This window comes from Perna viridis, chromosome 3 (assembly GCF_037379345.1).
Source record: "Perna viridis isolate PV_CMFRI_1.1 ecotype Kerala chromosome 3, ASM3737934v1, whole genome shotgun sequence".
Classification (NCBI taxonomy): domain Eukaryota; kingdom Metazoa; phylum Mollusca; class Bivalvia; order Mytilida; family Mytilidae; genus Perna; species Perna viridis.
Window position 1 is genome coordinate 29571529 of NC_142447.1, and position 72089 is coordinate 29643617.

Sequence of the window (72089 nt, forward strand, 5' to 3'; positions counted from 1 at the left end):
AATGACCTACAAATGAGTGGAAAGATTACCTATTTAGTACATTCAATTTGTATCTTTTAATTGAATTATGAACGATTGCATTGACCCATATATACTTAGTTATTCTAATATATGTTAAAAAGATAAAATAACAATTGATAATCAATGGATATTGTAAGCTGCTTAAACCCTTTATTCGGTTGTGTCTTAATACCAATAATCGAGAGAGTCAATGTATTCATGGTTTGTGATTCATAATATTTAACATATATTTCAATAGCTGAAACTTTCCAATCAATTTGTATTGTTTCTGCGCATGGTTGCCAGAAAAAGGAGACAAGGGTCATCATCCGAAAGTGTGCGACCATGTACTCCACCTGAGCAGGAAAGTACGGGGCAAATCGCCAGTAGTTCTAACAACCAATCAGAACTCGTCCTGTCGTTTACAAATGACAAAAAATGCACGTGGACATTTGCTTATATTTTCGAATGTCTGCGAAGCAAATGGCAATCAAAGATTTGATAGCTTAAGTTAAACAGATGTATATCTGTGAAAAGGTGTTGCTAATGAGCTTCGATATGGAGAACAATTTTGACGAGCCACATCATGTTGCTTTAGCAAGAGACCGGGCAATTCACGATGTGGCTATGAGGTCTCAGTATCGTATTAATTTTCCCATAGACTTCTATAGTGAAGTGCATATTTTTAGGATTTTTTAAAAAATATGTAAATTGATTCAATAAAACTTTCACTTATGTAGCATTTCTAAGGACATGTGAAAAAATAATTTCCCGCAAAGAAAATAGGGTGAGTCCACGAAGATTGGACAGAAAAGTAGTCTTGAACTATAAATAGCCATTTTCCCTACTTTCACTTTCGTTTTGCACTCACCAAACCAACCTTTTCAGTGGAACATTTTTATGATATTATGTTAGATTTTCTTTTAAAAAAGTTCTTCATCTTACAGTGTGATGTTTGCTCTATTTTTTAAGTCATTGTTCATGTCTTTTGACAAAACATTAGTTTGTAGAGAGGCAAAAAGAAAATGCACTATATTTTTATGGCATCCATGTTTTGACGTACACCCGCTCAGGGATATGCAATACGATACTGGTACCATGAGGCTCAGGCTTATTGGCGACGATATGGATAAAAAGTACTCTAAGACGATTGTGAAGGATTTAAACGAGTTATTCCATATCAATGTCTTTCGAGATGTGTTATTGGAGTTAAAACAGCATTTTGTACAATTAACAGGATATCTTCACCCTAAATGAGCTTCCATAAGGTATGCGTATTAATATTATGTTTAAAATAGACCCACCTTTAGCAATTAGTGAAGAAAGATTTGCAATAAGAAAAACTTGCGAACATATTTACTACATTTAACAAATTGTATTAAAGTAGAAATGAATGCATGAAATATATTCAATTAAAAATATAATACTGTGTTTTGTTTTTCAGATATCGTTAGTAACATTCCAGACACTCTGTCAAATATCTACCGGTGCTATAGAATCACAACCGCCTGCCACAGCCTGCAAATACTTCTCATTCCGCAAAACATCACCAAAAGACACCCCGAATCGCTTAAAACTTGCATAAGTTATTAAGCATCACATGGGAGTTTCCAGTTATTGACGTAATCTTTAAAAAAAAACTATACTTTAAGCATGACAGTACAGAAAGTTTTGTTGTAAGTGGCATAATCATTGAAACAATGACATTCATGAAAGACCCAAGAATGAAAGTTTCAGTGGTTACGGAGAATTCAAACCAGAGATAATGGGGATAATTAATGCATTGGTATATGATTATCTATGTGTCAGTAACATTTACTAATTAGATATGCGTAAACCAGAACTGATCAGATACTGATACAACTAAGAGAGGTCTCATTCACGAGTAACCGTAGGATTAATGTCTTAAATGAAAGTTTTAATGTTGTCATTTTCTTGTTGAAATGATGTATATATGAGTTTAATTATCTCCCCCCATCACAGTATTAATTCTATTATTTATCATTTGCTTTTGTTTGCTTGATTGACCTAAAGTACTGTACCACCAAATTGAAAAACGTTTTATTAAATTTATTTATTTAATTGCTTGTAGTTGTAAAGATCAGAAAGAAAAACTGTTTGTTTACTGATGGGATTTTGATTCTAATACCACTTAAAAGTTTTAAATTGTTTTGATCATATACTTCCGAAACACAAATTTCATTTGAAGGTGTGAAGAACCTTGTTATTTTCGTTTAAGTTTGTTGAAAAATTAACAATTACTTCAATACTATTTGGATTAGATAAGGGATTAAATGTTTTATAATGATACATTTTATAATTGTACAAGTGTCATATTGATTTCATTGCCTGGGGTATAGAAGTAAAATATATAGTTATTGCTGGCAATAATGAGGTATATCTAATTTAACATTTTACAATGCATGAAAGAAAACGAAGATGAATAATGTATATTTTCATGTATGCATAGACAGCACAATGAATCATCAGATATAGTTTTTTTCAATAATTAACTTTAAACTGAAGAAATTCAGTATAGTTTATCAGGTTTAAACGTCTTTTGACGATAAAATATAACATTTTCATTACACTTGTATCAATTTACATTTTTATTTACATTTTCATACATCAAATACTTCATGTACTCCGGTGACAATCATCTTAAAATGTATTTTCAATTACGAACAATTAAAATCAATAATTTTACTGTAAAATTACCCATTGTAGATGTATAAGTGGAGTTTGCAAATATTTAATTTAGTAAATGTTTTGTTAGTAATGCAACACATTATGGATTCAGATCGTTTTTATTGTTCTCAACTGATTTAGCTAAGGTTTATGGAAGGACTGTGACACCAAAGAATGAAAAAAAAATGTGTTCATTGGTATCTTGGCATTTTACTGCACATTAAAATACTTCTAGTCAAACATGTTTGCGCGATCAGATCGGAAATTGACATGATATTTTTGCATGTTCGACGAAGATATGTGTTGGTAGATAATGTCTCAGTTTATCTTAAGGCCATTGTTTCATTGGTGTGTTTAGACTTATAAATGTTTTAAACGTTTACCTCTATCTGTGATAAAATATTTGTGTGTATAAATATATGTTTGGTGCAATCACTCAGGTGCCATTGTTTTACAGTTTATCAAAATAAAATACAAAATAACAGACATTGTTGTTTTGATTTCCGAGATTTGCTTATGATTAGGGAGGATCTGATTCAAAGAAATAACATTTCAAACTAACTAATTACGGAAGGAAACTACGTGTACAAACAGACAAATAGTTTTAAAAAAAGATAATTGTCATATCTTTTAAAATACTGCAATAGTACTATTTTTCGTGGGCACCAGTTTTTGTTGGTAGGCCAAACCACGAAATTTGCGCCCCAACGAATATTTGATTTCAATTGATGTGCATACTGAAAACTTCAAAACCACGAATTCAAGAATCCATGAAAATTGGTATTCGAGAATTAAAGTACTTTCAAAGTAATTATAAAGCAAATAAGAAGTGCCTTCGATTTAAAAAATGGCAATAGTAAAACAAAATGGAAGATAAAAAAACGCAAAAAATTAACAACCACTAGATCATAATTTAAAATCAAAATCTATAACAAACAAAACAGCTCGGTTTAACCAGACATTTGGGTAACAGACGTAACACTTCGAAATCACGATTTAGCACATACACATCAACAGAACTTGTAATAAAACATGCTAGGTAATTTGAGATAAATTTTTGCATTTGTTGCCATTTATGTGAGCTTTATTCTGCATTGCACAAGACCGGCGTAGACTTGATGTATTTTGACACTTTTTGTCACTTTAGTATAACTTGAATTTTATAGCATAGAAATTTTACTTGATGTGAAAATCAAACAGAAAAGTACACTAAGAAAAACATGGTTTGTAATTTACTTTTGTTTTTTGAATTACTAAACAAATTACTTAAATAAAAAAAAATACAATAAAATAAAATGAACTCACATAGGCAAGAAAAGAAGGACTTATAATCAAACTCGTAAAAAATGTTAGTGTTTAATGAAAACAATTATAATAGTATGTTTATGTTAAGTACTCTATAGAACGAAGACATATTTTTTACTTCAAAGTTTTGGGCCCAAGCGCCACGAAACTTCAATCATTACTAAGTCTGAGAAAATTCCCAACTTTCTTTCGGCATTAATTTCAAAGATTTTGATTCGAGTTACCATGGAAATTAAGAATATTCTCGGACTTAAGTATTTTTAAGGTTGTGTAGCATTAGGACCAGTTATGTTATATGCTATGTATAGAAGATACACATAATTTAAAAAAAATTAAAAAGATATCTGAGATGGTTAATAAAATCATGAATGCTAACGCGTTTAATTGTGTACCATTAATTAAATGTGTCATATAATGCTTACAATTAATGTAGGTATCGTTTCGATCTAGGTTAAAACTGTTTCTTTTTTCAAAATGCTGTTCTATAACGACAAAGAAATCATTCATTACAATTAAAGCTAGGTAACTAAACTTTTGAAAATATGAATTTCATATATTGAAATTATTTGTTTAACTCTCTTAAGTAATAGAGTATTTTATTTAATTTTGATCTTCGTTTCTAGGATTTATTTTATCTTATACAATGATAAACCCCATACAGACAAACTCGTCATAGAGTTCTATGCAGAGATTTTTGTTTCATGTATTTTTTTCTTTGGCAAATGAAAAAAAAATCTATTTATATAAGACATATTGATAAAAAAATATCTATAATTCTATCTTTGTTTAACAAATATATTTCTGATCAGATCCGGCATAAGTGCCACAAAACTTGAAAAAAATTACTTATAATAATAAATTATATATATATCCTCAGGTCTCGTAGTTAGACTTGAATCGATTTGAATTTAGTTAGGCACGTATTAGAAACGTATTAGGGACACAAAGAAAACAATGTTATCTCGCCATGGCGACTTATATTATCCCCATAATGCAAACAGATGCAAAGGCGATTTACTTTTTTTTCTAGAAAAGCAGAGGACGCTTACCCTACCGGTGCACCTGGTCGATGCTCCCGGTTTTTAGTGGAGTCCGAGTTGCTCATTTACTTTTGTTACTTTGTATGCATTATTTTAGTTACTTTATGTTCTTAGTCGTTTTTGTCTGTTTTTCATATCTGATCTTTGTCCCTGGATTACATTCTTTTGATTTCCGCTAGAATTTTGCTTCCCTTCATTGCTCTTTGCTATGGCAATTTATTATTTTTCTTACATGCCCCTAAAACGTTAAGTGCTCATATCATTGAAGAAATAATGTTTTCTTTAAAGTGGCGACTCAAAATGTGATGCCTGTTCATTTTGTTTGTACCTATAAGTCAAAATGAAGAATTAAAATATTTTAATTTGTAGATGTAATATTAACGTCCAATGGTTACATTCTCCTCAACATTTTATACCCAATAGGCACTTAATGTATCTTTTCCTCTTGCAAAGGTTGTTCTGGGTTTTAAACTTTTCGAAAAACTGTTGTAAAGAACATTTCATAAACTCAAACATAATTTAAAAGCAGTAAAATTGAAAACCTGAAAGGTTAAGAAACAAACGACTAATGAATAAGGTTTTGGTCGGTTAAAATCAGAAACTGGCAGGTGTAAAAATTGTATTCAATTTGCCTTGTTAAGTGGAATCAGCTGGAATTATTAATAGACTAACTAAAGAAGTAGAAATTGACACGAGATCGTTGACCTCTATATTGGAGGAATATTATTATATCATGTTAACATCTCAACGATAACTAGATTGAATACAAAACAAATTATGGCATATAAATGTTCTGCAGTTTTATACACAAAAATTACTTTTCTTTCACCGAGAAAAAGAATAGGCATTGAAGTGATTTAAAATGTGATAATTTTGTGACAAAACAACATTTAGAAAGAAATAATGTTATAAATTTGGCATTGGTTTGGTGTAAAAGTAGGCGGAGCGGGGTCTTTTAATTGCAATAAACGTTTGAGTGGCGTGTAATCGGATTAAATGATCGTTTAATTACGTTTGGTATTTATACCCACCAAGAACACGAATTATTTTAATCCCATTTTAAAGACAGGGTATGATGCCCTTCCGAAATAAGCAAACGTGCGAAAAGTCGCTTGAATGAGTTTCAAACATTCTTGATATCATTAATCAATTTATTATTTATAAGTAGAAAGATCGGTGACCGAGTGACGGAAAGGAAGACATTTGATAGACATACAGCGGTGGCGTACTGAATACGAATGTATTATACGGGTAGTCAGGCCATTCAAATGGAAGTAATCAGTTTGAAGACTACGGATGTTGCCAATTGTCCAGGCTAATTGTAAATTAAGAAGAGGTTGAGACAATTAAACAAAGATTTATCTCAGACAATATACAAAGACAATATTCTGATATTTTTCTTATTCGCTCCTTTTCCTTCCCATTTGTAAAAAAATGACATTTTAAAAGTGGATTGTGATAGAAATAAGTAAAAAATACAGTCATACCCACATGCTAATGTATACCTTTAAAATCTTAAATGAGTTGTTTGTTTTTTTTAAACAATGTATCAAGTCAAATCAACTACTCTGTGTATCAATCGAAGATGCGGGAAAAACATTGAGATTTTGTTATGGACACAGGACAGGTTATTCTTGTAACATTTTCAATCTATCAAAATACATATAAGAAAACTTTGTTCTCTCATATTTTGTCGTTTCCTTATTGTTCAATTACATTTGTTGTATTTTTCCTTAACAAATTGGCACCACGCAGTAAATATGTTCCGTTTACCTTTTGTTTTGAAATAAAAGAAAATAATCTTATTTTTTTTTTTGCGTTCTTAGTTGATACTCTCACTTTTTAAAAAGTGGTATATTCAAAGTATTAATCTGCAAGAATGGCATTTTACTTCATTAAATATGTTTCTGGATAAAATTATCAGGTATGTATCAAACATTTCAAACTTGGGTATATTCATTCTACCAAATAATTATCACAACATTTTACACAAATATATCAGTTGTTCAGTATAGAGATCAATTACCACGCACCTGTCGCATTTAAACAATTATATAAATTAAATTGAAATTTATCTGCAAAAAATAATCATTGAAACATATGTTCTGTTATTTATTTATATTTATTTCACACGTATTTCCTAGCAGAAACAATTTCAAATTAGATCATTCAGGTACAAATTGTAGTCGTTTAAAGGACGCTCACCTTATCAGGAGAATGAACTAGTATATACTAATGATTATTAAGCGTCATCTGTTGCGTAATTGAACTCCTATGTATAATAAATTGACTTTGTTTTAAGATTTGTCTACTTACGATCATATAGAATAGTTAATAAGGAATCCGTTATATTTGTGAAATATCGATCCAAATTTATCATTTAATAATGATGAATTTTTATTTTTTGGAAACCGTACAAAAAGGACCTATTTCCAATAACTAACGAAAAGTAGGCAGTTGTCATGTGGACTTGGTTTTGTTTAAGCGGCATCACGATAAAACAAACATAAACTCTCTACTTTATAAACACGTAAGCCTCAGGACCAAGCTCATCGTCTAAAACAATGGAACTAAAACGGATTCATTCCTTTCTATCCTTTCGTATACAACTGGTATATTCATGCCGCAATTGAATAGGGAGTCTTAGCGCACAGTAAAACCTAGATTTAACCCTCCATTTCGTTTGTAATGCCTGTACCAAATCAGGACGATTCCGGTACCAGCTACTCCGGTGGTGTAATATCTATCTTGCGAGATTTATTTTGGACTTGACTTGATTATGAATCGGATAAGAGTTAGGTAATTTTGTTGTTATCTTTATTTCCAGTAAATTTACATTTTTGTAAAAGTTGCAATTCTGGTTGTACGTATTGTTATATGCAAAACCGTCAAACCCGGCGTTAAATCAAAATTCCATTTTTTTGCGAAAATAAGAGCATTTATGGGAAATTTGAGAACTTTGTAGACTAAATGATGACAAAAGGAGTGCCCAATATAAATTTGAGGGTGATGACAGGCTGTTTTGAAGTGAACAAGCTAAAAATGAGACAAAATTCGCTTTTTACCGATGATTGAGAAAATGGTACACGTTTACCTCTGTAAACAAGCAACTGCTTTTAGTTTGATAATTATAGCGCCTGCTATATAGATTAACTAACATGTCATTCATATCAGACAGTTTACTTAGGCTAACCATCTATTTTCTCTTGAAGTGACCGTAAATCAACAAACATCGGCGTTATAAAAACCGTGAATCCGGCGTTGGAACCGTAAAATCTTTCGTACGGATTAGACACAGTAAATTCGGGGAAACATCAAACGTAAATAAGACCGATATGCGATAGTCTATGATTTCGTACTTCGTTTCTTTCTCTTTTCTGTATCTATCAAATATATTAAATATGGAACATTCTAAGAAAGATAACTATGTTTTTACAAAATTACAATATATGCTTATTTCATATCTTAACAAATATTTAATGAAAAAGTGGGTTGCACACGAACACGAATTTTGCTCATTGCATTATTTGCAACAAAAATTAAAAACAACCAAAAAACAAAATGAACAACTATAGACAGTAAGAATAAATTTTATACACATACGTATAACTCTTTGCGACATTCGTATCGTACAATAATAATTAACGCTTAGTAAAACACCCTTTAAAGATGCCACTTTGCCACCTCAATATGCTACTTTGCATATGGTGATTGGGAATTGAAGGTGGTAGATGTTTTATGATGAATAATACTGGGTAGACGGAAATTTCTTATTATTTGCTCTGTTCGAACTGGTGTATATTCATTGTTTTAATAGGTTTTCTTATTATAATTGCATACATGATATACAATGCAACCTGTCTAAACCGAACCCCGAATAATCCGAATACCTGTGAAATTTTAAATTATTAAGGTAGGATTTTCTATTGTAATCTATATTTTTTTATTCACATAACCTTTCCAAAATAGACAAAAGTTTTTTAACATTCAACGTTTAGTACATTTTGTAAACCCTCTTATGACTGATCTAATTGCAGTTTTAAAATGTAAATAATTTCTGTGCGACAATATTATGGTTTTTATTATGATAGTCACGATTCGATCATTCACTCTATGATTTTAAAAGCGTTAAATTTTGGTAGTTAGATAAAGCTGAATTTTACAGACTCCATGACCTACTTAAATATACAAAATAACGATTTCCGGAAAATGTATCAACGGTCTTGAACTTCCTGTTCAAATTCCATGGTAAGCTTTATTTAAATTAATACTAAGTCAATAAGGTTTATTAAGATAGTCTACAATTCGATCATTCACTCTATCATTTTAAAAGCGTTAAATTTTGGTAGTTAGATAAAGCTGAATTTTACTGACTTCATGACCTACTTAAATATACAAAATAACGACTCCCGGAAAATGTATCAACGTGCTTGAATTTCCTGTTGAAATTCCATGGTAAGTTTTATTTACATTAATACTGAGTTAATAAGGTTTATATATTATGAAAAAATTATGTTTGATTTTATTGATAGAGAATTTCGTTTTCAGACAGTTCAGATGTGGATGAGTAAGATTTAACATCAGCGTTAAACATGTCAAACGTCTTTAGCATGCCTGACATAAAAAACATGTCAAATGATTACTTGATTACTCATTATTGGTACATGTACCTCAGATGATAAAGAGTAAGAAGTATAGTGAAGAGAAATCAGTGGACAAAATTTAACCGAGAGGAACACTACATGTAGAACGGTACTATTTATTTCCTATAGGGGACAATAGTAAAACCTTTGAAAAAATCACCCTTTTAAAACAATGATGGAGCTATAAGCTGACTTTTTTCCAGTCATATCTTCATTTCCCTAACTAAAATTGTGATCAAAGTCATATCATAACCGTCTCGATTGTTTGGAATTTTAAGCAGATGAAATTTGGGGTCTAAGTTCCCCCTTTTTCTGTGAATGGCACATAAATTTATATAAAATGGTTTTCAAAAAATATAATGCCATTTTTTAAAAGTATAATAATGTTAGAGCCTGGAATTGATAAAACATTTTGGGTATCAGCACAATTTGTCCAAATGTAGCTCGAACTTATAGATTATACTTAAGTAGGGTACGCAAGAGGCCAGCCTAAAATAAAGAAAAAATAGTACCGTTTACCTACAGACGGCGGCGAAGTAAACAATCACAAAGGAACTAAACATTAATGGATGAACACGTGTTTAATTGTCCCTTTTCATTTTAGAACATAAGACTAGTATCGCTAGTGTTGCTATTTTAAATGTTATAAATTCAAATAAATCTTCAACTTTGACTCTATCTGACCAATAACAACAAAACAAAGTAAGAATGTTTCTTAGAATATTCAGCCTAGAACATAGCGGCCGTTATTATAAATAGAACGAAGGGGCCAGACAGCAGTTTTTCGCATATATCTCCAGAACCGTTAGGTTTAGCCAAATTCTGATATTTGGTAAAATCGTTCTGATTAACGAAATCTATCTGCGGTTAAATTTGCTTCTTTACCCATGTTGGAATTATTGTCTTTTTTTAAAGTTTTATTTTTGATATTTTTGATGTTACAAAATGTTTTGTGTCCACCGCCAAAATAGCGAAAATTAGAACAGCGTGATAATAAGTACGTTAAAGTTTCATGCTCTTTAGGGTCTTTAGTTTGATTTAGATCTTCCTATTTATTTGGTTCAAATGTTACCAATGAGCGACTACTTCTTGTATAGTATAATTTATATATTCGTATTTAACGTTTGAGATATTAATAGTACATTAAAGTAATTCTATTGTAATATTAGGTAGAGATAAAAACTCAATATTTATTAAGATTGTACATTAGTAATCAAGCCAACCGACGGTAGTAGCGACCAGGAATCGGGGAAACCATTCGGATTTTCATATTTAAAACAGTTATCGAAAAAAAACCAACTAGGTATGCTATATTGGCATATAATATTTTTCATTTATTTTTCTTCCAGAAAAATCACATCTACGACTTCTTCTTCTAAGAATAGAATATGGCTACCCTTGGTTTTATATTTCAAGACCCTGATTCTGGATTTATTGATTTCTCTGACCTCAGTAATGGTCGAAAAGGTTGTGCTTATCGTCTTATACCTCTTTTTAATAAGTGTAATTTTGACATGTCTGGCAAGAATGTTCATACTATAAGTTTTGATAAAGCAATAGAAAGAATAAGAAAACAACTCAAGAAAGCGTTTGAGGACACACATGTACAGTCTGATCGCATGGTAGATGAATTTAAGATTGGCACAGCATGTGTGTCCTCTAGACCAGGAAACAGTATGAACTCTATGGATCCCCTGACATGGGCAGATAAAAGTGACATATGTAAGGCGTGGGACCAAAATCGACGTGATGGTGATTATGATGGCCTGATTATTTTAGCATGTGTTACAGATGACATTATACCAGAGCAAATTAAGAGAATTGGCATAACTCATGAGGATTATACCTACGCTCTAGCTCAATCAACTGTATATCACTACTTGATGAAAAAGAAAGATGCCAAATTAAAAACATTAAAAGTTTCGACGTAAGTAGCAAATTCGATACTGTGTACCAAGTTTCAGAAAAAAAGACAATAATGAAGAATAACAGTTACTATTGTGCAAGCCGCTTCGCCACAGAAATACTTTTATGCCATGTAATTGGTACAATTTTGATTATATGACGAAATGCTCGTATTGACATTAAATTTAAATAAAAAAGTAGAACTAAATTGAATTTATAATACCGGACAGACATCTTCCTGGCAAATGCACACTTCTTCAATTTTAATTATTTTAACTAATTTATATAATGTTAATCATCATACATTGGGAAATTTACATTCAACAAGGCTGCGCATTCAAGAAGAATAATTCCCCCAAAAAGTACGAAAAAATCAGCAAATCTTTCTTCATTCGCGGCAGGCTATGCATCATCGTTAAATCTGACTTTTAATGTTATATTATAATCCAGCTTAAGATTTGATCTTGTTTCTAACAAATATACAGATCTACAACTTTGACTTACACTCCAAATGATGGTTTCAGTGGTAGTGTTATTTATGTGACGTACAGACTTCAACCCTACGGAATTCTTGAGGTAAGTTTAATGGTTGGCAAAGCAGTAATTAATTCCCCCATATATGACATTATCCATTTCGTGAATTAGTCTTATCAACAAAAACAGAAGTGCAATGAATGTTTTCTGAAATAAAACACATTTGTAAGCAACTCAACCTTTGGATATGATAAAAAAAATATTTCATTTTATTTTCAAAATAAAGAGGTTGACTATGCAAAACTGCTGGAATCACCCGAAAATCACATAAGAAATGCTATATTCTTAACGAGTAATCAAGGGAACCAAGATTATAGCGGTAATCAAAAGAATGTAATCCGGGGACATAGACCAGACATGGAAAACAGACATACACAACAAAGAATATAAAGTAACTAAAATCATACATACGAAGGAAAAAAAGCAAATGAGCAATTCGGATTCCACTAAAAAACTGGGAGCTTGGACCAGATGCACCAGTAGGGTAAGTGTCTTCTGCTTTTCTAGACACACCAGCCAAGTTGCTCATAAAAAGTCAAGTCCGGGGTAGACAAAAAGTGGAAAGGATGACTATGACACGTTGAACAAATCAGTTTTCATGGCGCAGATGTATACACAGTAACGATCCACGAATTTATGATGACAACCATAAAACTTTTGTAGTGATGACTTCAATCTTGTAGCAACATAACCCTGCACCAGAAGCCTATTTGTTAGAATTAGCGCGATACAAAAAGTCTGCGTAGTCTCAGCAAGCTCTGGCATAACGTATGAGTTGTGATATGAACACTTCATACGCAGGTGTTGAAGTGATGTTGCCACAGATGAAAGGAAAGTTGACAATTTTGAATGAAAGTCGTCACGTTTGTCGTGAAGTATGGATAATAGTTTTCCTTCACCATCGATTTCTGAGTGTAGGTCAAGATTTGTGGCTGACTTCACAGTGTCTGTAGCATCCTCTATCTCAAGTTCTTTGGGGTAGATGCGATGTATCAAATCCCCAAAATTAGGATTGTTTAAAGAGAATACGTCATCTATATAGCGGAAGCTAAGATCAAAGGATCTAGCTAAACGATATTCTTTCTTTCGGATCAGATCAGCTATAAAGTCAGCCTCATAAGAGTGAAGGTATAGTTCATTATAAGAACGGAGGATATTAAATACATATGGCTTAGCCAGATCTTTTTCTATATGTCGAAACAGTCAGTAGAAGCATCATATAATTAGCTGTTTTACGTGATAAAAATTGGATCACTTCTAGAAATAATGCACACATAGAAGTGAAAAAAAATAGCTGTAAAATTTTGTTTTTAGTTCATTGGCTTTGAAGTTTTGATTAATTCTCGAAGGTATAAAGAATTTTCCATGAACTGGCATAAGAAATGAAAGTTTTGTGGTGTTGAAAATGTAAAAAAATAGCTTTATGTTTATAATAAGGGTAACAACAAAATCTCTGAACACATAAGTCCAAACTAAATCTGACAATGATACTGACTTGGTACAGCCATTTGAAACGAAATGTTTCGTTAATTCTAGGTTTAGAGCGCGCTTACCCCCCCCCCCATTTTGACGTGATTATAATGGTGGTGATTAAATAGCACTTGCATGCTATAATGCCATAATCATAATCGGCAAATCAGTGGTCATATCAGTACAAAGAATACTTTACAAAAAGCAATCATTACTCATTGTTTAAGAAGAAACTGAGTATTTTTCTACCATATATATATCTCTAAAAGATTGGGGAAGAGACCTTTTCAGACGCATATCCCTGATTCAGGAGTCTGTTACGCAGATATTTATGGCGTACACGGAAATCAAGGTACTTGCTCTAGCGGAGCGAATCAATTGTGAAATATAAACAACATGTGTAGGGGATGAAGGAATATTGCTGCACGGGCAATGAACATTTTTAATTTTAAAACTAAAGTCGTCTCTTTCAACAAAAATCTTAGTCCTGAGATGACCATTGTGGTCGAATTCGAGATGTAGGTTCATTAAAGATGCTTAAAAGCTGTTTCTGTAGTCTCCATTATATCAAACTCTGGTAGACATATTGAAGGTAACTATTTACTAAAAGAAGGGATATTAATGGATAATACATCATTAATATATCTGTATATGAAATTAAAGGATACCGCATTTTTATATCTTTAGTTTTTACGCGATCCTAAAGAAATTCTGTCTCGTTTGAATACAAAAAACAAGTCGGCTAGAAGAGAAGCCCAGTTAGTGCCCATTGGAATGCCAACTTGGAAATCAAGCATGCTACAAACCTGCTTTTCTGCGAAGCACACTTTACCCTTCTGAGATGTTTTAGATTAATTGATTGATTAATTATATGGGTTTAATGCCCAGGCAGCAATATTTCAGCTGTATCCCGGCGATGAACATAAAATAGGTGATAAAATGAACATGGAATGATGATGAAATGATGAAATGAAAAATGGGATGGGACACAATGATAATTGGGTAAAAAAAGTTTGATTGCTACTTGAAGTAGGGTCGAGAAATTTAGCCTCCTGTGGCGGAGCCCAACTGTTGCCTACTCCGTAAGAATACATTAGAAGGGTTCTTTAACGTGTGAGGAACGTGGCATCTTTCCCAACACGTTGCACCACTATGGTTTGCGGTCAGGTTTTCCGTATTAAGGCCTGAAGATCCAAGCATGTAACATGCCAGGAGTACCCCATTGCACCACCAGGGGCACAGAACACAGTTGCTCTGTGGGCAGAACGCCCTGGCCAAGGGAAAGGGTTCTAATCACTATTTAGTCGCCCTTAACGACAAGCTAGCGCTGCTGCGGACCTATTATTTTGACACCCAGACCCGCACGGGTAAGTGAGATGTTTTAGAAAAAATATGTGACATGATTTCTCGAATCAGCAGAAGATTTACTAAGAAGTCCTTTTCAACGAAATTTTATTTCATCATGTGGCAAAGTAGTGTAAAGTGTCGGAAGGTTGAAAGAAAACTAATTTCCGAAAAACTGCGGGATTTTATGTTTAGAATTTGTTAGAAATCCACATATGATTAATGTCTTTTCGAGAGTAGGTGATATTGTAGTAGACTGTTGTCCATCTTTCACTGCGGACAATATCCGTGTAAGGTGATTTGAAATATCTTTCGTGTAGCAAGATAGAGATCTAGCTATATACCTTTTGTGTGGATTCTTATGAAGTTTGGGAATCCAGTAGAAGTAGGGCAAGTCCTCACATTTTATTTCGATGTTGAGAGAAGACACTCAGGACTTATGGTTGTTAAGGATTTTATTGTTGTTAAAAGTAGTAAGTTTGTATGTGGAATTACATGAGGTGTTACTATCAATGTCCAATCAAATGATAAGGCAATTGTCCTTAATAAGGCAATCGTCCTTAATAAGGCAATTGAGGTAATGGGCTTCACAAACAAATACAATGTTGTTTAAAGCTTTGTCCACAGGTACTATTACATATTTGTCAGTGAGGAAAGGCATTCAAGTGCCTAATTGTCGTTGAATACGGACGTGGGTCGTTTCAGACACACATCTTAAGATTTCAATACGATTCTGTACGAACGATCGGATGTTATGTAATCGATCTGACAAGGACTCGACTCCTGGATCTTGATCCTTTCTCTCTTTACCCATGATCTGGCATAATGTCCAACAGCATCCATTATGGTTTTGAAATTATATTTACAATCAAGGCGCCGTGGTTCTCTAAATTTTGGACATATAGAAGTCCATATAGAGTTCATTCTCAATGATATTCAAATCACCATTGATGTCCAGAAGGACTTTAATAAAGAGAAAAGACGCGTAGTCACAAGTCACAATTGACTTCAAGTATTCCTCAATACCAAGATTCTGCAGTATCTTTTTGTGATTGAAAATTCTACTATTTATTGTCTTATAAGAGACAATAGGTACAGAGTGATTTTTGAAATACGGTGGAATTTTGGAAACTACCTCTTTATGATGAAGAATATTGTTTATGTCAAATTAAAGTTTTTTTTGCTAGTATTGATCTCTTCAAGTTTTTTTTCAAACATTGGAAATACAAGAAAATGAATGGCTCATCTTTGTTTATGTAAGACAAAGGACGCTTACCCTACCGGTGCACCTGGTCCATGCTCCAGTTTTTAGTGGAGTCCGAGTTGCTAATTTGCTTTTGTTACTTTGTATGTATGATTTTAGTTACTTCATGTTCTTTGTTGTGTATGTCTGTTTTCCATGTCTGGTCTTTGTCCCTGGATTACATTCTTCTGATTACCGCTATAACCTTGGTTTCCTTGAGTATCCTTTAGATACACCATTAGGGTAAGATTTGGCAAACACTCCCATTTATATATTTTAAATATATTTGTAGGACAAGAAAGCCAGCGTAGTAACAAGTGAGTCATGCATTTAATGGATAATTTGCTACCCAGGAGAAACTTCATGAAATGATTTTCATATGTATTAAAAAAACCAAAACATATCTTTGTCATATCTTTTGTGCAGGTGGCGTTCAAATAGATGTCACAGCGGTATGAGTTCGAGTCCATGCGAAGGTAACGACCAAATATTTGCTTCGCAATTCTGACAGCTCTAACATTGTTGGGAATTTTTCAGACTCTTTATATATATATTATTTATTTTAATTTACTTGCTTGTCAATAATTGGTTATTCTTGAACACAATGTTTTCATATTGGTCGTAAAAGTATGAAAAAATATTTCTAACATATGGTTTTCAATTCTTTTCTAAATTATATGAAAACATATATTGGAATTTACCGGGGTATATGTACAATGAACCCACTTTTCTAAAATCTTGATCGGTCACATTTTATATATATTATCACTTGGTTTCAGTACACATATTCCGAATTCAGTAGCACCAACATCTTCTCGTGTTGATGTTGATGTAAATGTACGGATAGGAGTAGCAGCTGGATCTGGTAATTCAGCTGATGTCGATGGTAATCCACCAAGTCCATCTCCAGCAAAGGATGACACACCCAAAAAACAAACTACAAAGAAGATGACAAAGGATGAAAAAATGTTGATATTACAATGCTATATTGAGCAGTCAGTTAAAACTGACTTTGACAAACTCGCTGACGTGGTGTACAAGGACCGGCGTGATAAGCTATCAAGAGAAATTTGGGAACACTATGAACAGAATCTAAATAAAGAGACAACACTAAAACAGCGTATCAAAGGGTATATACAACGGTGTCAAAGAAACAAGGTAGACGAAAAAGATCCAGATATTCAATACCTTATGCGTAAAGCAAATTTTTCATAATTGAACAAAACAGAACAACAAAGAAACAAAAAAAAATTTAAAAATGGAAAAATAAGAACCACAAAAAAAAAGAAAAAAAAAGAAAATAAAGACAAATAAAAAAAAAGACCAACCCCCACCCCCCCCCCCAAAAAAAAAAAAAAAAAAAAAAAAAAACAATATATATATTTAGTTTTAGTTTACGACTCATACCATGTTATATCTATATATATAAACCAAAAGTCTATTTCAAGGTCTGACTGTAAATAATCCATCCGGAGGATTTTTCACATAATTGGATATTTTGCAGATCCAAAACAAATATTTTAGGCTGGTGGTCACTACACCAAAGATTCCTTTCAAGTATAATTTGTATTAAGCAAAAAGATTACACTTCAGTACCAAAAAAAAAAAAAAGAAAACTTCGGAAATAGTCTACTAGACATATTTCCAACTTACAATTATATTTCTCTAGTCCTTCTTGACAAGTCGTGTTCTTCATTGGTGCTATCATATACACAAAGACTTCGATCTATCTAACATTGATGGAAAAAAATATGACATAAAGATTTATGGTAATTATGAATTTCTTTTTTGCTCTTTGATTCCGGTTTTAGCCTTTACTTTTGAAAGTAATTCTGCAGTCCTGTTTGATTACTTGAAATTTAATCTAGGCCCCTTTCCCATAAATTGACTGTTAATGAAACAATTAAGTATGTTACAATCCATGCATGGGGGTAAGCCTTTCCTTGAATGTTATATGGGATAGGCGTTTGGGAGCAACGATTTCATGTTCAAGATAGGGGCTTTGACAAGTAACGGCTAAAAGAATCGAATTATATTTAAATTCTATAGTATTGAATTAAATAACAGTAGTTTTAATATTGAAAAAAAAAGATATCAAAAGATATAACATGTTAGTAAAGGTAAATGCTCTGAGGGCTCTAAGGAAAATGGGATTTTTATTCTGGATGTGAAATTGTATATGTTGTAGATATAGAATTTATATCATTAAAACACTTTTATAAAAATAATGATGTCAATCATTCTATTTTGCCATATCTCACAATACAAATTTGAGTCCAGTTCTACAAATATATAGTGGAATAATGTACCTTAATACAAATAAAAAATCAAGTACAAGTGTTAACCCAAATTTCTGCATGGACAACTTCGATATCCTGCATTATTCTAGCAAGACCTGTGATCTTACAGAATTGTAAGTACGAACCAGAATCATATTAGATATTTTTTTTTCTGATTGACATATTTTAAAACAATTTATTAATAACTGCAATATTTACTATTAGGGCAAAAATGTCGGAGAACTGTGCATATACAACGACCGAAGTGTACATATATATTTGTTTATATTAACAAAAATAAGACAGTATTAACTAGCTCTCAAGCACATAAAACTAGCACTAAAAGATAAGATGGGTTTAGAAACCGAACTGTTCATGCGTGTTTAAATCAATTGCATCATAAAGAGAACTCTGAAAATCACATAAATATCAATATCGGTCTTGTCCTCCTCCATTTATAAAAATGAATTTATTAAAAAAAAAAACAATAAGACGAATCAATTTGGATCACAAAAATGCTAGGGATATTTTCAATGAATTGCTGTTTATATGACCCCCGCCTGATTTTTCTTGAATGGCTGCATTTAAAACCATTGATTGTGTGTACAATTTGTTATAATAGTTCACCTCAATAAGTTAGTGCTCAGTGAATGTAGACGGATTGATTCATTGTCATTCCTTTCCATGCTCTATTTTTCTTTGATGACAATATTTTTGTAAAACCGTCGATCCTTCAGATCAATTCATATAATTGTACTGTGACTGTTTTTAGTTTTGCATTTTTCTGACCATTAATTTCCCTTGACAAATCATTGTTTACGTTTTCTGAAACTTTTATATAGCAGCATCGTGTCTTTTGTGAAGTTGATTTGAATCGGAACATGACAGAAATTAAGACCTTGTATATTTGGAAGGACCCTATTTATACATACAGTAGTATAAAAGTATTAAGCGCTTCAAATTACTTACCAAAGTGTGAGTTAATAAAATACCTGCCCCTTACCATGGAGGTTCATTTTAAACAAAATACATTTTGAATTGGTTAGATACTTGTATTATAACAAAGTACACATGAGTTGGTAAAAAAAAACAGTAACAGAAGCCAAAGTGTTATATACTGTCATTGACTATATATCATTAAGCAAATACACTGTGAATGTACAACATAACGATTGCAGTTGGTTAAATATTTGACACGTATAATAAAAGTGAGCATCAAATAATGTCCTAACAATAGGTAAGTAAAATAAATGACTCCGTGCAATAATGTCCTAACAATAGGTAAGTAAAATAAATGACTCCGTGCAATAATGTCCTAACAATAGGTGAGTAAAATAAATGACTCCGTGCAATAATGTCCTAACAATAGGTAAGTAAAATAAATGACTCCGTGCAATAATGATGCAACACAAATGACGTACCAAATGTGAGTTTGTTTTCTAATACGTCTTCTTATCGTCAGACAGTATATATCGGTACAATCCCACCTTTTACACCTGCGCACTGTCTCTTTTCTTTCGCTGTCGCTTCGAGACAAAGCACTCATTTAAAAACGTTTACGTGATGATTTAACAGCTGAAATTCTATCTAATTGAAATCAATCATATGCATACATACATTTAACACATAAAATGACATAAATATACAAATTTAATTCAAATTACATACGGGAAAGGTTAACGGAACAGTCGTTATTTTGGCTGTGCCTAGGGATATTTTTGTGATAAAAATACCGTATTTGTCATATTAGAAAAGAATATTCTGTCGCTCGGTGTTAAATAATCGAATATAAATAGCGTACCCATGTTAAAATGAGTACAAATCTACTCCCTCCACGAATTATTTCTTAAATATAACTGAACTCCAATCCCATGGTGGTGCACATGAAATAATGTTCAAAATAGTTAGTTTAATAGATACCCGCCCCATACCAAAGTGGTACACTACACATAATGTACAGAACGGCGAATTTGATACCTGACTCTTGCCATGTATGTTCCCATCAAATAACTTACCATATGAACTGCTTCATTAATACTATTATGTTATACTGCAAATGTATGCATTATACACACACAAAGAGTAGAAACCATAGTGTTAAACAGAAAGAGCGTATCAAACCTTTCTCATATACCATTATATCATAAGCAGACACAACAAATATTTAACTGAACGTTGAGTCGGTACCTGACCCATAACATAGTGGTATACTACAAACAATTATCTGAACAATGAGTCGATACCTGACCAACAACATAGTGGTATACTACAACTAATTAACTGAACGATGAGTCGGTACCTGACACATAACATAGTGGGATACTACAAATAATTAACTGAACGGTGAGTCGGTACCTGACCCATAACATAGTGGTATACTATAAATAACTTACTGAACGATGAGTCGATAACTGACCACAACACAGTTGCATACTACAAATAATTAATTGAAAGATGAGTCGGTACTTGACCCACAACAAAGTGGTATGCTAAAAGTAACGTGCCAAACGATAAGACGGAAAATATATACCATAGTGTTACATAACCAACAATACATTGCTTACTTAATGGTAAAAGATCGCAGCATTACATTCATTGCCAAAATTCAATCGACAGATTTAGTAGTTTTTATGCAGGACATGTTTTCTCTTTTTTTAGAAAACGGCCAATTAAATTCAGTTTTATACTTACGGAAATCTTTATAATGGGAAGTACGTTTCGAATAAAACAAAATGAGCTAACCTCCGATTTTAGACTAAAAAATATTTCTTCTCAGCAATAAACAGAAAAAAAAACTTGTGCGTTAATTAAAATGAGAGCCAATTATTACAAATTCCTAACTTCAAATTCAATTCCATACCCTCTAAAATATCGTCATCTACTTTTTTACATTAAGCATATACCAAGCCTATTCACACTTATTTCGTGTAATATAGAATGTACAGGTAACCTTTTTACTATGAATAAATTAAAACAAGGTTGACAAATGCACATCTAATTGCAGTTAACTGATTTGATCATATAGATAGCAGTGATTTACCGAATGTTCCCAGTGTAAAAAACTTCGATATAATTCACACTGTGTAAAAATAAATTCGTTGCTTTCACTCTCGGACTTTCTCACGCCGAAACGTACGTCACAAAACGTAGCAACATGAATATCAATCCGCCGTTCATACGATTTAAATATCATGTTGATAATAGCAATGAATAATGGAGGAAGTCTATATATTAAATATAAACAGGTTCCGCACACTCTTTGAATCCAGGCTTTCTTCGGTACTCGTGATATTATTTTGGTCATTCACTCTTTGCAATTGATTATCGTATTATTATCAACTATCCTGATGATAATCTCCGTTAAAATGAACAGGTTATATATTTGCCGAATATAAAGCAGTTATGAAGATAAATGGGGCTAATGTCTGGTCTAGTTAAAATGATGACTAAATCATCTTCTAGTTCCGATGACAATATGAAAATAGTACAACATTAACACAATTTGGTGATTAATTTTTTTTCTCAAAATTAGTTCCAAAAACTAACCAACGTCTTATCAGTGTGTACGACAATTCGGTGATTGATTTTTTTTCTCAAAAATAGTTCCAAAAATTAACCAACGACATTTTTACGACATGAGAACAATGCTATTCAGACTCGATGTAATGTGGTCCATGCTCCCAGTTTTAGTGGTGTCCGAGTTGCTCATTTTTGTTACTTTGTATGTATTATTTTAGTTACTTAATGTTTTTTGTTGTGTATGTCTGTTTTCCATGTTTGGTCTTTGTCCTTGTATTACTTTCTTTTGATTTCCATTAGAACCTTGGTTCCCTTAATAAATTGAAGGATATTTGAGAATCAAAACAGCAATAGATAAAAGTCTAATTATATCTTTTTAAGCTTTACAATACTTAAATGTTTAAAAAAAATATGTAGATTTCGACTATAAAAAGTTTGACAGGCACATTGAATTTTCCACAACAGAAATCAACATGCATGTACAAATTCACACAAGCACATTATCTAACTCTTCATAACTTACTATAGGTACAGTAAAACATGTATAGTAATGTACAGTTTTGTACCTTTAGGTATGTAAGAAATTATGTTGACTGAAAGGTACATGTATAATAGGCCTATATCTTAAAGTATATTTCAAGCCAATTTTTTCTGATAGTCCCTAAGTAACTCCCATGACAACCTAACATTTCAAAGAATTTCAAACATACACAATTGTAAATTTATTCTACTTGGTTGAATGATCTGAGTAACCTATATTAGATCAGCTGATTGTTCTATTTATAGTCTTCATCATGTTTTACCTATATAACTACCTGTTGGAATATTACATAGTTACTGGCTGAGAATGAGGTCAGGTCAAGTTTGTGTTATGGCACATTCTTTCACAATGTTTACAAACATTGAAATCAGATTATCCTATATTTTTGTTTTCCAAACTTAAGTACCTTAGCAATAATAAACAATAGGACACTTGATCAACAATTATCAAATAATACTTGTTCACTGTACATTGTACATGAATGTATTATTGAACAAAGCTAACAAACCCGTCAATGTACAAAACATATATTGAATTTCTTGGTTTCGTGTCTAAAGGTGTTTTCTGATACACACCCACAACCTGAATAACAGTTATACATGTAATTAAGATTTATTTAATCTATCACCATGTAAATGTAAATATACATAATGAACATTTGTTCATTGTACAGAAAAAAAATACACCAGTACATGTTATAACCCCAGTAAATCTTGATCAATGTTCTTGTCATACCATTATACGTTGTATAGATCTGTACATATATGTATTCCCCATCTTTCATGGCACTTTACAGTTTTTAACTACTATATACTACGAAAATACTAATATGAAAAAGCTCAGACATTTGTGCAAACTGTCTGTACATATATGTATTCCCCATCTTTCATGGCACTATACAGTTTTTAACTACTGTATACTATGAAAATACTAATATGAAAAAGGTTAGACATTTGTGCCAACTGTCTGTACATATATGTATTCCCCATCTTTCATGGCACTATACAGTTTTTAACTACTGTATACTATGAAAATACTAATATGAAAAAGCTCAGACATTTGTGCCAACTGTCTGTACATGTACATCTGCCAGTTCTGTGTTATTGTATACAAATGTACATGAAATAGTGTGAAAACACTGCTAATTCCTGTGGGATTCAATTACAATTCAGTCATGGTTTTTTGTCCAAACTTACATTCACATGCATATCAATATACAAGATCAGAATAAATTTTTGATACTTCATTCAAAAATATACATTTGTATGAATACATGTACATAAGTAGAACCCCTCTCACAGCCAATTTTGGACAATCACAATATACATGTTATGATGTAACCAGAATGGATAATCTTGTGGTGAATACATGTATGTCAAAGAGACAACAAGACCCATGGATAGCCTTAAGCTGACATTCACCCCCGGTGGGGTTTTGTCTCTTTTGATATTTTCACCACATCTATTCAAATTATGTTTGTATGTTTTCATAAAATCTAAATCCTTGTTTAATTGTCTTCACTTTTTTTAAAGTAATGATCATAATTTAGTTGCAAAAGGAGCTCTATTTATTACATGGCTGTGTCCAGACTGTGTTTTTTGTTGGTTGATTGCAACTACAAATACACATGTACATTTATTGTAATCAATAAAAATATTGAGTATTGACAATATTGGGCTGTAGTTGGTGAGAATAAATTTTTAAATGAAGAATATAACTCTATTCAGACCTGCTTTTACGAGATCAACAAATAAAATAAAAATCAGAAGTAAATATACAGTAAAAAAATTATAACAGTAAAATCCAGATTTGAAAAAACGGAAATTTGCTTAAAAGCAGAAGAAAATCAGGTTTGTCTTTTGCTGTTTATCCAAGTTTTACCCTCCCCCCACATGTACATACACATGCATGACATGAGTTGCCAGAGGTGGTGATGCAATCACGGGGAAATTCAATTATTGTAGGAATTCTATCATTTAATAATTATTTAATTACAATTAATGTATATGTATTCCCATACAACATTATGTCAAGGAAAAAATGTAACAGATAGGAAGATATGTGAGAGTGAGGAAAGGAATGAAAAAATCTTTTGTTTCAGACGAGAATAATCAGAATACCTTTCTGTGTCGTCCTTTGAAGACAACTGCAAAGGCACCATGACCGATCAAATCTTTCCTGTTGTATTCGTAGTCACCAACTATTTCCATAATCTTTATGTTCACTGACAATGTGCAAAATTTGGTACAGCATAAATCAGCGTGCGGCTGAAAGCAGATGCCATTTTTGAATGGCGAAGCAGACTATATATCAAGTATCACGTCATTCTTTCCGATCTGACATCTGTTATATACTTCGTATTAGTCCCATTTTAAAATATACTGAGTTCTTAGGCTAATTACTGTCGTGTAGTTCCAAAATTACACTTCTTTATCAATTAAACGATTCGTTTGACAGGTCACTCCAGTAACACCTGATTATGTTTTGATGTGACCAATGAACATCTAGACTTTACTGCGCCTTTCATAAATTAGCATAAATAATCCAAATCCAATCTTTTATAAACAACTCTCAAGAACGACTTAGTTCATACTTGCATGGTAAAATTGCGACGTAATTATCAATTTTGAATTTAAAGATATGGATTATAATACATTTTATTATATGGGTTCAAACAAAATTAAAGTTGCATGAAATGTAAACATGCGCAATAATTTTGCAAAGTGTCCGAAAGTAGTTCTCAATATCATTTGTAACGAGAGTTGGACGAGAATTGATAATGATGGAGGAAAACACGTGTGGTTGCTTTGGTTGGCGAAATACTCGTTGTTATCTGGACGTCCATGCTTGTTACTAATTGACATTACTCCAGAGTATTCACAATTGTTCCTCATAAGTTGAAAAAGGTGAATTATTAAGAATTTTTATTGAACATCAGTGTGAAATATGCGTTGTCAACAAACCTTGGCATGACCTATAAATAAAAAAAATCGACTTTAACAGAAATTACGCATTTTATGGTAGCACTTAAAGTCTTTCTCGGTGAGCTTTAAAGGATGAACATGTAGATAAGTACGACTAAGTTGGAATTTTAACACGCATTAAACTGATATGATTGTCCGGTGAAGTATTGCATTGTCCACTGCTGAGACAAATAAGTTGTCTTCCCTTGGAATGGAAAATCATTTACAATAATTCGTTTGTTTCAATACCAGGACTCACTTAGAGAGGGCACCATGGGTCATTGGCCCTAAAATGCAAAATAATATCCAAAAGAAAGGGAGGCATGGGTCAATAGCCCATTTTATTTACATAAATTGCATTATTTATATTATTAGCCCGTAGTCATATATGAAATCACCCATTTCACGCTACAAGAATGGGTCATTGACCCAATATGAGAAAATTCAAGAGTTAACCCTGAATGCAACCAAGATTCATTGAGATTTAAAAATATAAACAGGCACAAACCCTATTAGTTACTATAACATAATTATCATTACTGCTACCTTAGCCCTGGAGATTCACCAGTAAATCAGGCTTTCCTTCCTCAGAAGACTGGCGACTATGCAAGAAACTTACATTAGCCAAATGGTCTTAAATCTTGTCATGATTTAAGAAGATTTTCAGAGCTTGTAGAGAATGTATTCTTGTATTACATAGCATGCTGCTTGTGTACTAAATTTCCCATAATTTTGAAACAAGTGGACAATTTGATGCCATGTACTGATATGAATCAGTGACTGTATTTCTTACTCAGTTTGCATTTAAGAGTTGATCTGGTTGTAATGGATACTTCTGGCTCTTATTTAAAATGTGAAAAACATCCAAATGGTCAATTTAAATAGTGACCATTGTAGAAATGGACCAGATCAAAAACATTGTGTCAAAGTACATGTATGAAAGAAAATAAATGAGGGTGCTATGTGGCTGATTGGTTAAGGGGCAGGACTTTCATATTCCTGACTTTGGCTTCATTTTTTAAGTACCAGTCCATATAAAATTCAGACACAGCCAATGGTATAGGTGATTCATGGTGTAGAAAAACCAACCCAATGAACAATGTTTTAACGGTCTTCAGGTGCTATATTTTCAAGTAACAATAGTATTTCCTGTATTCAGATCAGTACTTTTGAGAAAACCATACATTTATATTAAACTAAAAGCAACCAAATCAAAGCAAATCATAAACGATAACTCTTTCAAAGGGCTAATGCCATGTACAGTCTATATTAACTTTAGTTCAAAAGCAAAACACCTGAATGAAAAACTTAGACTGTAAAGGGGGTCTGTAACTGTACCTGAATTATGAACAAAAGTGAATATGGTGGGTTTCTGACATGCATGAATTACCTTCTGTTTGATTTTTATAAAGACTGCTACTTATGATTTTAAACTAAGGGGAGTAACTTTCTACAATTTGTCATCCGACAGACTGGATTGGTGTTAAAATTTGGGGCAATGGACACCAATTGACTTCAAATTCAAATATTCAATTTATTTGAGCCATGTTAAGTACTTGAATCCTTTTAAGTAACTTACTTGAAACCATTGAGATACTTACTGAAGTGCAAATAATCTAAGTTTCCAAGAAAAATGTTAACTATTTTCCCTTTCCCCAATGATACCCCCAACCAGGTTGTCCGATGTTTGTGTGTTATGTCCTTTTGAAAAACTTGCTTAAATGGCTAATATTCCATTAATATGAAAAAAGACTTTTAATGGAAAATTTTTCAGGTCTTTAAGGCATTTAAAAACTCCTTTTAATATACCATTTTGGCTCTAATTATTTGTTACCCTAATTTTTGAATTTTTAAAAGACCTACATTGTAAATTTTAGTCACTAAGAATTTCTGCAGGGGTGTACAAAAGGTAAGTTTACTTTCAGTAAAAACGCAGAGAATGAGAGAGAGAAAAAAATCCGTGTTATGGTTTGTATGCGACTTTAACTTCTATTATAATAATTGTACAGTACATACAGTAATTTTGTAGAAACCTAAATTTTGAATAAAACATGTATTTTAAGTTTTTATTATTCATTATTTTATATGTTGTATGGTTTGAAACAGTAATTTCTCTTTTTAAATGGCTTTGGAAAATCAAAGTATGGTTACAAACAATTAAACTGTCACTTAAATTATCATCCACATGTGTAAGTGTGGTAGAGTTGAATAAACAAACATAAGTGTTGAAGAGTTGAATAAACAAACATCGTCTTGATATGCCAGATTTTTCCCATTTTGAGGTAAAGGTCAATAGTTGTACAAACATTTATTTTTTCTATATGGTCAATGCAGATGGCTGTTTACCAATTTTTTTATGATTTCAAGCAACCATTAGTCAGTATTTTTACTGAGGGCGGAAAGGGGTGAAATGTGTAAAAATTATTATAAAAATATTTCTTTCCATATTTTGATGAAAACAATAAAAAATTTAATTTAGCATTTTCAATTTTTTGCTCTTTTTCATAGGAAAGGGAGGTGGTTTTCCATTATTGTGCTCAGCTGACAGACATGTCATGTGCTTATGTCACAGCTCTAACTTTCAAGTCTTCAGACCAACCTCCAAGTCACATGAATTTTCAGAATGCAATGTTTTCTTTATAACACTTCTTTGTGGATATATTTCATATCTCGTGTTCCTTATCACTTCGATATAATAAGCACATACGATTTTAATATTTTTGCATTGTTTCCCTTTAATGCTTGCACTTTGATTGCCTTTTTCAAAAGCTGTAAGGGAACATGGATAAAGGGGGTCCAACTCGGGATTCCCATGTTGAATTGCTTTTACCAAACTTTTGTTAATATTTTCAGTGTTTAGAAAGACTAAGAATGACCGGAGAAATCAGATTAGCTGGAGTGGTTGCTGTTTCAACCATCTCATTAGTGGCTATATTATGGTATTTGCGAAGAAAAAGACCTCCCAAGAAACAAGAGGAAAGGAGGCAAAAGTTGTCTAATGCTGACACAAAACTTGTAGAACAAAAAGGAAGTTTACGTCACATATCATCACAACCTTTACTAGCTGATCAAAATGAAGAAGTGTCAAATGAAGCTGTGAACAAAGAGGTCTGTGTTTGTCAGTAACAAAGGCTATTCAGTGATTTTATAAGAGAAAACAATTTTTTGTTTGGCATACATTGTATAAAGTTTCTTAGTTCAAAAATTAAATGGTATGCCAATACAGGAAATTATTTTGGTAATTTGAAAATTGTGCAGCTTTTATACTGAAATTGTAAGTTAGAAATCATTGATTTATAAAGGGTGATTTTATATTTAGATATAATTCTTTAGAAAGTGTTTCACAAGGACCCTGAGAAATGTTTAAAAAAAACCATGTAATATTTATGATATTAAACTCAGTATTTAGAAACTATGTTAATATGGTTGTATAATTATGTTTTCTTTAGAGTAATAATGAACAAAATGCAGAGAGACAAGAAGACAGTATTCAACATAATACAGAAAGTCAACAATTGCAGACTTCAGCTGTAAATCAAAGGCTATGCCAAGACTCTAAACCTACACCAGAAAACTTTGTTAATAAACATGAACACATACTTTCAGGAGATTCTTTCAAGCAACAGAATGACCTCAATTCTTCCATACCAAATCGTCATAGTGACATTAACCAATCAAAAAACAACTTGAGTAAGACAACTAGCTCTGAACATCACAACCAAAATTCATCTGTCACTGATGAATCAGCAGCTTTGGCTGAGGATCTTTCAGTGCTGAATGAAGCAATGACTGCTTCAAGGATGAATGATGTTAGTTTTGTTAACAAAACAGGGGTTGAATCTGCTGAAAATGTAGAGGAAATAATGACCTTATCAAAAGTCAGTGATGTAATGACCTCTGTGAATGTCTGTGAAGTTAGTCAAATAAACAAATGTGAAAGTAAAGAGGACAGTGTTGAACCTGAAAATCTTAGTGAACAAGATGCTCTTTCTATTTCTACCATGGTGCCGTTGTTAGAATCAACAAATCTTGACATTACCTGTCCCCAAACACGAGAAATTAACTCTAATAATGACATCATGTCAGAAACTTCAATACAATTGGAGTCATCCATTAGTGAGAGAATATCAAATAAACATGAACTGTCTCAATTAGAGGTCAAGGGGTCTCCAAAAGATAGTAATTCTAATCGGTATAGAAATGATTCTAATTGTTCAAATTACAGTGCCAGTCATTTGGAAGATAAAATTTCTGAAACAAGTAGTGATCGCACAGCCTCACCAAACAAGGAAAGAAATTCAGCCTCACCTGGCAAAGAGCAACATGGTGTTGTAGAAAATGGAATTCAAAGTTCTGATGCTTCAAACTGTGATACTGTAAGTTTATAAGTGAAGCAAAGTACCTGAGGTACTATAGCATGTTTTAAGTAACTTAATGGACAATCAGTGTTCTATCTAGAACACACCATTGCAAGATTCCCACGATTTTTGTCATTTTGACACAATGGAAATGGTAACCTTGGCTGAATGGGATGCATTGAATTTTCACTTCTTGAGATTGTCCATTTTATTAACCCAGGAAATTGGTTCCGTATTACATGATTAAGTGATTTTAAAAAACCCTAAGTGTGAGTCAGCACTGCAGTTGATTTTATGCCATTTTTTGTTTTCCTTGCTTCAAAGTATATCTAACACTTTGAGTATAGTTGCAAACCAAAACAAAAATATTTTCATAAAATTGAAACCTGAGGGTGAAACAAGTAAAAGCCATGAATAATGAAAAGAACCCTGAAGGAAGTATTGACAGTATAACTGAAATCTGAACAGTGTAAATTTGTCAAATGTATGTGTCAGTAAATTTTGTCAGTGGCACGACCATCACTGGCACTTGTTTTCATCAATGGTTTGGGACTATCAGATATGAATTCATATTTGATAGATGCAAGCAATTGATAAATACAGGTGTCTGTGACCAGAGTTAGAAATAGTAGCCTGCCCGCCAGCCAGGGCTGGCTAATTTTAGCAAAAATTTATTTAGTAAATATATTGAAAAATTGTATTTAGGACTGGCTAGAATTTGAGTGAGTTTCCTACCATGCTGTGGCAGCTATGTGCAAATTTAAATTTTGATGACTCAATTACCAATTGTTACCAAAAGACATCTATCGTATGGATCGCTGTGCAAATGAAAAAGATTAACTTAACCGCTGAGTGTTTTAATTTTAGAATATCAATTTTTCTTCAAATTTCAGTTTGTTATCTAGTTATTTAGAACCAACACTTAAATCATCTGCTGTAGATAGATGTTATTATACTTCCTGCAAACAAAGTTTTGGGGGTGGGGGAGGTGGGGTATTGGTTTTACCCAGTCAGTGTTCTAGGATTCCTATTTCCCATTACCTGGGGCAACTGAAATTTGGGTCATGGAAAGTTAGGTACTTAGTTACACTTTCCCATGGCAAGTTGAAAACTTCATATGCTGTAAGGATTTGTTTTGTTACGAAAGCAGTCATTGACTGTGGGAACGTTGATTTTATATGGATTTTTCCTGAGGAAACCTCAATTCCTGAAAAATCCTAGAACACTGCCAGTCTGTCTGTCCTCAGCTATTTTCTAAGCAGCTTGCAGCATTGTTATGAAACTTTGTGGGATGTAATATGACCGCATGGAGATATGCATACTAATTAGGTAAAAATTATAGAAATTATGGCTGATGGACGTACATGTTTAACAGCAACATATGGTCTGATGCATTTTCATCAACTCTTCCTCAATGACTTGCATGATTGTTATGCAACTTTGTGCATGTTAAATTATACTACACTCAGCGACTTGTGTTTCACTAACACTCAAGTTGGAGTTTTAAATCTGTGTTAGTCAGTGAAACACTGTGCCGGTTGGATTTTTTTAAAAGTGAAATGTGAGTGTTACACCCACCCAGCTGGGACATTGTATATTCCAGTTGTTAATTGTGTATGGAGAAACACCAACCTAGGTGAAAAATCACCCAACACGGTGAAGTTGATCGCATTAATCTTTTCCGACTATATGAACGTTAGTTCCCGATCTCCCAGGTCACTGACCTCCAGATTTCATTTGGGACTCCAGAAAATCACAAGGGAGTCCGGAGGACATGTGAAAATTCTTAATCCTATCGCTGAAATCGATACTAGCCGTTGGTACAATAAAACAGCAGTTGAGACAATTAGCAATAGGGATTAAAGATTGACAAATAAACGTGAAAATCGTTTTAAAAAAAAAAGACATTTATCGCTGATACATACTTCATGACTGTCCTGTATTGAGTAATTATAATTAATTGCAGACCATCTGATGACCAGTCCCTGATTGGAGACACTGTAAACAATATGCTCATTTAAACGCCCGAGCAACAATATTTCAGCTATATTCAGGCGATGAACATGAAATTGATGACAAGATGAACATGAAATGATGATGAAATGAAAAATGGGATGGGACACAAGGATATTGGGGTCGAGAAATTTTGATTGCCACTGGAAATAGGGAGAGGTGGGTAGGGTCGGGCAATTTAGCCTTCTGTGGCGGAGCCCTGTGGTTCCTACTCCGGGAGAATACCACAGTAGGGTTCCTTAACGTGCGAGGAACGTGGCAGCTTTCCCAACATGATGCACCACTATGGTTTGCGGTCAGGTTTTCCGTATTATAGCCTGACAACCCCAGCATGTAACATGCCTGGGGTACCCTATTCCACCACCTGGGGCACACAGGGGTTGTCAGGCTGTAATACGGAAAACCTGATCGCAAACCATAGCGGTGTACCGTGTTGCGAAAATGCCACGTTCCTCGCACGTTAAAGAACCCTTCTGTGGTAATCGATAGGAATAGGAACCTTTGCGCTCCGCCACAGGAAGCTTTTTCATTTCACCATTTCATGTTCATTTTGTCATCAATTTCATGTTCATCGTCTGAATATAGCTGAAATATTGCTGCTCGGACGTTAAACCCCAACAAACAAACAAACAAACAAACTAAATTGCCCGACCCTACCCATCCCTCCCTTTTTCAATAATCAATCAATCATATAACAACCGTCTCTACTGTCGTTCTATTAATTTTATTGCCTATTTCTGCCTATAGTGAACTACAAGGATGGTAACGGAGATAGAATGGCCCTAAACATGCAAGATATTTCACTGTACATCAAGTAATTTAAACTTATAGTTAAAGATAAATATCTAGTATTTTAAAATTGGTAAATTACATTCTTAAATCTAGGTTTTTAGGACGTAAAGAATAGTGTAAAAAATAGTCTTAAACTTCATTTTTAACGTCATTTATTCAAATTTCAAGCAAGCTTTGTTCGCTATAACTTCTTTTGGGCCGTACATGAAATGACGAATTTCTATATTTTCAATTATTTAAAATGACTTTTTTTACTATGTCAAGAATTTATATTTAACGTAACTCTGTTTCAATTTTACACAACTGTACAGCTAATGACCCATATTTAGTATTCCAATCAGTGACTATATAACGTTACTTTACACAGGAGACATGCGCGTTGACGTCGGCAAAATATCAACAGCTCATCCTTCCGGAAAAGGCTAATAACTTGTATATGTTTTTCAGTGAGGTAATAAGGAAACGTCAAGGATGTTTAGAAATGACGATGGTTTTCTCTCTTAATGTTAGTGAATTGTCTGCATATTGCAGTGTTTTTGTTTTGGAAAATGTATAATGTATAACCTATGTGCAAAATAGTATATGCTTACAGAGATCATCAAAAGGTCTTCAACTAGTGTAAACACACCTTTGAGTAAGCTCTGAAAGACCCCTTCAACTAAAGTAAACATAAAGATGACCATTGTTCATAATCGAAGCAAAAGTAATGTAAAGACACATTACTGGCCAACATCTCCTGATTGTGGACAGACGAATGAAATCTGCAGTGGAGATAAACTAGTTCTATATGATCTAAACCGTCCTTTAATGTAAGATCAAAATGAACTGAAACAACAAACACACACAAAAATTACTAGTGTGATACTTGATAATACATCCAATTCTCTCCATGGAATATCGTGCCTTCAGAATTATACTGTTGTATGTCCGTTTTTTTTTTCAAATGTTGGTAAAAGTGAATTGAAAGTTTAGTTGCTGATATTTGTTTGCATAAAATGTTTATGCTCATACAATGCATGTAATGTTATTTCCTGTATTGAAACTCTCAGTAGCGTAGAAGTCATTTGCACTGATCCCATGAAGTCTCAATGTACTCTTTAAAATCAGGTTTTGGAGATAGAACATTTTACAGCAAAACTCTGAATTATAGAAATATTAACTGATACATATTTAATTCAATATTTTATTAGAATTTTATATGAAAAGATGCATCATAAACATTGTAAATCTCAAATAGAAAAACATATGATACCGATATCACACAAAAATACAAATTGAAAAATAAATGTTTTACCAAAAAACACGATTAAGATCATTTTACATTTAAGATTTGATTGGTTCAGAAACCAACAATTGAATGCTGTCAGTGATGAATTATTATCAAGCATTAAGGCTTTATTTCATTTTATTATAATTATTCATTTAATATAAGTAACTCAAATTTCAAAGTAATTTAATGTATTGTTTTGTTATTGTTCCTTATTATTTTTTTATTTATCAAAATATTTTTTCAGTCTTCCAATAATAAGAGTAAAGTACATATTATATCTTGTGGTACATATTTTATTCACATGTTATGCTTTCATATCAACAGAAAAAAATCCTTTCTCGTGATTTTGGTAAAATATAAAACATACAATCATACATTTACTTAATGTACTTCAATGAAAAGAAAAACTATCAAGCACTGTTAGAACACTTTCTCTTTAAACATTCACACAATTCATAGACTGTGAGCTTTATGTTTTTATTTTCAGAAATTTTTTGTAATAATTGTGGTCGTCCAATGGCATGTATTTCAGCATGCTTTTAATATCTGCAATCTTTTCTTTTGTTATCTTCGGCGTTTTCGAAAGCTTGGAAACAGTTTATAGTCTTTCAACATAAACGGGACCACATCCTCCTCATTCCATACTGCATTGTAACCTTTTTTATTGAGAGAAAAATGAGCACTTAAATTATATGTATTTATTTTTCTCTTATAGAAAAAGTTTGAAACATCAGCCCGAGGGCATGAAATTACATTTTCTAAGTCAAAACAAACCACAGGAGTGTCTCCTTTTCTATCTTTATCCCTTTCACTTTTTGTTTCACTTTTATCTTTTATATGATCTTCATATTTAGAAGTTGTGGCATCTTCAGACGCTTTGTGTTCCTCACATGTGTCACACTTATCCTTTTTGGGAATGTGGAACCCTAGATTAAATTCAGTATTAAAAATTCTATGGTAATAGTGATACTTTTCAGGATTTATATTCTCTTTGGAGCATTTCTCTCTATATAAATCATACATTTAGAAACACTAAGATTAGATTCTATATATTCTCTTTGAGTTTTTGACCGACAATAATGTGAAGACATTCTTGGAAATGAATTTATGCGATCTTTAATGAAATTTTTAGCCCCGACAGACACTTTCCGTTTTACTTGTTTTCCTCTTTTATCTTCTAAAGAATCATTTGCTTGTTCAAAAAAACACTGTATTCTTCTACCACTTATGTCAAGTGTTTTAAGATAAAATTCTTTACACACTCTTATTGGTTTGTCTGACACAGTAAAAATATATTCAAATGTGAAATTTCTTCTACTCTTGGTTTTTTCAGTTCTTTTTCTCTGTTTTTCCTTTTTTACTACAGTTTTGGAATAGAACATTTTTTTCTGACTGTCATTTAAACCCCAAAATTTATAAAAAAATCTCTTTCCTTCCCTTTTGAGAAATATGTTTTGAGCATTTAAATCGACAATTGCATTTACAGTCACCTTTACTTTTCCTACTTTTAATTGTTTGACCCTTTACATTGATGTAATCTTTTCTAGACTGCCTATCTCTTTTTCTCTTAATTTGTTTCCAATTTCCAACTTGTCTTATTTTCTTCCTACCTCTAGCATGACCCTGACTATCTTGAGTTTGAATGACACTAGTAGAGGGGACGGATTTATCTTCAGGATTTTCTACTTCTACTAGTCTATTAACAATATGTTGTAATGTTTCATGTACCTCATTTCTTATTTCAAAAGATTCATCATTCAAAAGGTTTTCATTACCCAATGTAAAATCCATGTTACATGTACTACTCTCATCACAAGCATTCACAATAACTACAGTAGTATTTTCATCAGTATTTGCAATTAAAGCTGCTATCTCAGCATCTGTTTCAAAATTAAAATATTCTACAATTTGGTCAGACATTTTCTACAGTAGCACAATACTAAGTACAGTATGAAAATAAATTTTGAGAATTTCAAACCTGACAAATACACACTATTGTAAGATTAGTACAAAAATGTAGTTGTTTTCTATAATACAATGTAGAAATACACAATGTATAGATGAAACTAACAAAGCAGTATGGCACTAAAGAAGTTAATTATCATAGAAATCCAGCTTGTAAATTCTTGTTGTAAGGTCAATGTAGAATGTATGTGCTATCAGGTAGAACACCTGTTCATCTACTTCTGGAGAAAGGCTGCGGTACATATGGGACAACGATTTGTAGCAAGGTGAAACGATGGCATGAAATGCGTCAATGCTTAGACCGATGCCGTATATTTCTAGAACTTGAAGTTGTGGTTTGTTCTGTACGATTGTAGCCAAAGAAATAGTTGATATAAAGTTGAATGACAAATATAAACTGTCTAGCTTAGCAAGTCTACGGATAACCAAGAAATCTGCATCACATAGATTTGTACATTCGGTCAAGTTCAGGTATTCTAAATTAGGCATATACTGTAAAAAAACAAAGTGACGATACCCTGGATTGGGTAACATTAAGGTTTGTCAGGTGTGTTGCTCGACTCAATCCTGTAATCAGGCTGTAATCAAGGCTTGCCAAATCACCATAATATGTAGTATATGAAAACTCAAATTCATGGAATTGTTCGGCGTAACGGAGTATATAGTCAAGATCCATTTTGTTTAACATTAAGAGGGTAGTAGAAGATCAGGTTTCTCCACAGACGGTGTGTACTTTATAAGATAATGGAATCGCCGACAAGTTCTGTTGACATTTTGTAAGAGCTCTTCTTTCTTAATATAATATATGGATGAGGGGTACATCAGGCAGATCATACAGATTTAGACTGAAATAAATTGAAATTAAGTTTCAAAAACTTACAGTTCTGTAAAATTGTGTATAAATTCAAATTTACATTAAAAAATGTTTATACAGCAATGTTATTTAATATGTTATTTAATAATTAATTTGTGTTTTTAACATTTACATCATATATAATCATCTATAAATGTTATATTTCAATTCTTAATTTATCAAATTCGTGATGAAAGTTAAATTTTGAACTTTAAAAACTGGCATTTCCTGTCAGTCTTAAACTGTTGTAACTCCAAAATATTCACAGTTTTATGAATAACTTGTTTTTTATTCACTGAATTGGTAGAAAAAAACCATAGGGTATGATAAATTTCAATTTTTGGAAACATTAAGGAATCAAATATCTAACTTAAAACACCCCGTGCAGGTCCGGGTGTTAAAGGAATAGGCCTGCAGCAGCGCTAAGCTTGTCGTATAAGGAGACTAAATAGTGCTGAGAAATCTAGCCGGGGGCTAGGCGCTCTGCCCACAGAGCAACTGGGATGTGTGCCCCAGGTGGTGGAATGGGGTACCCCTGGCGTGTTACATGCCTGGGGTTGTCAGGCTATAATACGGAAAACCTGACCGCAAACCATAGTGGTGCACCGTGTTGGGAAAGATGCCACGTTCCTCGCACGTTAAAGAACCCTGCTGTGGTATTCGATAGGAGTAGGAACCTTTGCGCTCCGCCAGAAGAGGCTAAATTGCCCGACCTTACCCACCCACCCTTTTTCCAGTGGCAATCAAAAGTTGTCGACCCTATTATCCATGTGACCCATCCTTTTTTTTCATTTCATGTTTATTTTATCATCCATTTCATGTTCATTGTCTGAATATAGCTGAAATATTGCTGCTCGGACGTTAAACCCCAACAAACAAACATTTCACATGTCATTGTATTGTCGAAATGAAATTACTGTTCTATAATGGTGTAAAAAATATAAGGTTGAAATATTTTTTTTTTTTTTTTTTTTTTTTTTTTGTTCTTTTGAAGGTGAACACAGTAATGCATAGTAAAAGGTTTTACTTTCATGATCTTAAGATATTTTACTCATTATAGAACGAGTTTCTTTTCTTTCCATTCCCCTTTCATATAGTTTACATATGAACGGTTGCATTCAGTATCCATGTATTGTATGATCTTTATTATGCACGAGTCCATCATTGAATTCATGATCATTGATTTATTCATTACTACATAAGTGTTTAGTATTACATTGTAACCATAGAAAAAATAAATGCAACAATTTCAATAGAAATATTCGTATGTTACAAAGAGAATACAAAACAGAATACATCTGAAGGTAGAGAAGCTAAGGTCACTAGTTGGGCCGGTTTCCTTAATAACATCATAAGGATATTTGACAAACTTTAAATCTTGTTCAACTACACACAAATCTTATTACATACAGTTTATCATTTGTATGATTTATTCCTGTGACCTCATCACATTTTACTGATACCAACAATTGAAATACTTTGCGTCCGATTTTTTTTTTATTTGAATATACAATGATTGAAGAAAAAATACTTTGAAAGAAAACACAAAGAATGAAAGGATCAACCAATCTTGGAAAGGTGACCAGATGCACAGGGAGGGTACGTGTACTTGACGTTTCATTAAACACTTTCTGCAATTTACCGCTGACTAACAGGACGATTCTAAATATATTAATGTGATATATATTATTTCATTTATTTCTCGTATTTAGAAAACAATGTATTACTTTTGCTTTACTTTATTTGGTTGATTTTTTGGTGGTCTACTACAATTTTCAGTTTTTCTCGATTGTGTCATAACGTTTTACAGCTTACTTCATGGAATGGGTTTTGCCCATCATTGAAGACCGTGTGGTGACCTGTACAAGTTTAATTATTTGTTGCTTCGCTTTTAGTGAATAACGGTCTAATAGGCAATCATACTACATCTTTTACTTTTATTTAAAGTATCCGTTCGAGTTAATTTTGTTGCTAAGACATCAGAAGAGATCGTTCTTTTTAAAAAGCTCCTTTACGAATAAGCCAAAAGTAGATAAAATGTTACGCGTTCATTTGTAAATATAGTACTGTATTTGAACGTGGTATTGGTGTTGTGACATTTTCGCTCTACTTTTAATAGTTGTTGCTGTCGAAACAACATCGAATATTACAAGTCTCACTAAAAAGTTTCAATCAGGACTTTGATAAACAAGAGCAAACAAGAGACGTTGGACATAAAACTAATACGGATTTTATATGTTAAAAAATTGTAGTATTTTGAACTTAAGCTAAAATTGTACATCATGCACAGGTTTAGTAGGCTCTTTTTTATATATATTGTTACTAAATCATAGCAGATACAAAAACGCCAGTTATATAAATATTGGAAATTTCGATATATTATACACGCGTTTCGATAAATAATCTCACAACAGTAGCATTAGAATCTAGTACGAAGATAGATAAAAATCCCAAAATTATTTATATACAAAAAATCAAAACCTAAACTATCGGGACCCGTGCAGGTCCGGGTGTCAAAAGAATACGCCTGCAGCAGCGCTAAGCTTGTCGTAAAAGGCGACTAAATAGTGTTCGGAACCTTAGCCGGGGGCTAGGGCGCTCTGCCCACAGAGCAACTGGGATGTATGCCCCAGGTGGTGGAATGGGGTACCCCTGGTGTGTTACATGCTGGGGTTGTCGGGCTATAATACGGAAAACCTGACCGCAAATCATAGTGGTGCACCGTGTTGGGAAAGATGCCACGTTCCTTGCACGTTAAAGAACCCTGCTGTGGTATTCTCCCGGAGTAGGAACCATAGGACTCCGCCACAGGAGGCTAAATTGCCCGACCCTACCAGTGGCAATCAAAATTTGACGACCCCATTGTCCTTGTGTCCCATCCCTTTTTCATTTCATCATCATTTCATGTTAATTTTATCATCAATTTCATGTTCGTCTGAATATAGCTGAAATATTGCTGCTCGGACGTTAAACCCCAACAAAAACAAAAAAACAAACTAAACTATCCGAATGGGAAGCCGGATCTATTACCAAGAGGTTCTACCATGTACAATACAATGAATGAAGCCTTAGTGTGGGATTTTCAAATTTGTAACACTGCGAATTTTAATAAATAATATATAGTAATTATGATGTAGTTCGGGGTCAGACAAGTCTGGATACTGGGTTGGTGAATACCCTCGAGGACCTTTGGTCCACCAGTAGTGACATCGACCCAGTTGTAATTAGATTTGTACCTGCATAAGAAGAAACAATAACATACAGAAATCAAAACTGGTACGAATATCGTTCTCTTTCAACACAACATTTGAGTTACGTGTATGCTTCTGTTTGTCTCAGCCTTACATCACCCCAGGACTCCACCGTACCTTACTATTATATCCTCATTTTCGACAAGCACTAGAGTGAATCTGATTGATTTTTACATTTTTCCCTGAATAAGACCATTCAATGATAATTATGTGAGATTGAAGACAACATTATCAATTCCCATATTCCTATAATGACGACTTGCGTCACGATACTTCTCTGTTCGGTCATGGATTGCATTTTGATAAGTTAACATTCTACTTGAAAAAGGGGAAGCTTGCACAATTTCGTAATCAAATAGTCACTTACGGTGACATGTCTCATTTATTCCGTTGTCGTACTTAGATCAATTGAGCTATTGGTAAAAGGAATAATGGGAAACATTCATTTAAAACGCAATCATTGCATAATAATTAAAACAGGAAATGTGAAAGGATTTGGGCGCCAAACAAATTACTTTTTATCAAGGCCACAGGATAACAGTTTATATAAAAAAATAAAGTTCATCAAAAGAATTAAATGCTAGGTATAGTTTTCTATCACGATAGTTAACAACATGTCCTTAAAAGCAGCACATTTTAGTACATTCATAATCAAACTTTCAACTCGATTTGAATTTATCATAATATCATAATTGTTTATTGCACTTAATTTGTTCTATTAATTCCATAAATAAGTTATGTCATTAGTATACAAGAAAAAAACAAAAAGAATCAATTTCAACTTATGCAAATAAAAAGGAAACAGCAGCATCACTAGCCTTAATATTGGACCCGTGCAGGTCCGGGTGTCAAAAGAATAGGCCTGCACTAGCGCTAAGCTTGCCGTAAAAGGCGACTAAATAGTGCTCAGAACCCTAGCCGGGGGCTAGGGTGCTCTGCCCACAGAGCAACTGGGTTGTGTGTCCCAGGTGGTGGAATGGGGTACCATAGTGGTGCACCGTGTTGGAAAAGACACCACTTTCCTCGCACGTTAAAAAACCTTACTGTGGTATTCTCCCGGAGTAGGAACCATAAGGCTCCGCCACAGGAGGCTAAATTGCCCGACCCTCCTCTCCCTATTTCCAGTGGCAATCAAAATTTCTCGATCCCATTGTCCTTGTGTCCCGTCCCATTTTTCATTTCATCATTTCATGTTCATTTTATCATCCACTTCATGTTCATCGCCTGAATATAGCTGAAATATTGCTGATCGGGCGTTAAACCCCAACAAACAAACAAAAAAAAGCCATAATATTGTGTGAAAAATAAATGGTATTTTCTATAGACTTACAATGCTTAATGTACAACAGCTATACTAAGCATTACTCAATGATTCCAGTTGACATGTTCTACAAACTGTGTGTTATGTATTTACATGTAGTCATAGACTGTGGCTGTAAGACGATTTTAAAACAAATATCACACTGAAGCATTACTGAAAACAATTCCCTGATTAGATACTTCTTTTAGTTCTCTCAATTGCATTCATTTCGAGCTAATGTAATCAATTCATCCACAGCTCCAGACACGTCATTGTTTTAAACTCTAAAACATAAGTAAAAATGTTTTCCTTTTTCATTTAAAATTTTGCACAAATATACAATTCATTTATGACTTTCCGGGAATGAAATAATTGCAGAGATATACTATGGGATCAATAAACGGATGGAAAGGCGATACGAGGGGGTAATGTACTCTCTTTTCTACTACTTAGTCTTCTTCGTCCTCGGTTAGACACAAGGCTGTAGTTTTATCTCTCTCAACTTACGTCTGTCTGTTAATTTCTTGGCCCCTCCCCATGAGAGTCAATAGTTTTGCATAACTGCTATTCAGCTTGGCCCTTTTCTTAAAAGAATTACTGGCTGAATTTCCAGAATAGATATAAGATTGAAAAGCTATTTTGGCCTACCCTCGTCTGCGTATGGTGTCTTTTTATGTCTACTGATTATAGGCTCCTTAGGTATGTAAATTCCACGCACATACATGTACTCGATTGTTGTGACTCCTACATGTAAATTGGCTTGTGATGCTTACTTGGTGTTTGTTTCATGACTTTGGTATTATTGATGTATAAGTATGTTCTATGAGCTCTCCAAATTGTTAAGTTATGAAACTACTTTTTTAAAGTTCAATTTCAATTGGAGTGTTTGTAGATAAACCACAACGCATTTCTGTTGGTACGATGGCAGCATTTTCATCAATTTCCTAATGGTTAAAAGCCTATTTCAAATGTTGGAACCGTATGTCAATTTCCTCTCTTTCATTAGTGAGGTTGAAATTGGAGATTTATACTCTCCATATGACGTTAAATCGGTAAGAGAGTTACTCTCTAGTCTTAGCATGTCATTATTAGGTAGAGACAAGAATGTTAAATACATTTCATATAGCAATACAGTATTTAAAATCGTTATCAAAACTTAATCAAGTATTGCTCTGTTTTTGAATTGTTATATTTTTATGTTGGAAAACATTAAATCTCGTTGTAATCACCGTTTGAACTATTCAAAAAGTTCAAAGAGATACTTTCATATCGTGCCATTCATAGACCTTTCAGTTTTGAACAAATGTGAATAAATTAACTAGTTTCCTACTGAAAAAAAATACATGAAAGGGCAATTAAAAATCTGAAAATCGTTTCTTTTTAAAATCTTTCAGAAAGATCCAAACATTCATTATGATACTTGTTTGTTAATTAGTATGTATTGAGTACACGAGGAACTTTAAAGGGGTTATCAAATTGTCGATATATTCTTCATTACACATTTAAATGACTTTATCATCAGTGTAAAAGAAACTATATAAAACATATATACGGGAAGGTAAGTAATCAATATTTAGTTCTGATCTGTTGTGTTGACTGTTATTTTACGGGATTTCCTCGTGTTAACAGGTAGGAATATTTTAATATATTTAATTTTATCATAATTATCTTCCAAATAATCAATTCAAGTTCGGAAATATTTATATCCTTTTTGTATATTTGATTATCTGTGTGGTTAGGAAAGGTAAAAGTTATTTACATTTTATCTCATATAAGAGATATTAGATAATCTACTGTATTCATGTTAAGATTTTAAAGGATAAAAAAGAAACTACATGTAAGGTTTTAAGTATCCCATAATTTCAGCATGTTGCAATTTCTATCTGGGACTGTCAGGTTTTTTATATTCCCACTCAACTAGTGACTGGTATATTTTAATCACCGTGTCCATGGATTTGTCATTCAGCCTGCCGGTCCGAAATTTTGATGCTCTCCATTGTTATTATAACTACCTGTTCATGGGACTCTTCCATTTTCCAGTATATGAAGGGATAAAGACAATTTTCGTTATAAAAATCTCGTTCTCCGAATGGATGGATTTATTTCAAATTTGGTGTGTAGCTTTAGCTTTATATACACGGGGCATGTGTTTTGCATTGCAAGCTATTTTGGATGCTGTCCAATCCTGGGGTATACCTAGCACGACCGTGTCTATCTTTATTAGAATGTCTAGCGATAGGCGTTGTTAGTGTTCATTATATATAGTGACAGCATACCTGCATAACTGAAATAAATGTAAGCGTTATATTGCGAAATTTCGTAAGCTGTTTGTTGACTGCTAAAAAATCTATCAAATGTCAGATAGGTAGAATTGGTCCACGTTTTTGATGCCGCCAAAAAAAAGCACTGTAATGTCAATACTTCTGTCAAGTTTACTTTGCGGTACCACGAAAGTTTTGATTTATATAGAATTAACATGTAAACTTGTACTAATTAGTCCAGACAGAGAAAAAAGGCTTACACGTGAATTGTAATGTAAAAGAAGGCTTTACATAACAACATAAATAATTAGTCAATATTGTTATTAATTTTCTGGAGTACAATAATTTGCTATAATCTATTGTGTAAAGAGTCCACATTATCTATTCTTTGTGTTGTTCCGGTACTAAGTAATGTATAGTAATTCAATTGAGTTGTTTAATAGTATTTTGTGTCAAAGGTTATACAAATAGCTATCTGTCTGGTTTAGGTGTTAGGTTTTAGAAAAACGTCAGTCTTGTCAACCAAACAAAATAAGGAAAATTATTTTCATAATGTACGAAGTTTTTATTGCGTGTAGTAATTTTCATTCCTTGAAGTTACACGAGGTCGAACATGGTATGGTATACTATTTTTAGCTTTTATGATCATAGAATGGTTGATATGTTTGTATTCCTCTTCAATTATTGTCAGAGATAATAGGGAATCAACTTGACATGGCGCTGCTAGGTCATTAGAGGTAATCAGTTGACATTTCTTACATTCTATTCACTGAATGTATAGTCTTTATATACATAATTTCTAACATTTTCTACTCTTACAGAAATATAAACTGACTGATCAATTTTCTTTTGAATTCTGTTCCAATTTTGAAATTATTTATTTTGGAATGTAGCGCGAAAGAAATAGTAAGAAGTCCTAAAGGGGCCATTTTAGTTTATTTTCCTAACTAGGCCCTGCAAGGGATATTTGTCACAAAATTGTGAATTTTATAACATGAAGTTCCATTGATAGCAAAACCTTTTTTGCAATTGATTATTAGGTTTATGCATAACACGGATACTGATGTCCAAATTATAAATAATATCCAACTAAATCAATGACTGTAAGTACTGATTTATTAGGTATCTTTTCTGTCAGGATTAGCATGAAGTAACTATGTTGTTCATGGGCGTTTCCGATAAGTGTTTCGCTTTAATATGCAGTCATAGTAAGCCTAAATACATACTATGAATACAATGCATGTTTTATATTCTCATGTGAGACAACGAGGTGAGACATGTGTGAGAGGTTCAATTATTGAACGGGAATCTCTGCAAATAATGCGCGAATAAAAACCCATTTAATCCTAGAGTTCTTTTTGTCAAATATGTAGATTGCTTTTATCGCCTCAAATGAGAAATTTGAGTATTTATATGCAATTCTGTTATATCCGTTGACGCAATCAATAACTCAACGTAAATCTCTCATATCTTCAATTTATTGAATTGATTAAAATTGAGATTTTAGAACTGAGTAAAAATAAATCCGGGGATGTCAATATCTGGACCGAAGTTTGATAGAACTACTGTCAACATTATCTTTCATAATAATACACTGCAATTTTCGCAATTTACACAAGTCACAATATCAATTAGACCAATTTACAATCAACAATGATTTATAAGTAATGGATAACGGACATTAATTAGTCTTCACCAGGAGTTTAGGTTAAAAATCTATTTCAGCTCATGTAGAGGGTGATTTGCAAACGTTTACAAAAAATATATAAATACAGATAGTCTTCTGACAACTATAACCGGAACTTGTCACTGATAAAGAATGAAATATTAATGAATACTTTTTACGGCGAACTTCTATAAGATGTTCAAATGCTACACATTGTGTAGATGCTAGACAGAAAAAAAACACGAACGATTGAAAGAACAGGCAAGCCAAAATATGAACGGTAAAAGCACTCTTAAAACAAACACTGCAGACAATGTGAGTATACATTTGTATTGAAAACCAATTTTCAAGTCATTTAACATTATTATATGTTAATCGACAAAGCCAAAAACAAACAAAAAAAAACAGTATGTACAACCAATAACTCTGTTTATAATTTAGCATCCACGGTATGTACGAAAATTAAAAGCAAATAGAAAACAACTGTTAATTGCTTTGTTTGAAAGTCTTCCTTACAAATAACAATTGATCCTTAACCAATTCATCAATAATTGGACCTACATGCAACTCCTCGTGTGTCAAGTTGTGCTCTGTAAACTGCAATCCTATAAGGGTTGTTTTCAGTTCCACATGTATTCATCAAAAACAAATACGGTATATGACCATGAAGGACGGTATGTCGACCAGTCCTATAATGGCTTATCGGTACATCTTGATTGTAAAAAAATCACATATTAGATTAGATCTGTATCAATTGGTAATAATATATGTTTTATAAATTTAAAAAAAAACTAAACAATACTTGATATTAATTCTTACAATAAACAGTAATTTCTGTTACGGATGAGAAATGTTTATACTACAAAAAAAATAGGTCAGAGGGCACCATTGCTACACGGTACAACAGATATATACTCTACTGTCAAAGAATAAAGCTGGTGATTTTATATTTTGTCTTAAGCCACAACCAATTATTCTTTGTCATATGAGAAACCTTTAAACATACATCGTTTTCAAAGCTAGGTTGAGAAAAAGTAAATATTTCTTTGGTTGTTGATATGAAACTTAGCAACACATGACTATAACACCTTTGTCCGTTTGGTTTATTACTGAATCAACCTTTTATAAAATTTTACATTATATACATCAGGAAGATTAATTAATATATTGACTTTCCTTCATTAATAGAAAATAACACACGATGCAAAATCTGTTGATCTGATGCAATTCATGCATTAACTAATAAAACGTACGGCATACGAATTGTTTAATTATCAATAATTTACTCTTTCCAGGAGATAGATTTATAAGCCATTAGCTCCTATAATACTGTCGTTTTCAAATAAACATCGATCATGTCAAATGTAAATAAGTGTTTATATTAATCCCTATACTTTCTTATTATCGATTTTATCCATGAATGCTTAATGTCAGGAAATGGTGATGTAAAACTCAAATAATTCTTGAAACAATAGGAAATGTAGAATGATTCACTGCTTTAGCCGTTTGACCCCAAGAATTAAAATCTAAGTCTGGTATCTTGTTAATTGAAAAATTTCCATAGAAAGAGAATTACACCTGTAGAAAATATTCACATTTCACGTAACTTTGGAATGAACTTTAGCTTAAAAACAAACAAAAAATAGGAATAAATAGATGCTTTTACAGTGATGGATCTTTAAAAAGGTGTGTTCCGGATCATGTTTTTGATTATGGGGGATCGATGGTGTCGTGTGCATATTTTTACCCTAATTTGGAACGAAATTATCTGTTGACTTTTTTTATAACAGCAGAATCATTTATTCCCTCTACGATAAGACATTGGAATAAACTAGATCAATCAACAAGAGATTTGTATTCGTTATCAAAATTCAAAAGCGAACTAAAAACGTACAGTAAAAACCAATATCCCCAAACACTAAGCTTTTGGACCCAGACGACTTAACATTGTTCTAACACAAATGAGAGGCGGAGCATCATTTCTTAACTACGACCTTCATATAGTAAACATTGTTGGTAATCCAATTTGCAGATGTGGATTCAAAGTAGAAACTCAATACCACTATTTTTTTCGAATGTCGTTTATAGTCTCTTAAGGCAGAAATTAATGAATGATCTTGCGTGGTTACCGGGAAATTTGCCAATTAATCTAAAACTATTTTTATAAGGACATTAGGATCTAGTAAGATGTACTTGTGTCTAACCCCTTCTTCACATTATTCGACAAATAAAATATGTTTAAACTAAACTAAGGAAATTATTAATTATATATTCCAACAAAAGGTTGGGTTCAAATCCCCGGAACTGGATCCCTCTGGATCCACCCCTGAATTTACCCACAGGCACCCTCGTTTTATTTATACGAAAAACAAAACTTTATTTAGTATAAAGAGTGTTACATAGAGGTTCCTTCGTCCAAAGGCAAAAATAAAAACCAGGATAAAAATGGTTTTACCTAAGAAACGTTCACTTAAAAGCATATACATGTAGAAAAATATGTATGACCATTACAAAGTCTAGAAAAAATTAATTCATTAAATTTAGTACTTAAGTGTCAGTCCCTGTAAGAATCAGGCTGTGGGTGAAACATGGTATGAAAAAAAAATCATTTTGATAGTGTAATTTAACTATTAGCACCACCATAATCAAGGAAAACAGACAAGCTTTTCCATATCATGCTGCACCATTGAGTTACAATTTCACTGAAATGCACTGAAAATGAACATTTTAAGGGCAGAAAACTCTGTCAAAAACCTCATTTTTCTAACATTCTGTTAGCCAGTGATGCAGAGATCAAATAATGGTCTTTTCAGAAATTATATTGTCAAATCAGTGGGGTTTTGACAATGCATGTTTCCAATTTTTCCCATTTTGACTGATTCTTACAAATACTGACACGTAAGACGGAGATTGTATTGAGATGTACCTGTCATGTGTAGTGGTACTTCAGCAGTCAGCTCATGCTAAATGTTGTATTAAAGTAGACTTTAAAGTGGAAGAATAGGTTAAAAAGATTACCATATAGAAATAAAAATGTAAATCTACAAGTCAATATTTATCTTTTAATATGTGACCTTTAGTTAATTATCTTTTATATACAGGTGTACCATTTCAAAGCTGGAATTTAAAATTAATGGTCGAGTGTTAAACAAATATTATGTTTTATGTATTATACGTTCCTTTATGACGGAAAGTTTCTAAGACCTTAACATATGATTACATCATACCTATTTAAAGTATCTTATCTACTTTCTATAAAAAAAATAAATCTTAAAATTCACATATATAGTTAGAAAACACGCTACGCTTTTTGTTTGCACAAATAATTGAATTGAATTTTAACTACCTTTATACTTGTGCAAATCTTATGTGTTTCTGTATGAGTTCTGAAAGTCAGAATATTTTAACTTTGAAAAGATAATTCGACTTGGTTTGTTGGTACCTAAACATTACTTGGTACGGTGTCGACCATTTGCGTTAGAAAGAAAATAAATCATTGTCGTGAATACTAATAATTAGAAATAATTTATATATTATTGATAAATCTTTAAGTTAAATCAGAGTATAATTCGTACTATACCAGCTTTTGATTTCAGATATTCGAGACTTACTTTACTGAGAACAGAGAGGGCTACATGATCGATGATAATTATATTGTGACACAATTCTACAGTGTAGTCGAAGTAGTCGTCAAAATGTTAAACTTTCCATAATATACTCGCAAATTAGGCTTTTAAAATCGTCCTAAAATTAAGAGATCCCGCAATTCATTTACTTTCAGTATCAAGTAAAACATTATCAGCATGACAAAAATCATACACAATCTTGACTCTGACATGTAAAAGTCAGTCTAAATGGTGTTTGTGACGAAAGCATAAGAGAAGTCAAAAGAAGCCAAACATTGGTTAAAAGAACAAAAATGACCTTTGAAAATCAAGTAGCGAGAAAAACAATCGGAATTTAGAACCTTAAACATAAACGTGAGAAAAAACATTAGTACAGTCTAAAAATAGTTGCTATGTTACTGAAATGAAAAACAATTGCAAGTTGAAAGGAAGACGGGGTCAAAAATAAGTAATGGAATGTAACAAGGTTATGACAATCTGTAAATGGTCTATTGGGAATGGTTATCAACAGAAGGCTTGCTTCCACTATCAAATATGCAGCCCACTAGCTTCTATTCTAGTAGGACTGCATATTTCATAGATAGAGCAAGCACCTGTTGGTTATCTAAAGAAAATACCTAAAAAGTGAGTAGAAAAAAAACGAAATGTAATCCAAAACCAGCATGCGTATGTGTAACAGTGACAAGAATTATTATACACGCTGCGAAAGTGAAACGTTGTCGATTCTTTTCTTTTTGGAAATGAGAAATGTACTCGGGCTTAGGGAGAGATATGTATAGACTGATTTTTTTATATTTCAAAGTACTTATAATCTCGAACACCTTGATCAGACATCAATTAAGCATTACACGATGAACTTAGATCAATTGCTTTTAATTTATACATTGGCAACAATTGGTGGTATCTTGGAGAGATCTTTACAGGCGTTGACTAAGAATGACGAATACAACAAAATGTACACAATCAGAGGATCAGTTTAATTGTAAGAATGTGGAGCATCGATAAGCTCAAGTTGTTGAAATGTCTCGTGGCCCAAATATGACCTCGATCTTTGTGGAAAATTATCAAAGCTTTTATCCCTTTAAAATTATCAATTTAAAATTTTATGCAGTTGTGCTATTTTACATTTAAATGATTGGACCCTTGCCGAGGTATCAGTTTAGAATTATTTATACGTTTATTTTGAATTGTCATTGTATTTCAAATCATACAATTATTATTGAAATATAATATAAGTATTCAGTAAATGACATTTTTCACTGCTATTGAAATATATTACATAACATCAACATTTCAGTTGAACATGCTTTATATTATTTGTTATCCTCCTTAGCATTTTCTCTTTTTTTTGATAAAGCTTAGTTCAAATAGTAATAATGTTGTTTTTTTTTCTCTCCGAACTTAAAGAAAGAAGCGCTTATTTGCAGTTAGGTATGCTTAACTCAAAATGGAACATCCAGGAAATGGCTGTTAGGTTTTCCATTGCTGCTTTTGTCTGTATCATTTATAATTTATGACAACTGTTTGGTGTTTATTGATAACATCAGGCGTTAACGACTTGGGAGAACTTGTATATGCCTATGATAAATAGGACATACATTACTATACTTTGCCTAAGAATCATGTTTAATGCAACTAGTGTCAAGCCAACTCGAATAAGCCTTTGAAGTCCTATATGACTATCAACTTAACCCCTTTGATAAAACATTTTGTTTATATTTACAGATCTTACATAAAGAAACAGACGTAAGGTCAGCAGTAACAATGTCATGATAGATAAGTAATGTCATCATCACCAGAATCTGCAGGCAAAGTGTCTGGACTTAGTCCGCATCTAAATCCACGATTCTCTAAAATAAAGCAAGATTATCATAAAAAACTGTTTAACTACGAAAAAGAGTTTAATTTAAAAACAGCAAAATCTACACCAAGAGAAAAGCTTTTACGTGATTCAATGCTTGCATACACAGAGAGAGTACGGAATATTTCAAATTCGAAGGGACGATTTGATGGTGACGACTCTGATACCGAGGATTCTATACCACTCGTTGTTAGGGCAAAGCATATACCGAAATACCCTTTAAAGCGAAATTTACCTAGACGCCCTGCATCGTTAGATGAGCTCATTGGCAAGAGCAGTCTTGTAAAGCAGGAAAGAGAGAGGCTATTGAAACGACCTCGTTCGGCCTCTCGGGTTTCTCCTCGGGTGAACATTCCATCACTTCCGGATAGATTACAAGGCAGATCTCATCATGTCAAAATTAGTTTCGTCAGTGCATCAGACTTATATGACTTCGTTGATTATAGCCTACGTAATCGGGGGACTAAAAAAGAGACGTTACAATTCCTGAAAATGGAAAAAGAAATTTTAACTAAAAAGGCAAGAGAAAATAATAAAAAGGTAACTGCTGCTCATCAACGGTTGAGTGATGTAACAAGTAATTCTCAAATTGAAAACGGTGGGAATACAGTACGAACTTTGCCACCTATTGAGAATAAAGATTTTCCAAGCACAAGATGTGTTGAAGACGATGTGCAAAAGGACGAAAATACTAATACTATTTCAGTAGCAAAAAATTCAAACGGAGGAACTCCTCGAACGTTCAGTGAGAGTGGTAAACAATCGCCAATTAGTCCTCTGAAAATACGTCCCAACCGAGCTAAAAGAATGAAAATACGTCAACCTGGACTAGGTGCAATCCCAGAAAATGATATTTCAGCCAATCGAAATAAGCCGGGGACACCAGAACGAATAACTTTGTCATCCCCCCCTCCAAAAATATCCCCTAGAAATGTAAATCTAGAATCTAACTTAAACGCAATTCCAGAAAACGATACAAGCAATGAGGGAGCATTTACTGGTAGAAAGAGACTACCAAGAATTAATCATCGAAAAGTTGACCTTACTCGGACTAGTGCCTTCGGGAAAATAGATTCTTTATTAAGTAGTGACAAGCGCATTATTGATCTGGAAGACTTTGATTTGCAAACTAATTCTAATAAGCTGAAGGCACAGAAGAAATTTAAGAAATTAATATTTCTACGTGACATCCCAGATAGGAAATAGTGCAATACTCAGTTACCGTTTTAAAGTATTACGTACGGTTTGTTATTTGTTCAGAATACTAAAAAAGTTGTTCACTCATTTGGTTTATTTTTACTTGCATTAAGTAAATCCATCACACATAAATAAACACTGTTTACAATCAACATCAAAATTTCAAGGATGTGGTTTCCTTATATCAGCTCAAGTTCGTTCACGTATGATACTTATTTAGAGCTAAATGTTTCTCTTGCAATGTTCTACTCATTCTTGTGATTTCGTTTACAAATTATCCCTTAATGTCATTTCATGTCATAATTATAACATTGCACCCTATTGACACAGTTTCAACAATAACCAGCACTTACTAATGGTAACTATCTGTTATAACCCACGCTTGTATGAGAAATAAAGGGTAAACACAAAAATTACCGAACAATAGTCAAAAGAAAGAAAATCAATATAACAAATGTTAATACCAAGTCTAAAACTGGAGAGCTGGAAACAACCGCAATGGTCCTGACTTGGTAGAGACGTTGGCAATTGAAATGGTTGGGTTATTAAGATTCTTCACTGGTGCATATCGGTGAAGTGCTGCTTTCTTATCCTCTTTCCGCAACTCTTTGTATTCAATTTGCATATGTCGCTTTATTCACCATCTATTTTCTAGCACTTGCTATCTCAGTATTTGTAAAGTTGTACATTACTTGGCATACCAAACCCTTAGTGTCCCATACGAAACAATTTCCATGGTGTTCCTCCTGGAAAATCGTCGAAGAGGATTAAATGCCGAACAAATTTGACTGTGCTCTTTCTTGTGTATACTGTTGGGGTGTCACTATATTATTGCTATCTGCATTTCATCTCACTACCATAATTTTGTTCTGCTCAAATGCATTTGTTACTGAAAAATTACAGCGATGAAAATTTATGGTAGTTTCCTCCGCGGGACTCGAACTCGTACCCAAAGTATGATAACATAAATCACATCCACGTCAGTATCTACGTTATGTTCCCAAGTTTACGGAACATATTTTACAAGCCTTACAATCAATGTCCGGAAAAAAACACATTGGTATTTGCATCGAAATATAATCTTAGAGTGGCACACTTTTCTTCTATGTGATTCTTTGAAAGACGCCTTCTTAATTACATATTAAATATTGAGTTTGGAATTCTTGAGAACCGTTTCTTGTAATCCTTACGTCAGATACTATAGTAATCTATATTTATTGATATTACATTGAGTAACTTAACAAGGTGAGAATAAATCTTTTTCGATCCCCTTCTTTGGATAAGTCGTATTCTGTACCTCAAAACGATGCAACTATATCAATATAAATGCAATACTGCCAAAAATAGAGAGGTCATTCATTGTGCAAACAGACAATGTTTATTTTCAATCTGAATAGTTACACCATATTTAATGTAACCATAGTCCTTTTTTACAGAAATCTGCATTTTGAAGAAAATCTTGCGTTCAACTAAATGAAAAACGATAACTCTTTTATGTACAATATATAATTGTATCTCAAAATTCTAAGACTATGTGATCTCTTTTTTTGCAATGAGAAATAAAGTAAATTTGGTGAGTACTCAAGCATACATGAGTCACCTCTAATCTGAATTTATAAAGGCTGCCTCTTAAAAGTGTACAGTAATAGAATTATAGTGATAGCCTACTTCCTTTACAAGGATACTTATCGATAAACATTATGTAAATCTGTCTGAAGATTATAGTCCTATAGAAGTCAAGTGCTATTGCGCATTGTACGTTTTAACGATAAGAGTAGCAAGGTTATGATTTACTGCATTTTGTATTTTCTTTCCATTTATTTCAAGTGAATTAAAATGATTGCGGTGACTATATATATATATATAAAGGTCTGAAAAATTCCCAACGATGTTAGAACTATCAAATTTGCGATGCAAATTTTTGGTCGTTCCCTCCGCGGGACTCGAACTCGTACCGCTGTGAAATCGCTGTGACGTTGTGCAGGCGGTGTTGCCATAGATGTCACAGCGGTACGAGTTTGAGTCACGGAATCTGGAATAAGGTCAACCTCATAATCGACAAGATCAAAAAAGGTTGGAATACCAACTTTTCGTTCATATCAGCTCATGATTTATATATAACATTTGATTGACAAGAAACTTAAGTATGACTACCATTAAACTTGCAGATTTATACCCTCCTTGTTAAATGTCTATAAACAAAGACCTCTCCGTCTAGGAGGTAAACATTTTCGCCAATCTTAGTGATAAGCCTAAAAACCATGAATTGGTAAATAGGATCTCATTGTAGCATCGATATGAAATCTGATCAAGCATTATAAGGATCAAATTATTCATTAAATCTCTAAATACCTCTGACGTTTGGCTTTGTTCCTATCACTGGAAGTATCAAATATCTTATATTTTTGTGTCAATAGAACCATGTTATTAAGGATAACATTGCATCAAGATCAGAATTTGCAAAAACAAAATAAAGATATTCATTCACATCCTAACCCAAGCAATATAAGGCACAGCACAACAGTGGGTCAACATCCACTTTATATTCTGCAGAAAATTTGGACTACTACAATATTGATGTACCGGCAAAAAAACATATCAGAGTTACGTAATTAAACTTGATGAAAGCAAATCACGTACAAATTTCGATAAGTCAGTACATATTTGTCACTTAAGAAAATACTCTCGTTATGAATAGGTGTTCCAGATACACCATGTTTATACACACATATAGGTAAAACATATGACTACGATTTTAAATGTGTACATATAGCGATGAAAACTACCAGCTGCATGATCAAGAGATTAACATGGCAGACATTAAAAAAGAGAGAAAACAACAACAACATTTGAATTTGGTTTTACTGATTTATAAACAAGATATACACAGTTACAAGGAAGATTTTGTCTAATGCTAATGGTGTTTAAAAGTATATAGAGAAAAATGCTTAGTTTTCCAAGAAAAAAACATGTGATATATAAAAACTCATGTAAATATTGTTTTTAGAACATTTATTTATTTAGATTTCCTATTTTAGCCCAAAGTATCTTAATGTGGTTGTACTTATTACACATTAACAAAAGCAGAATAGTTTCAAAATTTAATGAAATAAGATGTAATATTAGAAAATTAAGTGATAGCTCTCAAATTATATTGGTCCCGTTCAGGTCCGGGTGTCAAAAGAATAGGCCTGCAGCAGCGCTAAGCTTGTCGTAAAAGACTATTAAATAGTGCTTAGAACCCTAGCCAGTGGCTAGAGCGCTCTACCCATAGAGCAACTGGGTTGTGTGCCCGGATGGTGGAATGCGGTAACTGTGGCAACCATGGCGTGTTACATGCTGGGGTTGTCAGGCTATAATACGGAAAACCGGACCGCAAACCATAGTGGTGTACCGTGTTGGCAAAGATGCCACGTTCCTCGCATAAGAACCCTACTGTGGTTTTCTTCCGGAGTAAAATAATATGCTATAATGAATGTCAATAATGACTATTGATCGATAAAACAACAAAGGAACGAACAGCCAGAAATCTCGAAGAAATGTTGAAAAACTTAGCCTTTCAAGATGACATAACATTACTGTCTTCTATCGCACCGACATTGACATATAGACACACAAATCAACAAATATCTTCAACAGCAAAAAGGCCTATTTTGACAATTCTGAATTAATGAAGATAAACATTAAACAAAGCAGATCCCATTATCCAAAGTAAAAATTCTGAATAAGTTGATAACATTGTTTCCATAGAAATTAAGATCATTACCACTGAAGATCCTGAGGTAGAAAGGTAGATGTGCAAGCTTAACTAAAGCCTACAGGAGTGTATGGTCCTCTTGTATTCAGCTGCATACGGGAAATTGAAGTAATATATACAGCCACAACATAGCTTAAGATGTTTTTCAGACCCGATTCCGGAATTTACAATAGTGAATTTTAATATGCAGTAAAACCAAATGCTAAAATGCGAAAAGATATAGACATTTATCAGTCGTTTCTTGATATATACACTGTATTTAAAACTAAATGATGTGTCGTGCTTAGTATACTCTGTTGGGTTGGATTTTTATCAAGATCTTTGGAAAATTCTGAACACGATTATCTCCCGCTGGCATTGTATCACATGTTGACAAACTTCAAAGGTTCACTTAAAGTGACTGTTTCTAGACAAATCGTATGTGTTCCGAAAGCGAAAGTAAGATTTATATGTAAAAATTTATACAAAATCATTTATATGACAGTTCTAAAGCAGAGAGTAGTTGTCCTTAATCCCAAACACAGTAAGAAATATCATATTTAGGACAATATAATTTGATTGATTGATTGATTATTGGGTTTAACACCCGAGCAGCAATATTTCAGCTATATTCAGATGACGAACATGAAATGGATGATAAATGAACATGAAATGATGATGATGATGACGAAATGAAAAAAAAAAGGGATGAGAGAAAAGGATAATAGGGTCGACAAATTTTGATTGCCACAAGATTAAAGGGGGGGATGGGTAGGTTCGGGCAATTTAGCCTCCTGTGGCGGAGCGCAAATGTTCCTACTCCTATCGAATACCACAGCAGGGTTATTTAACGTGCGAGGAACGTGGCATATTTCCCAACACGGTGCACCTGGGGCACATATCTCAGTTGCACTATGGGTAGACCGCCTAGCCCCCTTGACACCCGGACCTGCATGGGGCTATAACAAAGAACTTGAACCAAAATAACACGTTTTAAGAAACAAAAGTAAATGAGTAATCCGAAATCACCTTAAACCGGGTCATTGACCTGGTGCATTGGTGGTGTAAGCGTCCTCTGCTTCCCTAGAAAGACCCGCTGAGTTGCTAATAGATTGTTATGTCCGGGTAGATGAAAGAGGAAAGGAAAACTATGAAAACCGGTGAAAACACCATAATGTTTTTTATTGTATGAAGGACTTCAATCATGGAGCAACATAACCTTGTTCTAGAAGACTGATTGTAATCTTAGAGCAACATAACCTTGTTCTAAAAGACTTATTGTAAGAAGTCTGGCATGATTAAAAAAATCTTGGTTTCGGCAATCTTTCACAGAGGGTCTGAGGTGTTACATGAAAACTTCATACACAGATGCTGAAAGGATGTTGTCACAGATAAAAGGAAAATTTACAAAACGGGATGAGAAGAAGGAATTGCACACACTTCCATTGCATATGAGGTCACCTCCATTTTGGAAGGATTTGTTCTGTTTGTTTGTTTTCCTGTGTGTCTTGTTTAGTTTATTTTGTTTTGCGACTTGTTCTTACATGTAGTGTGTTTTCTAGCATTTTTTCGTCAACGAATATCCCAAGTTTGTATTTTCAGTATTCTTATTTCTACTGTACCACAGCTTAAGTTATAGATCACAACTAGAGTTGTCTCTCTTTTATCACTGGTCTTTAAAGCTTTACCTTTTCTTAATTGTTCCTGGTGGTGAAAAACTAAAATTGATCGTCTTCATTCCTAATACAAATAAAATTGATCAAATATATTAATGTTATCAATAAGGAATAAGGTGAGTTACACAAAGTTAAAAAAATGTTGTACCGTAAATTATGTTGTTCAATTTGTATTACTAAAAACGACAAAGATCACGGAATTGATTACTTGTTCATGTTTTGAAAATGATCATATATGCTTAATTGATCTGTTTATAAAAGTGGTATGGTTATTTAACTTTATCTTTCGTCATTCACATGGTCTTTCGATTCGTGAGAACTATACTTTAAAATGCTTTTATTATTGATAAATTTAATCCATTTAATGCTAGTAGAATATCATTGTCTTAAAATAACTTTGTTTTATATATGACTTTAAGGTTTAAGGTTTAAAATAGATCTATCTTCGCAAATGACCTTCCAAACAAAAGTCGTTCGTTTTGGCAATTGTTTAGACAAATTTAACATTCCTAAAGTAGTATTAGGAGTAAAAATGTCTGTTTTGAAGTGATGTCGGGAAAAATGTTTGAAAACTGTCGATATTGTTTAAAACTTTTGTGCAACCTATCTCAGAAGGACACTTTTCTGGTTAAGGCTTCTTATTTCGATATTTTAGATTTTGAGTACTTTTAATGCATTTCATTTTGGATTTATATTTTCCTATGTATTTAGTTATAATGCTGCTTATGAGTGGTTACTCCTTGAAACACGAATTCAGCATACCAAAATTTGCGATTTAGTAAATACTCAAAATGAGCGGTATTTTTGTATAATGGACCGCTTCTCAGTTCACACGACTCAAAAACATCTTTTAACCCAGAATAGTTACCAATACGTTGATCAATTACTACATTTGATAAACGGAATAAGTGACAAATTACCATTTGAATTTACTTACATATATGATTAATGTAAAGTTACTTAATATGCTTAAAATACAATGATGTGAGAAAATGCTGTTTAGTTTGTTTGTTTGTTGGGGTTTAACGTCCGAGCAGCAATATTTCAGCTATATTCAGACGATGAACATGAAATCAATGATAAAATGAACATGAAATGATGATGTAATGAAAAAAAGGATGGGACACAAGGATAACAGGGTCAACAAATTTTGATTACCACTCGAAAAAGGGGGATGGGTAAGGTCGGGCAATTTAGCCTCCTGTGGCGGTGCGCAAAGGTTCCTACTCCTATCGAAAACCATAGCAGGGTTCGTTAACGTGCGAGGAACTTGGCATCTTTCCCAACACGGTGCACCACTATGGTTTGCGGTCAGGTTTTCCATATTATAACCTGACAACCCCAGCATATAATATGCCAGGGGTACCCCATTCCACCACCTGGGGCACACATCCCAAAAGCTCTGTGGGCAGAGCACCTAGCCACCGGCTAGGTTTCTGAACACTATTTAGTCGCCTTTTACGACAAGCTAAGCGCCGCTCCAGGCGTATTCTTTTAACACCCGGACCTGCACGGGGCAAAAAAAAATGCTGTTTAGAGCCGGTAAATTGCAGTTCAGCGCAATGGTATTTTTTATTACAATTAGCTTGAAAGAATTATTTTAATGTTCTATAGAAATATTTGTAGAATGTTATATTAATTAAAACGTTAATGTTTTTGTTTCTATATCGCTAAGTATCCCTTTAATAATATACGTAAGTAAAACATGATAAATACTGATAGTAAAAAAGTAGATTCGTAGTATATTTAAGTTGTCTTTCTTTGCTCATTTGAAATTCTTCTAACATAGAATAACTGAGTGGACAAATATTTTTTTAAGACGTTTAATGAAATATTCAGTCTCTTTTTTTTATCAATGGCATAAAAATAAACGGCGACCTCTATTTACATGAAAACAATTGAAACTTTTGAATTTTTTTAATTTCTATTAGCCACTTTTGACCAGTGTATCTACAAATCTACAAAAAGTCAATTGATTCAAAATCATAAATGGTGACGCTTTTTAAAATCTAATATGCTTAAAAAACAAGAAAGTTCTCGAAAAATGGTAAGTTTTGATATACCCTAAGACTAATTTGCAGCATGAGATTGGACTAAAATAACCGTAGTTTACGCTTAGAAGAAAGTAACATGAATAAATTGTAATGTTACTATCTTACTTAAGCTTTTATTTTTCACGTAGAAAATTGCGTTTATAATCTACATACTTAAAATAATCAATTATTTGTCTAGAATTCATAATCAGCGTTCCGTTCATCAATACTTGTAATCCGTTTACCGGTATGATAAAATCGTTATGTAGAATTCTTAATCTCGAGGATTAAAGTGATCTAAATATGGCATTAGGGTGTTTATGTCTTATCTTTATGACCAACTTATAAAATGTGTCATCATATTGTCAACTCATTGTTTTTGTTTGCTTGTTTTTTTTGTTGCTTTTTTTGGTTATAAGCGATTCAGTATGCATAAAAGAGCTAGTACAACAAAACTTTTTTTGACTGTTGAATGTGTTTGCTTTAGACAGGTGTTTGGTTTAGGCAGGTTCAAAATACATTAAGTGTCAGTCTCTGTAAGATTCAGGCAGTGGGTGAAACATGGTATAATAAAAAGCAGCATTTTGATAGTGTAATTCGACTATTTGCACCGTCAGAATCAAGGAAAACAGACAATATTCTCGATATCGTGTTGGTACATTGAGTTATAATTTCTTTAAAATGCACCGAAAACGATCATTTCAAGGGCAGATAACTGTCAAAAACCTCATTTTTCTAATATTCTTTAGAAAAAATTCTGAGTAAAGCCAGTGATGCAGAGATCAAATAATGGTCTTTCAAGTAAAGAAAGCATCCTTCATTGATATTACATTGTCAGATCGGTGGGGTTTTGACATGCATGTTTCTGGTTTTCCCATTTTGCCTTATTCTTACAAATACTTACACTGTAATGAATGAATCTCAAAAAGGTGCAGGTCCGGGTGCTAAAAGAATAAACCTGCAGCAGCGCTAAGCTTCTCGTAAAAGGCGACTAAACAGTGCTCAGAAACCTAGCCGGGGGCTAGGCGCTCTGCCCACAGAGCAACTGGGATGTGTGCCCCAGGTGGTGGAATGGGGTACCCCTGGCGTGTTACATGCTGGGGTTGTCAGGCTATAATACGGAAAACCTGACCGCAAACCATAGTGGTGCACCGTGTTGGGAAAGATGCCACGTTCCTCGCACGTTAAAGAACCCTGCTGTGGTAATCGATAGGAGTAGGAACCTTTGCGCTCCGCCACAGGAGGCTTAATTGCCCGACCTTACCCATCCCCCCTTTTTCCAGTGGCAATCAAAATTTGTCGACCCTATTATCCTTGTGACCCATCCTTTCTTTTTTTCATTTCATGTTCATTTTATCATCCATTTCATGTTCATTGTCTGAATATAGCTGAAATATTGCTGCTCGGACGTTAAACCCCAACAAACAAACACACAAACATCAAAAAGGTGTCTGGTTAAGACAGATTTCGATTCATTCTGAGTTTGGTTTATGCAGGATAAACATTAATTTGGCAAATATTGAAGTACATGCAAGACAAGTTATTTTGATAAGTATTTTCTCTGCCTTGATAGTTCATTATTTGTCGTTTATAGGATTCTGTAGAACACATCCTCACTAAGTTCTTATTAAATACTCTGTTTGACAAATGTCTTTTGTTTACAATATCTAAGATACCATTTCAAAACTAAAAAATATTTAGCGACAGATTTTTGAAGATTCCCAAACTCTTACAACAAGCATGGTTTTGTTGCATTTAAAAAAAATATCTCATGATTTCCCAAGAATCGATCACTCGGAATGTGTCCGTTATTTTGAGCTTGTCCTTTTTTATTTTTTTCCGCACACCTACTGGTATATTTAGTATTGTTTGAATAATTTTGAGATTTGTGTTTCCTCAGTATGATTTGCCATCTTAGAAAGGGGACTTTGGGGGGATGGAATGGTGGAGTGTGGGTTATTTTGTTATTTTATTCAATAAATTTTATTGTTTTTGTTAGGAGATGCAGGCGGACAGTTGAATCAGCTACCATCTTTGATTCTTCATTCACGTGTATTTTTTTATTGTTACGATATTTTTATTGTTAGGATTCCTTTCGAATTTCAATGTGTTTTTCTTCCACACTAAACAAATCGATCGATTGGCGTTTATTTATCGTCCTAGTATTTCATGCATAATCAGGACAAAAACATGTTGAGCAAAAATTAATTAGAAATAAAATAAGAATGAAAAGAGGTGGAAATACGGAAAAGCAAAATATTTTTCTAGTACCGGAAAATTTAATAGACGAATGGCGAAACTTTTTTCATCTATAACGTCTCCAATGAGACGACTCTAAAAAGTCTACAGGTAAAGTCTTTAAACAAATAGCCCGCGGTTTTATCTTATGGTCTGACAATTCCAGAAGCGAGGATTATCCCATTCGGTCGTCACGAGTGTCCACACTAACAGTTCTGTCGGATGAAAATCTTTCAGTCGCCTTCTACGACATTTGTCGTCTTGTCTGGATCTATTCTTTATAACATCAAGATCTAAAAAAGGATGCCTTCAGTTTCACAAAAAATACTTTTGATACGTTCTAAAAATGGTAAAACATCTTAAGGAGACTATAAAATGCACTGAATGCCATATCACATGAATGAGAAATTGATTGATGGAAAACATAAAATGTACTTTCATTCTTTTTCGTCAATCTCTCTTGGTTATATAAGTAAAGTTTGTTAGAATTGATATATAATGAAGCTGAAACTTAATTACATATCTATTACATTATGTTAAAACAGAATAGCAACATGGAAATGACGCAAAATGTAACTGTGATGTATTTTAGACGATTTTGACCTATTATCTTTTATCACATTGAGATATTTTCGTTAACATTTTTTTTCTTATCAGTATGCAGATTGATTACTTTATTCTTGTAATGACTCAGGTAGTTAAGAATAACCTCCTCACAATTTATATTTTTTCGTTGTCTGATTTTAATTCATGTTGACTTAATCATTAAATCGTTGTTAATGTTCTATTTCTTTTCTGTACGTATAATCATTATCTTAAATAAATCCTAGTATTAGAGAAGTTCTAATTTAGATTGTTTTAAATGCAGGGTTCAAATCGATGGATTTTTTTGTTTTGTTTTTTGTTTTGTTTTGTTTTTTTTTGTGTTTTGTTTTGTTTTTTTTTAACATATAAAACATACGCCATCGAAGACAAAACACGTATGACATCACCACGCACAATATATTTATTCATTAAAATTAAATCGTTTAGCCGCCGCCCAAACAATTAAAAAATATATTGATTTATGTTATATTTTTTTTATTATGACAGAAAATAACCTTACCTAATAATATTTCAAAAGATGTAAAATAAGATACCATTAGACCTTTTCTGGAATAAAAAAAAAAGACGCGTTGAGTTCACAGGTTCGAATTTTTTAATGTTCTTCCATGTACACATTGAGTTGTCTTTCCTTAGCTTATCATACGCAAAACTAGTCGAAGTTGAGAATTCGAGACTGTTTTGTAATGCAAATTTTACATTTACTGTATTCATGTATTTGGATGTTGGTGTCTAAAATGTCCTTATTGGCGCTTCGGTATTTCGTCGAAATTCAGTTATCTAGAGAAAAAAGAATGTTTGGAAATGAAATTAACGCACAGTTTTTAAAACAGTTTGTTTTTCCATATCGTTTTACTAGATACGGTATAATCTCTAAATCTAAAATGTCAGGATAGAACAATACTCAAATAATCAAATGGAAATTAGATTTGACTTAATCAAGAGCTCAGTCCTGAGACGAAAGGAACCTTAATTGAAAAGATATAGGAATTGTTCAGACATTGCCAATGTTTTGAAGGATAGTATAACTTTTAGGTGAATAAAATGTTAAGAATATTCTATTTATTGTCGAGTATTATAGAAATTAGAATTGTTCTGTATTTAATGTTTAATGTCTGGAACCCTGAAAGTAAGAAACTTTCTAATAAATTCATAAAAAAAACACAAGACATCGCCGTTACGCACTAAGTGATAATTTACATTTATTTGTATGAGTTTTGTTTATTTTCTTAACTAATCTATCAAAGTATGAGAAAATCATTATTTTAAGATTTTTATAGGATTGGTTAGTTTTATTTATGGTATCAAGGTCAAATCAGTGTTTTATTTTGCAAATATTTATATAATTGTCTTGTCATTGGTTTCTATGTTTATTTGGATCTACCATATTTGGATCTACCATATTTGGATCTACCATATTTGCGGTTTAAATAGACCTTTTATTTGAAAAAAGTATTCTAAAAATCTTAATCATTTTCTATATATATCCCTTATCACAAATTAATACATGTCTGTTAAGAAATTCAAAAGAAAGCAATTTCCAAAGCATATTTACAAGTACTCACGTTATCTTCAAGCACCAATTTTTGCTGAGTAAATGAAAAGTTTGGTACAAAGTCTTTCTCACTTTTCTGTGGTTATATTTTTTTTATAAACGATAGATAAAAATGTTTATAAACATGCATACAAATCTAACTTTAGACCTTCTGTATAATTACAAATAACTCATCGAGCTTTTGTTATAATAATGATGTCTTTCAAAGTAAGGGCGTTACATGATTTCTCTCTGGTATCACTAAACATTAGACATTAGATTATATAAAGCTATATCAAGATATGTTTGAAAATTTTGTGTATACTTCTTTTTTTTTTAAATTTAATTTTTTTCTGTTCTGGATTTTTATTTTTTTTATTTGTGATATATTCTATGTTCAAATTTGTGTTGTTTGACTTTTGAGATTTGTGTTAGGCTTCAAAAGATGTGGTTGAAAAATATCGGCAAACGGGATGATTCAAATATGTCAAAATCCCAAAATATGGCCTAAACGTGAATACATGAAACCGAGACGAAATGCATACACAATGTTGCGAACTGAATAGAAACGATTACACAAAAAACCTGAAGATAAAGGAAACAAGATGTCACACCAAAAAAAACTAAATCATTAGCAATAAGAACTCCCACAAAAACCCGGGGGTGACATTGGGTATTCCGGAAGGGTAAGCATATCCGGCTCCGCCAGCGGCATCCGTCATATTGCAAGTGGGTATAACCCGATAATAACCTAGCAACAATTCAAAGAGGGATTTTTTAAATTGAATTTCATATAAGGTCATTACATTTTTATCAGTATAATTACGATTGATGGTTATTACTAGAATTATAATGATAAGATGGGTCTTCTTACATGATGCTTTTTTTGAAGTATTGCCATCTGCATGCCTAGATAGGAAAACAAAGTGGAAAACTTTTCAGATAGCATAAACAATGATCAACTGATCGTTGCAACAATTCCAAAAACATCTGGCCTCTCCAATTGTTAATTTTTATTTTCTTAAATAAATCTTTCTTTAATTTGTTAATTAGCATCATACTGAATTAACAATCTAATATAGATATAAACAAAATACAGATACCAATAGTATTGACAAATATGAAACATCGGCTTTTTATTATTATACTGACAAATAGATGGAAATCGATGCAAGTAACTAATAGTGTTATTTTGAATGAAATAAGTTAACGATGAAATATGATACAATGTAATTAAAGTCATAAAATGTAGTTTTAAGTCTCGTTTATTAGCAAAGAATATACGCTAAACATGCGGTTTTTTATTATGTTACTTAATTCATCATTGAGTCATGTATCGGTGATTGATAACTACTAAGTATCAGAGATATGGTTATCAAATTCCATCCATAGACTAAGAATATGTAACTGATACAAAATACCAACCTTATCTACTAGTAAGTAATTACATGTTATTAGTAATTAACTATGACAGAACATACCTAATTTGCCCACTCAAATTCTACAAGAGCGGCAAAATATGAAGGAACTATACAATATATTCTGTTTGAAGTAAGAAAGTAGAATTTGATTTTTAATTTTAACTGAGAACTAATCAGCTGTAGTAAGTATCAGAATACTCCCACTATTATATAGCGCTTGTGAAAAATGAGGTAATAGATAGAACTGATAGTGTCAGTTTTCTGTTATGATCTTTTCTTTGAGTATTTTAATTCTTTTTTAATTTTGCTTAATTGTCGATTCTTAAAAAGATAAAAGTCAACTTTAAAGGATTGTTTTTATTCTTAGATTGACAAGTGAATTAAATTTATCATCGTACTAGAGTATTTAAGATTGCTGTGATTAAGTTAAATGTCTCAAGTCATTAGAAATTATGTTATATGTTTGTTGCAAATGTCGTGATATTCCGCAATGGTATACAAATGCTTTCAGTCACGTATATGAACGGACTAATTTACCATATTAAGCTATTGCAGTGTATTCGCCACGACAGTTTATGACTGCCAAACCGTATAAACAACCGTCGCCCCGAGCGGGTCTGGGCGTAAATATTTGTGTATATTTAATTGTTTATTCAGGGTACAAAGTAGAATCCCTTGCATTGATTACATTTTTGCGCCTTATATTGATAGTTAATCCGAATAATGGTAAAACACATTGTACAGATATTTATATGCCGCCTATGTTGTTGAATCTTGATAGTGTCTTATTTATTATCTTACTTCTTGTCATAATTGAGCTTTCGTTTATGATCAGCGGTTTGCATCCTAACCCTGGTCTTTCAGATACCGATTCCAATTTTGATATTCATAGCGAACATTTAGATTGCTCATCAGATTTATCTAGTTTACACGATTTACTTTCCAACTAGGTTTCATTTTAACATTTGAACGTCCAAAGTCTAATACAAAAATTAGACTTAGCTACAGCCGACTTTGGCGAGTTTGATATACTTTCCTTCACTGAAACTTGTTTAAAGGACACAAATACACCTGGCTCAATCGAGCTCCTCAACTACCAAAAACCATTTCGAAAAGATAGGGCTTGTGATAAAAAAGGGGGAGGGGTCGTTGTTTATGTTCATGATAATATTTATGCCATTAGACGTACTGACCTAGAAGGGCCGGAAGTTGAAGCACTGTGGATTCAGTTAAAACTTGTTGCAAAAAGGTCCTTTATGATACTTTTCACGTACCACCTAACAGTAACATTGATGTTTGGGGGTATCTCCGAATGGACACCCATACATGCCGGCGTACCGCACGGTTCGATTTTAGGACCTCTGTTATTTATTATATTTATAAACGACATCGTTGTAGACATAGATGCAACTATTAAGTTATTTGCTGACGATACTAGCCTCTTTGTAACCGTCTATTCGCCTGCTATCGCCGCGAATATCTTAAATAATGACCTCGCGAAAATTCACCAGTCAGCAACAACTTGGCTGGTAAAATTTAATCCACAGGAGACCGAGGCGATGCTTATTTCGCGCATGTCTACACGAGTGGTACATCCGGTATTAAAGATGAACGATCATGACATACAGGAAGTGACAAACCAAAAGCATTTGGGTATAACATTTTCAGATAACGGATCGTGGTATAATCGCATCGACAATGTTGTCAGAAATGCGTTAACCCGTATAAATGCACTTCGTTCTTGATAGATTTACACTCGAAAAAATGTATTTCTCGTAAGTTAGACCACTAATGGAATATGGCGACGTCATTTGTGACAACAATATAGAATATTTGTCTAAAAAAGCCGAGAGTGTGCAAATCAAGGCCATGCGAATAGTAACGGGTGGGACTGAACAAACTTCTGTAGCAAAATTATACGTTGAGACAGGGTGGGAATAGATCGCAGATCGTAGAAAGAATCATAAACTTATTATGATTCATAAAATGGTGCATAAGAAAGCTCCTGACTATCTTTGTAATTTGATACCAAACACGGTTTCGGACCTGCATCATCATTTTACTCGACATTCCACAAAGTGGCAGAAATACGTACGAGAACCAATATCTATTCTGGGTACTTTTTACCTTCAAGTGTCAAATTATGGAACAACTTGTCTGTCGACATTCGTAAGGCGTCGTCGTTAGAAACATTCAAGAACTATTTGAAAGTTCAGAATGTAAAATGCCCAACATACTTCTATATCGCCAGTAGAATCGGTCAGGTGCTCCATGCACGATTACGTATGAATAGTAGTTCTTTGAATGCTCATTTATTTGCGCGAAATCTTGTCGATAACCCATATTGTACATGCGGTCAATCTGAAACGTCAGTCCATTATCTTCTTCACTGTAACAAGTATGCAGCCATTCGCCAGACGTGCATATCGTCGTTAGATTTACCAATCCCGTTAACTCCAAAAATTTTGCTTCATGGATCATATGCTCTAACTTTAGAACAAAATATATATACATTTACAAATGTGCAAAAGTATATAGTAGACAGTAAACGGTTTGTGAACACCTAACTGTAATCAACTACCTATTAATGCATTTCATCCCTTTTTTCCCATATACTTTATTTTCTCCTCGCCACATATTAAATCTTCAACATGTGAGCGTGCAATAGAACATATGTGCTAACCAAATTGTCATTCTTATAAGGAGACGGACTTAGTATAAGCTATGCTTGTTTCCGAATCCTTGTCTTATTACTATTATGTTTTATAATTTATTGTAATCAAACTATTTCTGAATAAAATATGTTTAAACTAAATGTAAAAGCCCGCAGCAGCACTAAGCTTGTCGTAAAAGGCGACATAATAGAGCTCAATATCCTGACCGGGGCTAGGGCGCTCTGCCCACAGAGCAACTGGGTTGTGTGGTGGAATTGGGTAACCTGCATGTCACATGCTAGGGTCGTCAGGCAATAATACGAAAAACCTGACCGTAAACCATAGTGGTGCAACGTGTTGGGAAAGATGCCACGTTCCTCGCACGTTAGAGAACCCTCCCGTGGTATTCTTTAGGAGCAGAAACCATTCGGCTCCGCCACAGGAGGCTTAGTTGCCCGACCCGAGTTTGATGGGTTTTTTTTAATGCTAGATTTCTGTTCAACATTTTTTGTCGAGTATTGAAACCTTATGTTAAAAAAGACCATTGTAACACCTATTGGAACATGTTGTTTGTCACTCATTGTAGATATGGTTCTATACAAGTATAAAACGTGTTCTTTTTTTATTGCCAAAGATACTACATAGGTTTTTTTTAAACGACGCGTCTTTCCCGTCATTTCAATTTCCGTTTTAAATATAGATGATTTATTATCTATGATAATATCCTAATGTCAAGAATTACTTACGTTTGATCTAGCAGAAATGAACTTGACATTAAAAAGACAACTAACTCAACTACTCCTGCTTCATACCTAGACCTTGACAAATACAAGGATCATACGGGACGTTTATGAGAAACGTGATGATGTACTCTTAACTGTATTAATAGTGATATTCATATTGGCAATATACCAACATCTCCAGCCTAAGAAGTCTACACATCACGCCTCGTGCAGGCACGGGTGTCAAAAGAATAGGCCTGCAGCAGCGCTAAGTTTGTCGTAAAAGGCGACTAAATAGTGCCCAGAAACCTAGCCGGTGGCTAGGTCTCTGCCCACAGAGCTTTTGGGAAGTGTGTCCCAGGCGGTGGAATGGGGTACCCCTGGCGTGTTACATGCTGGGTTTGTCAGGCTATAATACGGAAAACCTGATCGCAAACCATAGAGGTGCACCGTGTTGGGAAAGATGCCACGTTCCTCGCACGTTAAAGAACCCTGTTGTGGTATTCGATAGGAGTAGGAACCTTTGCGCTCCGCCACAGGAGGCTAAACTGCCGACCCTACCCATCCCTCCTTTTTTCTTGTGGCAATCCAAATTTATCTCCCCTATTATCCTTCTGTCCCATCCCTTTTTTCATTTCATCATCATTTCATGTTCATTTATCATCCCATTTCATGTTCATCGCCTGAATATAGCTGAAATATCGCTGTTCGGGCGTTAAACCCCAATAATCAATCAATCAATCTACACATCACGATTGATCTGTTACTGTCGCGCATGCGATTTGTACACTGACTTTCTTATACTTTGCAAGAAATAATTCCAAATCATCTTCCAAATATACAGAGGAAGATGTTTACAAAATGCTTACAGAATTTTTAATCGACAACATATTTGTCCAGTGTGGTGGACGCGTTTTTCAACAAACGGTCGGCATTCCAATGGAAACAAATTGTGCTCATCTACTTGCTGACCTATTCCTTCACTCTTATGAGGCTGACTTTATAGCTGATCTGATCTGAAAGACAGAATATCATTTAGCTAGATCCTTTAATCTCAGTTTCCACGATATAGATGACGTATTATCTTTATACAATACTAATCGGGGATTTGATACATTGCATCTACCCCAAAGAACTTGAGATAAAAGATACTGCAGACACTGTGAAGTGTCTTGACCTACACTTAGAAGTCGATGGTAAAGGAAAACTATTGACCAAACTTAACGACAAACGTGATGACTTTTCATTCAGAATTGTCAACTTTCCTTTCATTTGTGGAAACATCCCTTCAGCACATGCGTTTGGAGTGTTCATATCACAACTCATACGTTGTGCCAGACCTTGCCGAAACTACGCAGACTTTTTGTATCGCCCTAGAATTCTTTTGATTACCGCATTAACCTTGGTTCCCTTGATTATTCTTTCTTAGAAGAACGAGGATACTGTCAAATTAGCTTCTAAGAAAAGGATGTGTTCAGCCTTTGTTTATATCATCACTACAGACGTTTTATGGTCGTCATCCCATTCGTTGACTAATATAAAGCTTTTATCTCGCTGATGATTCCAGATAAAGTAAGATTTCACATATTAGAGGATTGGCAAAAACATCAAACCTGACACTTACCTTATTTAAGTCACTTGCAATGAGACAAGTGCCGCTGGCTTATCAGGACAATTTTACACTTTTTGAGAACCTCTTATCCATCCCGGGTTTTCATGGGTTAATGTTGCACTTGCGTCATTTTTATGCAATGTCTTGCTTTTGTTATCTTTAATTTTATATTTAACTATTTTATTCTGTTGTCTACCTTCTGTATGTATATCATATTTGTTTCCTGTGTACACATTTAGATATTGATAACTTTTTTGTTTTTTTTTTGATACTTCGGTATTTTTATATTTCGCCGTAACTCAGATAGAGATTTATCATGTTATGAAATAATATAATTAGTATGACTGTATCATGTGATTTGTTTTCAATACAACGATGAGTGTAAAGTCTCTTTGTTCATTTATACAGACACAGAAATGTAATTGGAACTTTTTTTTTATTTTTAAGGTTTTCAAATCCTTAATTTAAAATTGAAACTAGGCTCTTGCGTTGCTCTTCTGGATATTATAACTTGAAGAAATTCAACAGTTTTAGTATTTACATGTAGATATAACTAGTATGATTTATCTTCAATCGAGTGACATGTTTATTGAATTTTGCCTGTTCTTTGCACTAATAAAAGATTGGTGTGAAACACTGAATCGGTCAGTGTATATTACATGTGGGAACCTTAGATAGTATCATATATAATGAAAAACTTGAAGCTCCGAATTCTTTTTGATAAAGCATATCTCAATCACAGTATTTTGTTTGCCCACCTTTTGGCAGCAATCTGCAACTGAACGTTGAATGTTTATGTCATGTGGTTCAATATTCACTTCCTGCGGTTCGATGGTTTACTTGTCATTTTTTTCCACCATATAACGATTATCTTTTATTTCACCAATATTTTTGCAATTTTGTTGATTTGTTCTCATTTCAAAATAGCAGCTTGACAGGATTTAAGTATTGAGGCCAAATGCGTTTCCTTATAGCAGGTAATATCAGACAATTGGAACTAAAACTTTTCCGAGGGAACAGAGGTTTATTTTATAATATATTTAGGAACGCTTTGAATTTAGCTTTGTGCTATTTCCGTAGTGACCTCAATCATTGACATCAAAATATTTCGCCTACTATTTCTAATTCTTTTTATATTAATATGTAAATACATTGTTTTACAGCGACAATGGTTGTCAATTACTCAAGTATCTTAACATTAACTGATGTGTTGACGAATCACGCATTATCAAGACATCTTGTCGACCTTTAATGAAGCTAAATTCTATAAAAATCAAAACGTTCTTCCTTTTTTTTATTTAAATGAGCATTTTTTTGTTAGTTTTGTTGTATCAAGATGGAAAAGACATTCTCATTTTGGTTTTTTTTCTTTGGATTTGAAACATTGTATTTCGGTTAATAAAAGGGATTCGGTCAAATACCGTCATCGGTTATATGACACTCTAATCCGCGTGCATGGTGCGATGATTCGAAGATTCATTCGGTATAATAAATATTAAATGTACTTTAATACAAGCACTTTTATCAGATTCTATTGCTTAGGCTTTTTTTTTAAATCCGTAACATGTGTTTTTAACAAAAAAAAAAGATCACATTGTTGACTTTTGCATTACTAATGATAACAAAGGCATTTTACATCATGAAGGATAAGATCTTTGTATCACGCTTGGGTTTCATGGCATGTGTGTAGGTCTTGTTGACCGAGAAAATGAAGTTATATATATATATATCTCATTGGCTTAATGCATTACCCTTTTACTGAATAAATTTGTACCTAATATGCTGTATATATTGATACCAGGGGCTTAGGCAATATTGTCAATTTCTGCTTTGTCAGTGATATGTTTTAGATCGGTAAAGCTCTGTTCACGTGGCAGAAAGTATCACCAAAAGTAAAAAGAAACAGAATCTCCTTCTTGTTGAAAGTTTTGATCTGTCACATCTCAAATCGAAAAAGTAAATTTCTTCATAGA

General features: G+C 33.2%; 3 protein-coding genes and 1 pseudogene across 11 annotated transcripts; 2 read left to right on the top strand and 2 right to left on the bottom strand.

The window, feature by feature from the left end:
- Positions 1–9184: 9184 nt before the first annotated feature.
- Positions 9185–17546, top strand: LOC148621790 (uncharacterized). Of its 3 annotated transcripts, XM_088576492.1 has the most exons (5): positions 9220–9281; positions 9582–9785; positions 11026–11603; positions 12067–12157; positions 16465–17546. In XM_088576492.1, exons 3-5 carry the CDS (start codon positions 11065–11067, stop codon positions 16504–16506), a joined length of 672 nt encoding a protein of 223 aa, XP_088432618.1. In that variant the 5' UTR covers positions 9220–9281; positions 9582–9785; positions 11026–11064; the 3' UTR covers positions 16507–17546. The 3 variants fall into 3 exon arrangements, with proteins under 3 accessions (XP_088432616.1, XP_088432618.1, XP_088432615.1); XM_088576490.1 differs by lacking the exon at positions 9582–9785 and having other exon boundaries at positions 9185–9281; XM_088576489.1 differs by lacking the exons at positions 9220–9281; positions 9582–9785 and adding an exon at positions 9293–9488.
- LOC148621791 (uncharacterized) lies at positions 16714–25118 on the bottom strand. Its single transcript, XM_088576493.1, has 3 exons — positions 24632–25118; positions 17826–17898; positions 16714–17109 (listed from the first exon to the last, which is right to left on the bottom strand). Exons 1-3 carry the CDS (start codon positions 24719–24721, stop codon positions 16919–16921), a joined length of 354 nt encoding a protein of 117 aa, XP_088432619.1. The 5' UTR covers positions 24722–25118; the 3' UTR covers positions 16714–16918.
- A 139-nt stretch (positions 25119–25257) lies between these two features.
- On the top strand, positions 25258–51974 carry LOC148621792 (uncharacterized). 6 transcript variants are annotated; one of them, XM_088576488.1, is made up of 4 exons: positions 25258–25417; positions 28328–28582; positions 28924–29850; positions 50555–50752. In XM_088576488.1, exons 2-4 carry the CDS (start codon positions 28346–28348, stop codon positions 50600–50602), a joined length of 1212 nt encoding a protein of 403 aa, XP_088432614.1. In that variant the 5' UTR covers positions 25258–25417; positions 28328–28345; the 3' UTR covers positions 50603–50752. The 6 variants fall into 6 exon arrangements, with proteins under 6 accessions (XP_088432614.1, XP_088432610.1, XP_088432612.1 ...); XM_088576484.1 differs by lacking the exons at positions 25258–25417; positions 28328–28582 and having other exon boundaries at positions 29712–29850; positions 50555–51974; XM_088576486.1 differs by lacking the exons at positions 25258–25417; positions 28328–28582; positions 28924–29850 and adding an exon at positions 42774–42834 and having other exon boundaries at positions 50555–51974.
- LOC148621793 (uncharacterized) lies at positions 33945–51029 on the bottom strand (annotated as a pseudogene). Its single transcript, XR_015921238.1, has 2 exons — positions 50926–51029; positions 33945–36717 (listed from the first exon to the last, which is right to left on the bottom strand). The product of XR_015921238.1 is annotated as an uncharacterized LOC148621793 (transcript).
- Positions 51975–72089: the final 20115 nt, after the last annotated feature.

Excerpts from the sequence above, each read along its gene's own strand:
- LOC148621790 (XM_088576490.1), top strand. The coding sequence starts at position 11,065 with ATGGCTACCCTTGGTTTTATATTTCAAGACCCTGATTCTGGATTTATT. Across the intron at positions 11,604-12,066 it reads AAAACATTAAAAGTTTCGAC|ATCTACAACTTTGACTTACA; the intron begins GTAAGTAGCAAA and ends ACAAATATACAG. Across the intron at positions 12,158-16,464 it reads AACCCTACGGAATTCTTGAG|GACAAGAAAGCCAGCGTAGT; the intron begins GTAAGTTTAATG and ends ATATATTTGTAG.
- LOC148621791 (XM_088576493.1), bottom strand. The coding sequence starts at position 24,721 with ATGGAAATAGTTGGTGACTACGAATACAACAGGAAAGATTTGATCGGT. Across the intron at positions 17,899-24,631 it reads TCAAAGGACGACACAGAAAG|ATCGAAGTCTTTGTGTATAT; the intron begins GTATTCTGATTA and ends AATGTTAGATAG. Across the intron at positions 17,110-17,825 it reads AGGACTAGAGAAATATAATT|TTTGTTTTTTGGGTGTGTCA; the intron begins GTAAGTTGGAAA and ends TCTTCTTTGTAG.
- LOC148621792 (XM_088576484.1), top strand. The coding sequence starts at position 50,613 with ATGTCATCATCACCAGAATCTGCAGGCAAAGTGTCTGGACTTAGTCCG.